This window comes from Squalius cephalus (assembly GCF_949319135.1).
Source record: "Squalius cephalus genome assembly, chromosome: 6".
In the NCBI taxonomy this organism is placed as follows: Eukaryota; Metazoa; Chordata; class Actinopteri; order Cypriniformes; family Leuciscidae; genus Squalius; species Squalius cephalus.
This window is the reverse complement of record NC_137127.1, coordinates 6,138,534-6,210,622: the sequence shown is the minus strand read 5'-3', so window position 1 is coordinate 6,210,622 and position 72,089 is coordinate 6,138,534. Positions and strand designations below refer to the sequence as shown.

Sequence of the window (72,089 nt, the reverse complement as noted above, 5' to 3'; positions counted from 1 at the left end):
GAAAACACACATACATCTCCTTCCATTAATAATAATGGCTAGTGCAGTGGATGGGATATACATAAACCTACCATCGTCCGTTGCCATGGTTTTTGGAATGATTTTACTTATCATGAGAGGAAAAAACTAAGTTTTAGTCGCATAACATCGGTTAATGGAAACCAGGAAACGCCGTCATTTCACAATAGTTTTTTGTCGACATTTAGAAAAAAGTTTTGCGCAAATCTGTAATGAAAACGCCAACGCTATCTCACGACCAGTTTGTACGAATTCGTACGGGTGATAAAAAAGTGGCTAATTCGTACAAATTCGTACGACCTCACTCGTACGAATTTGTACGTTTTGTCTAAACCCACGTGATGGGTAGGTTTAGGGGCGGGGTCAGGGGTAGGTCATTCGTATGAATTCATACGAATTGGGCAATTCGTAAAATATGTATGATTTAGCAAAAATCGTACGAATTCGTACGAGTGAGGTCGTATGAATTCGTATGAATTAGCCACCTCGTAGAATTCATACGAATTGCCGTGAGATCAGGCTGGAAACGCGCCTACTGAAAGTCTTTGGGATGTGCTGGAGGAGACTTTACAGAGTGCTGGACTCTTGCATTGTCAATACAAGATCTTGAGCAAAACTGATGCACCTTTTGATGGAAATAGCCTACAAATGCTGTTCTTTTGAACATTTATCGAAGAATATCTTGAACATTTATCAAAGAATCTTGAAAAAAAAAAAGGTTATGGAAGCCATTAAGCAGCACAACTGTGGAATATAATAAGAAATGTTTCTTGAGCATCAAATCATCATATTAGAATGATTTTTGAAGGATCCTGTGACTGAAGACTGGAGTAATGATGCTGAATTTTATACTGTATTTTCTCTATTGTTGAATGGTAAGAAAGAAAGGCAGCTCGCAAGCACAGGAATGAAATGACCCATGCACCTACTCATTTCAAAAGTCAATATATCTGTTGTCTTGCAGAATTATTTGTTCGGCTCCAAATTATTGATCGTTGTCTTTGCAATTTACCGTAAGCCTGAGTCGTCTCTGTAGATAAGCAGGAGTCTAGAGAGCTGAAATGTCTGTCTCTGTCTCTCACTAACACACTCACACACACAGGAGCTGCCATAATGAATCATATTACAGAAATTTCGCAATTTAATTTTGGCTCGGTGCATGACAAATGTTGTTTGGGCATTCCCCTTAGAGGCTGTTATTATTATAATGACTCGTATTAGTTTCAGCCTGAAACCCTTCAGGGCTTGAGCTGAAACACAGTCCAACAATACTGGAGCGGCGTCTGAACAGGAAAGAAGAAACATGTCCAAGTGTTCGCTGTTTCCAAAAAAACCAACATGTGTTTATGTACTTTTATGGATCGTTTTTATGTCACCATTGTCTTAGCTGATGTTAACTGCTGTTGTCTTGTGTTTTCCAGGTTGCTTATTTCCACATCCACATGGCTGTTCCCAAAGCTTCCCATTACACGGCAGTACAGTGTTAAAAAAAAAAAAAATTCGAAGTTGTAAATAAAACAAATATTATTGAGTATGTTTTACAAGAAAATACTTTTTCAGTCTTTCTACTTAAAAATTTCATGTTTAATTAAATCTTCGCAATTACCTGTGACATTTACTAGCAATGAACTAGTGAAACTAGTTTAGAAGTAAATCCTACACCAATCTTTTTTTTTTAGTGGATGTGTTGTCGAACACCATGAAATCAAAATTGACAATCCTTATTTTCTTTATTGAATATTGCATTATTTATTATAAATGATTTGTCCGTGCACATCTTTTTTTTTTCCAATTCACGTGTCCTTGTAATCTTCGATCACAATCACTTCCCCTTCCACGTCTCTTCTCTGATGATGCGTTTACTGGCGCAAGGGCGGGGCAACCTGTCAATCACGCGAGATCCACCAATAGAAAACCACAACCATCTAATCAATTCCCCACGCACAAAATCAAGTCCCACCCTACATTTGTTCTTGTTCGAGAAGCCGTTTCACTCACATATGTCACAATAGACAAAAAAATACTATCGCAACTTCCATTTCATGATGACTTTGATGTCAAAACCATGAGCATTAATACAGTTTGCTCTCTTTGCTCTCTCTGTTACAGTATACAGCTTTTACTAGTAGATGTTGGAACATGACTGCATTGAATTTGCTCCCATTGAACCACAAAAGCATCAATGAGGTCAAGCACCAATGTTGACTTTCCAACTCTCAGTCCCGAAGATTGGGGACTGGGTTCACATTAGACCCAAGCTGGCATCCTGTAAGCACTTAAGTAAGCCTCATTTACTGAAAATGTTTGTCTAATGAGATTGCATGGCCTGATTGATTTTATTTAAGGGTGTATCTGAAACAGGCAAACCCATCCATTAAAACGGGGTGTCCACATATATTTTGGCCATATGGCAGCATGTATTTTCTTTATGCTTGATTGACTGAAAGCACAGCGGGGTAGTGCATAGATGAGCTCAGGAGTGTAGAGTTGTAATGAACAGTGAGACAGCGCTCCTCCACTGACACTGACAGCTGTATCCAGCTGTGCACACCTCTACCAGATGTAGCCGTCGGCCATGTTGTTGCTAAGGAAATGCTAGTATCTAAGCATTAAATAGCAAGGTAACATCCTCAGAATATTTTGCTCCATTAATTAGTTGTGAGTAAAGACATAATCAGATATTCTCCTTATGCATTTACATTAAAAATGATTCGATTGAGCAGTCTTCTCTATGGAGCTGTATTAGGATGTAAAGGTGCATCTGCTTTTTAAAAATCTTCAGCTTTGATTAAAATAAATTATGAAAATGTATAGAAATATATCACCTAACTAGTAATACAATAAATAAATAGAAATTCTGTAATGATTAAATAATATAATACATTACTAAAATTAATTGATAATAAATAAATTAATAAATTAAAAATATTTGATCACCCTCGGATCATATATTACATATATTGCTTATACACTATGGGTCAAAAGACACTTTTTAACCCTCTGGTGCTGTTTTTTTTTTTTTTTTTTTTAGCATTTTTTACTTCATCAGAATAGTATGAAACTTGGTAAAGGCTTTGGCACTTACTGTATGGACAAAAATAAATAAAAATCATGGTCGAGGTCATACAAAAATGACAGAATTGGAAATGAATGGGAGTCGAATTTCATGCATTGGTAACTGCACCCAAATGAAATCTTACTGAAAGCTAATTTTTGGAGATATTGTTAAGAGAACTTGTTAAGAGTAAAACATGTTTTGGAAAATATATATTTCATGTTAAAATTGAAAATGGTATTTTTGGATTTTTCATAACAATAAAAATGTAAAATTTTGAAAACATTTTTGAAAAAAAACTTTTTTTCAAGTTCACTTTTAAAAAAACCCGTTTTTCAAAAATCTGCCAAATCTGCCAAGTTGATCTTTAAAAAGAGACCAACCTTAAGTCTGTGGTCCAAAGCATTCAGACCGTTTCAGATGGACAGTCCTTTTTCAGGTCCATGCTCAAAAAGTGGATAAATGGATTATTACTGCATAAATATAATTTAATACCATAAATCCCCTAAAAATACAAAATATTAAATACAAAATATTAGCGAACTAAAACATAGTATTATTTAATTGAAAAAAAAAAATCTGTCATTTTTGACCGACACACGAGCGGCACCGGCCGGTTAAAATGTTTTTGAAAAAAGTCTCTTGTGCTCACCAATGCTGCATTTATTTGATCAGAAATATAGCAAAAAGAGTAATATTATGAAACGATTACAATTTTCTATTTTACTTTATTTTAATGTAATTTATTCCTGTGATGCAAAGCTGAATTTTCAGCATCATTACTCCAGTCTTCAGTGTCACATGATCCTTCAGAAATCATTCTAATATGATGATTTGATGCTCAATTAGTATTGGTTCACAGTTATTAGTAATGGTGCTTATTATTATCAAGGTGGAAAACAGTTTTTGACGCTTAATATATTTGTGATAACCGTGATGCAGGTTTTTTCGGGATTCTTTGATGAATAGCAGTTTCAAAAGAACAGGATTTATTTGTAACATTATAAATGTCCTCTGTTTCTTTCTATTGCTGAATAAAAGTATACTATATATTTTTTTATCTTATCCAAACATTTGAATTGTGTTGGTTCAGTTTCTACAAAAATGTATTCAACATTGATAATAATAATAAATGTTTCTTGAGCACCAAATCAGCATGTTACAATGATTTCTGACAAAACATTTATGTGTATAAAGTGTAAAGTCTTCTGAAACTACACTCTGCGTGAACAGACACACAAGACAAGACATTCTCAAAAATTCGACATTCCAGATTAGAAAAATACAGAAAATAACTGGTCCTTTTTGGTCTCGCCTAACACTAAATGCAAACTGCAGGGTGTAAATCACAGTTAAAGTGGACGAATTGCTCATATTCTCATTACATCTGGCAACATTGAGCAGTAAACCACACATAAAAGTCTGGAAAGTTCATTTAATTGAACTTGAAATCTATGACGAATGGATTTAAAATAGAAATGCAATGCAAGCATATCGTCAAAGCAAGCAAAATGAATTTGCTCTGACAGAAATAATTGATAGTTGCCTTGCAGTGAATCAGAAGACTTGCCCTTAAGAAGGGGACGAGCCATGCTATTCGTGCCCTACTTTCCTCCTATCACCATCCAGGCAGCTCTTGTGAACTGAACGCTGGAGGTATATAGAGCCTTTCTGGCACGCTTGGCCTGTCACAGAGGGTGAAGCACAATGCAGACAATGCTGAAAAGGGAGGGGTGCTAACATTGTTAAATGAGATGCTTTTCTTATTCAGTTCCCCTTCACACTGTCCCTCACTCTCCCATCATGTCTCTGGAACTGTCATCATTGTCTTAATGATGTGCATGTCTATCACTTGTCAATCTGAAAGTGTCTTTGTCAGCACAGTGTGACAGTTCGGTTGGTGAGCTGAAGGCAAGTGCTGGAAGTGCTGAGATGAGCTATATCTGCTCACAGAGTCTTGCTGTTGCACAAATTGTTATAGTGGAGGTTTAATTTTTTATTTTATTTTTCAAACGAAAAGTGACAGCTTTGAATCATGCTATGCAAGAGAGACTTTTCTTGTCGTCTACACAGCTAATGTTTCTTAAAAATAATGATATTTCCATAATGTCAGCATGTTTTTTTGTCCATACAGTAGTTATTTTGGACCCCATTGACTTTCCTTATACAGACAACAACACTTGTAGTGTTTCGATTTTGAGTTGTCCGAAATAGTGGTCACCCTATGATGTTTTTAGATTTTTAGATTTATGATTTATAGACTTTTGATTTAGAAAATGCCTGCAAAGTGTTGACACTCTGATGCGTTGTGAAATTTGCATACATTTTATGTTTGCGGGTCAATTTGATGCATTTATCCAAAGAGATTACATTACATTGAAAGCATACATTTTAATCAGTTCATTCATGTTCACTTGTTTTTTTGTTTTACCAGATTTTTGTTGTTGTTGGTTTGTTTGTTTTCATGGTGGGAATTGGTAGCCTGACTACGTCAGACTTCATACTTCCGCTCAATTTCATTTCGCTTCTGTACCAAGCGGGAAGGAAGTCGACCGGAAGTTGAAGCCGGCCGCGTGCCACCATCTTGTAGCAGAACTTCACCTGCAGTTAGCATTCCATTGACTCCCATTCATTTTGGCGTCACTTTGACAGCGAATAACTTTACATCTGAGGCGTTTAAAGACTCCATTTGTCCATTATTTATTTCTAAAGAAACACGACAATGTATAAAAGGCTCCATTACCTTGTATCTTACGTTATGGCCCCGTAGAAGCAGTTTTTGTAAAAGTAGGCTAACGATTGCGTCATAACCACGCGACTCTCTGTCGCACAGTAGAGAGATTACCGTATGGACAGGAGGAGAAGCTCGCGGGCAATCGGGGAGACGAGGAGGCAAAATTACAAAATAATTAATCAGAATACTTAGCAAAAGTTTCTCCTGCTCCAAGCTCATGGACAGCTCCTACTCACGATCTCCGTCTCTGCAAGTTTCGGAAGGGAATGATTCAGATTTCTCATGCCACAGCCACTAGAAGACAGACGGGTTGCTCACGTCACAGCTACGTCGTCAAGCTCAGTTTGAGTCTGCGCGTCAGGAATGGAAGTCCTAAAAAATCGCTAAAAATGGGCTTCACTTGTCTCAATTGAGTTCCAATGAGATGGCTCTGTCCACTTCTTATACTGTCTATGTTCTGTACTCAGTCTGAGATAGCGACCGTTTTCCCCGTTTTCCTCCGGCCTGAAAACAGCCGGCCAATCAATGAACAGAGGGTGGGCTGATAGCCGTGACATAGACGCTGATTGTACCGTGGATGCGTAGATTTACTTCACATAATCTGCAAAAGTCGTTCACAGCCATGTTCACTCCGATATTTCGCTCGATGGTTTTGTTTTCGCATCATACGTGTTTACAGTGGAAGTTAGATGCGGCTGAGCATGTGCATAACACACGCCATAACCAAACGTTATGTGATTGGCTTACGGGTAACCAATGATTTTAAACTTCAGACAAGGGCCCCCACCCCCCCGCGAGAAAGAAAACGCTTTTCAATTATGCCATGCCAGACTCTGTCTACGAAGCAAAGCGAAGTAGCAGAGTTTGGTATTACCAGAGCCCGTCTACGGAGAGCCTTGGCACTTCCTATTAGCCCCATTGTATCGATCTTGGTTGCAGTTCCATTAGAATTCCACTGGAGGTGATCGCGGGCGAGTGCAGACTGAATGGGAGTCTATGGGGCTAGACGGCTAAATTTGACTCTTTCACCTGATTGCCGTTGAGAAATCTCAGATTTTATTGTAGGTTTTGCAAGTTCAACATGGGTTATAGGTCGAAAGTTGAATGAACGAGTACTTATGTCCTTTCGATTTCTTACAGGTTGAGTTGTTGTTGCCCATAACACGCTAGCATTCTGCTAATGAACGCTGATTGGTCAGTGAAGGACTGATTACGACCAGAGATACCGCTTGATACCGCTTCGGAGGCATCGTGGCATCCGAAGCGGGACCAGAAACAAACAAAACACGTGTGTTTACCTGTGTCAGCTGTGTTGTCGATGCCTCGAGAGAAAAGAAAGTGCAGAGCGCGAAAGCACCAAAGTGACTGAAGGATTGCCGTAAAGCAGTATCTCTGGTCGTACGATGTGTATGACGTCATTGACACTTTAAAAGACTTTTTAAAGCAAATAAGTGACTCTAAAAAATCTAACACCCAGCAATGTGTAATTTCTTTGCATCTGCTTTCGAATACAACATTCAAATTACTAGACAAACAATTACATCCTGAGAAAAGTGGATTACGTGTTACTGCAGCCAGTCCAGAAACCGGAAGTAACCAGAGAGTGCCAATTCTCTTCCTATTAGACATTCTCTGGTATTACCAGGCTAGGGAATTGGTGGACTGTATTTAATCCAATTAGGGTTAGTTTGAAATCCCTCACAATCATAATCAGATTTTTAACCAAATACATGGTTTAAAATAATCTTCCCTTGCGTTCCACAGACGAAAGGAAGTCATAAAAGAAAAGATGACAGAATTTTCACTTTAAAAACCATAATTGATCACTCTTCTTCCCCTATTTACCACAAAAAGATCATATCAGATGCAATTCAATACTTATCTCTTTACTCTTCCCAACTCTTAGAAGATGCTGTAATGAAAATATGTTCATCATGGTACAAGCTGTTAGCAGGCAGTATTTGTCATAAGTTCCAGTATGCTGAAGTCTTGTCCAGTGGGTATTCTGCTCTCTATTCCCTATGGGACTCTCAGATCCCAGTGCAGTCAATTATGATATGTCCGCAGGCTCCGGTCTGCATCCAACTGATATGCAGCCTGGCTCATTCAATCCCACTTTGTCTCAAACTGCCATTACTCACCCAAACTGTGGGCTGGTAGACAGTGAGAACAGATCAAATTAATAGCATGAGACATGTTAGAAGCTTTATTGTCAAATCAATCTATGCTAATAAGCTGATGAATCACAGCTTAAAAATGGAGGATGAAGCAACTTCAGGGTAAAGTTAGTCTAGGAGGTGTAGGTGGTGTTCCTCCTACGTACACTACAGAGATTTGTTTCTATTATTATATGTTCCACAGAAGAAAGAAATCAGTCATATATGTTTTGAGGTTGAGTAAATGATGAATTTTCATATTTGGGTGGACATCCCTTGTAGATAATATGGCTGGTTATAATTTTTCCCATCTCACTGCACTTAAAGTTGGTGTTTTTTCTTATCCTAGACCAGAAGTGTTCTTTTCTAAGCAGCAATGTTTTATACAACTATACCCACATCATGTCTGTGACCAAATAATAGGCTATAGTAAATAGAAGTACTCCAACCATAACCCAAATTTTTATTAACAATACCAAAAATATGATTCTTTCCAAAAACTCATTTCCCATGTTGTTCTGAACACGGTTGCTTAGAAACAGGTAAACATAAGTACTCATCTCCAAAAGAAGAGTAGTTATTTGTAGTGCTCTTCAGCAATCATCAACAGTGTGCACATCCATCTCAATCAGATGGGCAAAGCTAGCTCTCCTAAACAAAACAGGATACAGATTTGAGAGCAGTGGTTATGCACAATTAGGTTGTCTCATAATAATTATCTTTCAAGTATTAGCTAATAAGAAAGTCTGAATATAATGTAGCCTGGTATACAATACATAGATGATGTCTACCTGATTCTTGTATATTTGTAAATTGATACGATTTTATCATTCTTTGGACACCATAACATGGCTATGCAACACTTTAAAAAGCTATTCTGTAATAAGCTGTTTTACAGTTTGCAACCCATTTGATCTTTCAAAATTTCTAAGTGAAACACATGCAATTATAGAATAAATGTAGAGTTGTGAAAAATGTATCAGTGATAAACAGCAATATTTAAATATGTTTACACTCTTAAAACAAAAGGTTACTGGCATCAGTGGTTCCATGAAGAAACTTTAACATTCATTGAACCTTTCCATTGCTTTATAGTGGAAAGGGGTTCTTTAGATTATTCAAATTTTACACTAAGAAAAAAAAATGGTTCTTTTAAAAGACCCATTCAGGAATAAAAATTCTTAAAGTCAACTGCAACCTTGCAACATTCTTCCTTTTTCAAAGTGGGAATGCATGGAACTTGCTTGCTCTTCCGTCCTTTCAGAGGAAGAGAGAGTTTTGACATTTTGATTAAAGAACAAATTTATTTCATTTAGAATAACATAACCGAATAGCTCACAATAAGTCAAATAGCATGCATTAAGAAAATAAAAAGGTCAATTTTATTTTTTAAGTTGACTCTGCATACAAATGTTCTGTCTTTCATTGGTGGAAACACACTTTGGTACTGTGTAAAAGAAAAATCTCTTTTTGTATTATACATCAGTTTCTAGGCAGTTTGGGACAACAAAGCACGATGTATGGTGCTTGTCCTTGTACAGAGCCTGATGGCCCCTGACAGAATGAGGCTGTCTTGAGTGAGTAGAGTATGGAGCATGGAGTATGGAGCATGGAGTATGGAGCATGGAGTATGGAGCATGGAGTATGGAGCATGGAGTATGGAGCATGGAGTATGGAGCATGGAGTATGGAGTATGGATTATGGAGTATGAAGAATGCAGTATGGAGTATGGAGTATGGAGTATGGAGCATGGAGCATGGAGTATGGAGTATGGAGTATGGAGTATGGATTATGGATTATGGAGTATGGAGTATGGATTATGGAGTATGGATTATGGAGTATGCAGTATGGCGTATGCAGTATGGGGTATGGATTATGCAGTATGGGGTATGCAGCATGGGGTATGGATTATGGATTATGGAGTATGGAGTATGGAGTATGCAGTATGGAGTATGGAGTATGCAGTATGGAGTATGCAGCATGGGGTATGGATTATGGAGTATGCAGTATGGAGTATGCAGTATGGAGTATGCAGCATGGGGTATGGAGTATGGATTATGGAGTATGGGGTATGGATTATGGAGTATGCAGTATGGGGTGGGCTATAGGGAGGGAGTCTAGTTTCCTGTCAGTTTCTACATGTCGTGACCATGTTGAACATTGTTTTCTGCAATAGCGTGCAATTTTATGGGGTGGTGACAGATGGGATCTTTTAGCTGTGAATAATAATTTAGCATATAAACAGCAATAAACTGAGTACAAAAAAGGCTTCTGCTCTCAATTTGTTCAATTTTACTTTCTTTCTTCTATGGAAAACAAAGGGAGAAACGTTCAGAGCTTTCAAACACTTCAAATGATCAAGACCATGATTGTGAATGAATCATTCAGACTAGTTTGTGAACTGGATCAATTGATTCACTGAAAAGAACTAACTCAAAGATTCAATTCATTCTTCTCTCATGAACTCTCAAGTACGTTCCGAGAGCTGCTGCAAATATCAAGATTTCCAACAAATAATGATTGTTTCTTTTGTCTCACAGTCACTATCATATGGCTCCAGAAGACTTATGGACCACTTGTTTAAGGTTTGTTTTGGAGCTTGAGAGCCCCAATCCTTATTCACTTTCTGAAACGAGTTACCTGGATATTCAAAAATGCACAAATAAAGTCATTCAGGTTTGGAACCACATGAAGATTCTGTCATAATTTACTCATCTTCATTTTCAGGGATGGCTGTGTGGTGGAATGTCTCATGTCTTTTCTTAAGAAAGCACAGACGTCTGAAGTACCCTTTACTGTCCACCCCCACCAGCCATAGACCTCCTACCTACTTGAGCAGTTCAAATCACCAGAGAGCTGACATTTCAATTACATGCAGACGACACATGCACACACACACACACACACACACACACACACACACACACACACACACACACACACACACACACACACACACACACACATGCTCAGAGATGTCTCAGAGATGGACTGTCACATGTCACAGGACCAATATAGTTCAATAACACAGACTTTAAGAGGCACCATCCCTTTGAAGAAACTGTGAGTGTGTACCATGCACCTTACACACTATTCCAGTAATTGACAGATTACTCATATTTCCCAAACCAGTTTTTTTTCCAAGTCAATTTCTTAAAAATAAAACGTCAAAATGGGGGTTTCCGCAGCAATGCCATAGAAAACCCATTTTGGGTTCGCCAAAGAACATTCACTAAAGAGTTCTTAAAAAATAATTCTTAAAAAGTCGCATGAATGGAATTTTATCACATCTATTTTTGTGATAGGTCTAATTGTGAAAAATTCCTCCATCCAACAGTTATTTTTTTCCTCTTAATGTAAATTTAATCAAAATTGAATCACTGGATCGTCCAGCGAAAAATATCTGCAGTGCTTCAGTTTCATCGTGACTTTGAAAAGTGAATTCACATGTTAATAATCTAAAGAACTTTTTTTTTTCAATATAAAGAACCTTTTGTGCAATGGAAACCTTTATTTTTAAGTACACATTCCTAAAAGTTGCATCTACAAAAAAAGCACTGAACATTTTCACCATTATTGGCCCGGGAGAGAAAAAATCCAGGTAAATGCTGACCTTTTGACCCAAGAGTGGGGCATGTTATATATATATATATATATATATATATATATATATATATATATATATATATATCGCCTTCCATTGTGGCATGTGCACTTTAGAGGGGGTTCTGTTATGACAGAAGTTGTGGTCTAGATGTGAATTGCGGTTGGATATCATGTATGCCACAGGGAATGTCAGTGTCACGACCTTTGAGGGCATGTAGACAAAGGGATCGTGATACTTTTCTTATCTGACTCGCCATCTGTGGTGGTGTTGAGGGGGGCCAGGGAAGTGAAAACAATTTGACCATTAAATCTCCGCCCACGAGTAGAAAGAGCAAAGCGCTAAATTGGTGTTCTGGGAGGAGTTAGAGAGAATCCTTGAATGTAACAACGCAATATATCATTTCTAATAGCATATCCATTGATTAACAGCAGCAGAACGCTAATAGAGTGAAGTAAGTAAACTGGGCGTTGAAGTTGTAGCAGAGAGAGAGTGTCCCTCCCTCCAGGCTGAACTGTATACAGGCTCCGGCGCGCGAGAGGGACGCGAGATTAGGGCAGCAGCAGTTTGGGGGTCTCTGGAATTTATTAGCTGACGCTTGAAGCTCGTTGTTTTTTTCCTGGATTCGGAGCAGATCTACAGGTCCACCAGTTTTTCAGTCGGCATTCATTCACGCAGACTTACAACCATCATATTTGACACCGTTTCATCTCTGGAGAGCTCAGGACAGCGAAGAAGGACGCGTGTTGTTCCGGATTTTGAGGTGAGATTCTCGGTAAACTGAACTCCGCTGGTGTTTACATGAATGCAAACTTATAATGGCTGGTCACTGAGATACGAAGCTCTCTTTAGAGATTCATTCAATTCAAATCTACTAGAAAACATTCATGTTTCATTCTGTGCCATATATGGTTATCTCTTAAGCAGGGCAGAAAAACAATGTGTTTTGATTTGACAGTTAGATGCGAGGGTTCACTCTTTGTGCGCGGTGTAAATTTTAATTTTAGTGTAGCCTAACTACTGTTTTGAGACGCTTGAAGGCAGAAAACACTCAGAATTTAAAAAGAAAATACTAGTTTATGTATTCTACATAGCGCTTCTCTTACCCACAAACAAATAGTTTACTCGCTCGTATTTCACCGATGACGGCGCGTGTCACTATCCGGCGGTTTCTATTAAATCTAATCAGTTGAGTAAAGCTCGGGGAAAGTCTGGGTGGGATGAGGAGGGAAGAGGAGACATCAGGCTGGCGGTTTTCCCACGGGGTGTGACAGCAGGCAGTGTGTGTTGTCCAGGAGGTCCCGTCATAACTGTAGTGTAGTGTATCCCCCAGATGGAGGTCAGCAGTCCTGCCGACGGGCATGAGTTCAGTGCCAGTCTAAATCAATCAAACCGAGAATCTTATCGTATCTCATGTCTTTAGTTTGTGAGAGAGATAACATGTTCATGTCTTCAGTTTGTGAATTATTCTATCTATCTATCTATCTATCTATCTATCTATCTATCTATCTATCTATCTATCTATGTCTCTCTGTCAAATCAGTTCAGCAGTTCAGATATAATAATTTAAAGGGTTAGTTCACCCAAAAATGTGCTAGGTGTATTTCTTCTTTCAGCCAAACACAATCTGAGTTATATTCAAAAATATCCTGGCTCTTCCAAGCTTTATAATGGGAGTGAATGGTACCATAGATTTTTGAAGCCCAAAACTGAACTGCCCCTTTAACATTCCTTTTAACAAAACTCCCCATGCTTTGAAACAATGCTTGTGTTAGACATGAATTATGGGGAGTTTCCTTTAAACTAAAAGATGTATGAGTGTTATCTTTGGCCATTTTCCAGAAGTAAAAAAAAAAAAAACATTGCCGGGTTAGGTTAATGTACAATAGCTGAATTATTTTAATCGTGAAATGCACTTTAACCACCAATGTTCATGTTTGCTGTACCTTCAGAAGATTGATTTTTTTTTCAGTCCACATGCTCTTAAAAAAAAAAAAAAAAAAGACAGGACTTCACAGCCTGTCAAACTACATCAAATATGGTGATATGCCATGCAATCAAATCTCATCTAATCACGAGTCATTGAGAAGAACTTGAAAACCTTTTGAATACATTCTTGTTGAAACAGAAATTCATGATCTCTTTGAGGTAGAAGATATTCTTTCAAACAAAGTCCTGCCTTATATTCTCAAGTGGCTATTGAAAGATTTGCAAGTACACAGGCCTTAAATCTTACATTCCAACTGTCTAACTTCATGTGCACTGTAACTTTATATCCATTAGAGGGTTTCTGCGAATTTGTCCACCTATTTCTGAACCCTATTTTTGTAGACTGACATAAATGTTTGCTGCACTTGTTCCTCAAAGCAGACTGAGACCAGTTTTCAATTAGTCAAGCACTTGTGCATGAAGATATTGGCTCTGAGGGATCCATTAATGCCGGCCTTAGTTGTGGCTTGTAGTTTAGCTAAATGCTGATGTCAGAACTCAGACTTCACTCACACACACACACAACTCAACACACGCTCAGAGGTAAGACTAGAGCCTTAACCTTTACATTCCTCTGAGCCATTGCGAGGCATTTTAGAAAAATCCTTTAAAATGTGGACATTAGAGGCCTAGAAATGATAGATTGACAGATTAACGTGACACCTAATTTTCCCACTATTTACATACTCTTTTTTACATATTCATGGTATATTTATAAAGAAATTAATCACAATTATTATTTTTTGGATTGTGTTTGGTAATTAATTATCCAATGAAAATGCATTTTACAGACATGAAAATGAACCTTATTTATTGATTATTTGAATGTGTATCAAACTAACCTACACTGAAAAAATCTGGTGTAGTATTTACTTTGAAAACCATTTTCACTCAGAAATTGCTTGTACATTTCACAAACAATTACATATAGTAATGGCAAGTTGCACATTGAATTAAATGTGAAATTTTGAAGTAGAAAGACTGAAAAAGTATTTTCTTGTAAAACATACTCCCATAATAAAAAAAAATGGTGTAGTGAATGAACTAAAGTGGTTGACTGATGCAGATATGGAAGAGGGAGACTGTTTTGTTCTGCTTGAGCAGACACAGAATCGTTCAGTCACTAAACCATTAAGCTACTGGAAATGAATATTTGGTTCTTCGTGGTGGGAAGTCCCGGTTGAGAGCAAGAGGCTCGTCTCCAGGCTGTTATATTAATATCAGTTGACATGGCGGCAAATGAACTGGTCGTCAGGGCTGGTTTGATCTCAACCGCAGTTGCTAGATCTCTAATCGGTGCAGGTGATTCATTCCACCCTGAGCTCTTCTCCAGCCTCCAGTGAAATGCCCTTATTGACAGCAGAGCTAAGGCCTTGGGAAAAAAGGAGGTCAAGTCATCACTTTCTTCCGAGTTTCAGGCATCAGAGCTACACAAGCTGGCAGTTTGTAGTCTGCAGAGGATCTAGAATGAGATAGAGTATCTATTGCCTTGAAAAGAAAATTGCTTTTCCCCACCATTTGCTGGAGGACTCTCATCTAATGCGTGTGACATGGGGCGATTCACCCAGTAATGGGTTTTGGGGCCTTGTTGCCTCTGAGACATATGAAATTTGCAAAGGAGCCATGTAGATTAATTACCATGAAGAATATGTGTTCTTTGCTCATAGATACTTCAAAAAATGAGAAGCTTGTCAAGTATGACCTGCAGAACTTTGAACAAGAACAATTATGAATGCATAGATCTTTTCCTTATGATTTTGTCCTGTAGACGGCTTTGAGAAACTTTAAAGGATGCAGCTGAGGGCTCCAAAGTTCATTCAAGACAGGGATGTCCAGTGACCCTGGTGAATAACAGGACCTCTTTATCAGGAGGAAACAGACTGCTTGTTTGTGCTTGGCATAAGGAGAACTAATTCTTATCTATTATTCAGGAAATTTCCTTCAATATTGGTGTGTCAGGGATATAATGAGGTGAAAGTATGCATATTACAAGCTGGGTCCTACAGATAGCTGAGGGTCTCACAGTCATTATTTAAGCTTTATCCACAATAAAATGCAGATTTTAGATGTATAATGATGAAATTGATTTCTCCACACTCCACTTCTTGAAATGTAGGATGTATATAGAAGGAGCCCATGTTGCTGGTGTCTATTTAAAATGTTTAATTTTAGTTACAGATATAAAAAGGTACAATGATTAAGCAGAAAAATTAATAATAGGAATAAGAAAGTTTGGAATCGAAACCTCCTTAATATAGTCTGTATAATGTAGTGAAAGCATAGATGTTAGTAGTGGGCTTAATTTTTGGTTCGAGTATTTGAGAGGATATTTTTAAGCCCATTGCCAGAAACCCACTGTAAAAAAAACATGGTGACAACGTATTGGACATTATGGGATGTCTTTTTTGTGCCTTGGTCTATATATTGAACAGGCAATATTTACTGCGCTGCTGGATAGATTACTTGCAAATTGTAGTCAGTTACTGATTCCAAATTACATGACAAAAATTGTAGTTAGTAATGTAATCCATTGTATATTTAAGGTAATGTAATCTGACTTCCTTTTGATTACATTTAGAATCATGACAACTTATAAAATAACTACAAAAGCACTGTACTGTATTGTTCTGTTCAATATAAAACAGATTTTTACTATAAATGTTATGGTAGTTCATACTTGCAAAACCATTTTTTACTGTACAGTAAAATTACATGAATGGTTCTGTTACATGTAATACTATTTTTCACTCTATAAGGTAAGGAAATGTACAATGAACTGATTACCAGTTTTTACTGTGGCATTAAAAAAATTTCATTAAAATGATGAACATTTTTACTGTGGTAATGACACTGCATTTTGCTGATAATTAAGGTTTTGGTTCAATTTCTCAAAACCACGGCCTGTCTATAATAGCGGCACACACAGTTACCCTTGTGTATCCTGAAATATTGAGGAAAAGGGCTCTGTTGATTCGAGTTGCTCTTTTTATGGCATTTTTGTGGCTTAAACTTTCTCTCTGTATAGGCTCACATTGTCTGTGTAGCAAAGGCCTGATTTCCCTTTGACACAGTTAAACTCCTCACTACTCCTGACTCAGGCATATTTGGTGTGCTTCTGATCTCACTCTTTTTTCTCTCTCTCTCTCTCTCTCTCTCATTCCAGTAGAAGTTTATTCCCCAGATTTTTTCCCTATACTCCCCACCTCTGTTTTCCCCGTCCTCTGGGTTTTTGGTTTTGGTAACAGTTCTGCGGTCGCTCCTGTGTATTCAAGTGCACGTAGCAAACTCAGAAGCCATTACTCTACAGACAGACATTCCTTGGTGGAAAGCGCTTGGTAGGTTTTAGTTTTTCAGAGGTGTTTAGATGTTCACTACAGTTTTGTGCTCTTTTGAAATGATCAAGAAACACGTTGTTTTGTCTTTGAAGACCACCCACACATACAAGGACATTAGCATGCGTTCACACAAACACACACTCACATCAGAGTGGAATGAGCACAGCTGGATCAAGTCCATTAGCTCAGTGTGTTTAAGGTCTTTGCTCTCTGTTACAATTTTAATTCAGGATCTTGAATTCTGGACATTGTACGAATGACCTGTAATTTATATACCTAAAGCTGAAAGAAGCTTACAGGTACAATGTTTCCATAAAGTGTGGCGAAATTTGGAGATGATGATTTAATAGAAGTTTTCTGCGCTAAAATCACACAAAAAAGTTATTTCCCCTCAATATGCTGAGATATGCTATCCTTTCAATACAAACATGATGATGAGCGCTACAGTATGAACCATTTAGACATAAATGGGTTATATACTGTTTTCCCCTAGATTTTATCACCATTATGCACTTTTATGCATTATGCATTAGTGCATCATAATATTATGCCTCTGCATAACCAAAATGTTTCTGCATTAGAATTTATTCATGCTTGTAATCATGTTTTCCTGTAATTTCACAAAACATTAGGTTGATGCAAAAAACAGCTAACAATACAAGCCTAATAGAAAAAGGTTCAACAGACTGCTGAGCGCATTTTATATACATGTACACATCACCAATCAAATGTCTGGACACTCAAACTCATTCTTTCTTCCGTTTCGTTTCGTTTATTTATTTATATAGCATATTTAAAAAGAGCTGCGGTTGGATGAGGTCCGGTTCCGCTAAAATGAACTACTCCATGTGCACTCCACTCACTGACTTCACTCCTATTGGTTGTCGCTCCTCATTTGCATAAAGTTAAATCACGTCTCTGGACACGCCCACATCCTGTCGCCAACGATCACTGTCGCTCCTGTCACCGGAAATCGGCAGCTGAAAATGTGTCCAAACTTATGACTAGTAGAGTGTAAAAATACATTCCTGTGAACTAGACAGAGAACCACAATGCTTTCAATTAAACTGACAAATCCACAATTGAATTGAGAAAAACATTTGTATGTCAGTGTTCATGTCAGTTATCAAATACATGCCCGATCGTAAAGAACATTTCCCCAGTCTCCTCATAATGTATTTGACAACTTCCTCCTACAAGTCTGCCACATCAGATGCCACTTTAGGCCTGGTGTTTAACAGCAGATTAAGTTGACATGTTCTGTACTTTTACCGGTACTTTTTCTCATGATTTTTTTATGAGCTGCTATAAATTTTTCAGACAGGCTTCTTTACTCATTTGTGGCTTTCAACAGATTTGGTGGGTCACTAACGTTGAAGTCATCTTGTGGCTTTTAGGGGCGTGTTGTGAAGCCCCAGGCGTCATCCTGCAAGACAGCAGTGGTCAGTCAGCTTCAGTTCAATGCAGGACCATGAAGAAGACTGTCCTCTTTAATCATGAGATAACGTGATCACAGGATTGTCACATTGTGTGGTCAATAAGAGGAAACTGCACGTTTCTACATTCAAGCTGCTGAGGAAATATTTAGGGCAATGATATCATTCCCCACTGATTAGGCTGGAGAATGGATGAAATAGACCATGAAGTCTAATCTCTTCCTTTCCTAATCTCTGCTCGTATTTGAAAACTGCCGGAGGAAAAGACTGAGCACTCTTCAAAGGTAGTAAATGCTTTGTGTGAGCATCATTTGCATGTTACTGATTATTTTAACATAAATTGAATGTGCCAGCTTGCGTTTTTGAGGATGGAGAGAACAGGATCGTTCGAGACTGAGGGTTACAAGGTGCTTATTTTGAATTGGTGCTGAATTTTGGGCTATGATTGGCAACTTAAATCCTCATGCAGGTCAAAGACAGGGAGCTTCAGGAAATAATAAACCTGGGCTTGTGTCCCAATAATTAGTCACATGTTCTTCTGCCAGCGAGTGGCCACATTGCACTGACTTAATTACAACCACCTGCTTGAGACGGACTGAAAACATCAGACCCTGCAGTTGAGGCAAGTCTCCAGCTGTTTGCGCTTTCGTGATAATCTTTTGATTGGCAAGTTGTGATGTTTTTCTTGGGTCCTGCGAGACCATGGCATCTGAGATGGTGTAAATCAACTGAAAAAGGATAGTTTAGTGCTGTGCGTCTATAGACTTGCCAGCCAACATCTCTTTGAGTCGAATATGAGATGTGCCCTCAGAAATACAGGCCTCAGATAAGCTCCAATAAAATAGAACAATAGAAATGGAACTCAGTGGCTTCATTGTTTGTCTAACCTTTGGATAAATGAAGAGGAAATAAACAGAGTTGTAATTAATATTTGGGAAAGTGACCGATTTCTGTTTGCTAAATGGTTGATTTCTTTGTGGAAAAAGGCATCCATCATTAGTCTTGAAGAATTGTCTGCTTGTTAAGCTGTGAAAACTTTTCTTTATTTAACTGAAAAAAAGATTTCATTTGAATATTGTCTTTCTTTTTCAATGCATGTCAAGACATGATGGGCCTAAACCTAGAATATGGTTTCGGGCCTTTCGTCCCATCCAGCTGTCCCCTACAACATTTTTATCCTCGTATTTTCTTTCTTTCTTTATACAGTGTTTTCTTCCATATTAGTACCTATCCTTGAAACACATTCATCAAAATTGTATTTTAATAATTTTAGTTTATTTATTTATTTAATAAACATTCTAATACTGAGCAGGACATGCATAAAACCGTTCACTCATATCTCATTATTCACTCATATCTTTGTCACACCACACTGATCAAAGCTCAATTTTATAGTTTGAAGTTGATGGAATGATAAAGACCCCTTTCAGTTCTGTTCCATAAGCTGTTAACTATTGTGCCCGAATGATTTACCTGGCCTTTGAAGATTGAACACACTCAGTGTCTTTTAAAATACCTTATGAAATGTGATTTGCAGCATTTAAAAGTGCAATGAAAATCCTGTCATCTTGCCTGCTCAACCTCATTGTGAAGAATATCCAGTAACACTTTCTTTTAATAATCCTGCTTCTGCTAACTATAAGTAACTTAGCAATTACATGTCAACTAACTCTCATTAGAGTATTATTAGTCTGTCTGCGTAATATCTGCTAACACTTCGTTTTAAAGCTCCCAACAGACATTCTACTTCTATAAATAACTTTGCAACTGATTCTACTAACCCGTACCCTATTATAATACTCTAATGAGAGTTAGTTGACATGTAGTTTCAAAGTTACTTATAGTTAGTAGAATGTCTAAAATGGACCATCAAAATAAAGTGTAACCGAATATCCTGCTACAGGCCATATTTGGGAGCTTGGACAGTGGGCAAGTTTTCCAGTGAATTCTGACTAACGTTGGTTCTGGAGTATTTTGAATATACTGTATAGCATGAGTTGTATGGACTAGGTTTATGATACATTTATGGTCCCTATTAATTTTCCTTAAATGCCATTGTCTTTTTTTCACATTCCAAAGCTTAAAAAAAAACATGTAGATGAGTAAATGATGACAGATTTTAAAATTTTAGGGTAACTATACCTTTTGAAATTTTTTATATTTGAGCATTAATCATAGTTTTTATACAACTATGCAAATTTGGAGAGTAGGAAACAAGAAAGATTTGTTCCTTTCTTTTTCCCACCATGCAGATCATTGAGCTCAATGAGAAGCGTCAGTCAGCAGAATGCAGTCCAAAAAGATATTTGGACTGAGTCAAAATGAGTCAGATAATCTGTGTGGCCCTATTTATGCTTTTGGAGGGCAGAAACTGAATTTCAAGAATTGGCTAGAAGCTTTCAGAGGCAATTGAAGACATATGGAACAAGCATCAGCCTACAAGATCAGTTGTAAACAGCATTTTCCTAATGAACAACTGCAGCAGCGTAACACCCAGAATTACACTACAGTAGAAAACCAGCTTTAAAGAAAATCCATGTGATCCTTTGCATATTAAATGCAGACAAAAATAATGAATTGACTATGCAATATGTCCTGTTGGTTTCAAGGTACAACTCTGGAATCCTGTTTCAACTCTTTTGACCTGTTTCATCTAGTATATAAAGTTTGATTAATTAATTTGATACCCATCCAAACACAGAAACTGATATTTTGGAATTACGGATGCCATTTCCTTAAAAGCAAAGATGTGTGTTGTGATACAGTACGTGTGAGTCTTGAGATGTGTTCTCTTAACTTTCTCAGCACGTTCATTTGTTGTCCCGCTGCTGATCCATCATCTCTTGTGGTGGAAACCAATTGACTTGTGTTCCTATTGAGACCTCTTATTGGATGCCCTCCAAATGATCTCATGTTCCATAGTTTCTCTGGCTCTTCCTTATGTGCCATAAATCATTGTGATGTAATCTTTCTCACTGCCATTCCCACAGCTGGTGAGCTGAAGTGCTTTTTCTCCGAGAGTGTGTTGCGTAGTGACCAGTTAACCTCGGGTTTTACATCCCAGAGCAGAAATGACTGCGTTGACCTCTCATGTTCCTCAGATGTGCACACACTGTCTTTATTTCTGAAATGTCCCTTTATTCCGCTTGGGGTCTTTAAAGTTATGGACTGCTTTTGCAGTGTTTATCCAGGCGAATAAGACTGAACACATTTTGAGAATTTATGTCTGGTATTTGCATTTGGGCCTGAAGATTCCATCTGATTTTCTGAGAGTATTTGTGTATGTGTTGAGTGTGATCCCTCCTGACGTCTCTGCGCTTGTGCTCCCATGGCCAGGGGGGAGGAATGTTTCTAAAAGCACTGAGAGATTTTTTTTACGAGACCTTACTGTGGAAAAATGTCTGGTCGTTTTGCCACCTACTCCTCCCGGATAGCCTCCTCCTGAGATCCTGTAAAAAGCAGGATATCTGTACCCTGGGATGTCATGTTCTTTGAATCCTGAGGGTAATGGGATTTTGGGAACTTGCAAAGCAGAAACATTTTATGAACATATTATAGGAAAAATACAAGTTTTATTGATGTTTAAAGAGCCCCAGTGAATCCCATTTAGCCCTTAGTTCATCATCTCGTATCAAAGGCTTTGCTTTGAACGGCAAAGTATGTCATTTTCTGTGAAATTAGAGAAGTTAAATAGGTGGAATTAATGTCTTGAATTTTGAAACACCAGATTTATTATAAAGATAGAAAAGCTACGTTTTTTTCAGCTTTTGGATGCAGCCTATAGCTTTAGAAAACCACACAGAGGTGTAGGGGTTAAATAAAATGTGCCTGTTTACGAGGAGGTCCCGCTGTTGAGCTTCTGCCTGATGAGGCAAATGATCCTGTTCTAAGGGTTGATGTGCTTATATCCCAGCACGGCTTCTGCTCTCTTTGCTCCTCCGGTCGTGCCCGTGAAATCGGCGCAGTGCAGCATTACCATTCAAGCCTCCAGCTGTGTCAAATCTCAGTCTAGATCAATTATAACATCCAGCTTCTCTTCCAAATCTCTGTCTGACAGATTCTGCGGTTTTATTTGCATGTATCAAAATCTCATATTCATACACGTGAAATCCACTGATTAGGTGTCTTGAGAGGAGGATGTGGGCGGAGAGGGGATTGCGGTCTGGTGTTTTTGTCTTTTTTGGTGTATGTTGAGGTGAAAAAATTGATACTGTACATATAAATACTCTACTATTCAAACTTTTCAGGTCTGTAAGATTTTTTTTAAAGATAAAGTACTTAGATGTAAGTCTTTTACATTGTTACGAAATAAATGCTCTTCTTTATTCATCAAAGAATCCTTAAAAAATGGTCATGGTTTCTTCAAAAATATTAAGCAGCACAACTGTTTTCAACATTGATAATAATAAGAAATGTTTCTTGAGCACAAAACAAGCATATTAGAATGATTTCTGAAGGATTGTGTGATACGTTTCAAATAATGTAATTGTTTCTAACCATTGTTGTAAGATAAAGACACACCAAGTAACACTATATGTACTTCAAATGGGAGCCACCTTATAAGTTGCTGTGTTAAATGTTTAACCATGTTTAATGTGATCTTTTGCAAATCTCAACATGAATGTCCATTTTTCATTCTGTAGATTAGACTGTTTGATGCCTAAATTCACTTGTAGCTATTAAATTGATTGATTGAACTAAAACGAGTCCATTTTAAGTCAATTTACAAAGGGAACCGTCAACCCATGATTTAAGTTGGTATCTTGTTGCCCCTTTTCGGTCATATCCCACTCTCATTCTGTTGTCGTGAACTGCCCGGCTGTTTTCCCATGGTGAATGGGATTACACTGACAGCAGAGAATGTTTGGTGTTGACACAGCATGCAGCTTGGATAGTCCTCCAAATCCCCCGCTGTTCCTGAGACCAAACAGCAAAATCTGCTCATTTTTCAGACCAATTGCTCTGGGAATATGAACTGGCTAGAGGAAAGTCCTGTATTTGTGTAAGGAACTAATAGTTTTTCCTCTGGTTTTAATTAAGAAAGACTCAGGGAACCAAGTGCTTCCTGTCCAACAGATTGTGCTTTGAATTTTTACGACAGGTTTTTTCAGCACAACAAAATAAACAATGTACACCCTGTAAGGATAAAACAAGAGAAGAGTTAACACTGGACTACATCTTCTCAACAAAGTCACCTAATGCTGCTTTTGACTATTAACAACATGTATTATTTTCATTTATAATGAAAGAAGGTGGAATAAAGGGACAGTATATGCAACATCCCCAATAATGTTTGGCACATCTTTAAACAAAGACCTGAAATCGACAACAGATGTATGCACATACTTAAGAAGCTTGTCCGATGCAGAGCTGAATAAATGTGGCGGACCGTGATTAAAATATTGGTTGCTTAAGAACAGGCAGCAGTTCAGGATTAAATGAATAGATTAATTATATCGCTAACCAAAGGTGTTCAATATGAGGCAGGAGCTTATTTGATGATAAAAGGTCATAGGTAATCAATAAGTAATTGATATTGGATTGTTTCTTGGTTGTCCTGTGTTGTTGATGACTAGTCTCGCATAATCAGGGTTTTCATTGGCCAAGGACCGACCAAGAGGCCGTCTGACCGACGTAAAGCAATCAATCATGTTTAAGGGGTGTGAAAATGTAGGCTAATATCGATGTCCCTACAGTAACAGACCGGTGAACAATTCGTTCAAGAATGTCATGCATGTTTACTGCAACAACTGTGAACTTCACATAAACTCACCGTAAAAAATAGGGGTGTAATAAAATATAAATACAGGTGAATATCGCGATATGTTTGGCGATACTGTATCGATTCTCAAAAAACTATATCAATATTTATTTGTTTGCATCCAAGATTTGTTCAGTGGTTTCGTGTTTTGATTTAAACCCTATTTTGATAATGTTTATCCAGAATTCCAACTATGATATTCGTTTTATTACAATTGATGCAGGAAATTGGTAGGGGTGTGAATCATCACTGGTCTCACGATTCGATTCGATATCACAATGCGTTGCATCCTCACTTTTCAATATTACTGCACATGCCTACATTTTTGTCAACGAATACAAGCAGTCAGATATATGAACTCCCTTTTTGGTAGCACACTTCCTGAATGTACTGTTGCAAACATCAAATACAATTTAAGTCTGAACACAGAAGACGACAGTACCATTTAGAACAAACACTAGTAAAAGCGCATGAAACTGTCAAGTGTACTTAAGTTACAATAACGCTCACACACACACACACTCGCACTTGACTCGCACGCACACACACTCGCATGCACACGCATGCAGCCTCGCGCACACACATACTCTCATGCACACGCTTGTACGCACACACACACTCACACGCGCATGCACACACTCAAGCTAAAATGCTGCAAATTTTTAAATAGTGGGTGCGTTTTTTTATTACTCGCTTTTGTGTTTCGCCTCCCTCCACCATTTTACACTTGGTGAAGTGCGTATGTGACGAATGACGCCAGAGAAACGTCAGTAGGCAATAATGCAGAATCGTCCACGTCCGCATTGCGATGCATCGATGCAACAATTAATTTCAGCACCCCTAGAAAGGGGTAGTACAGCTCAATTTGTAACAGTGCAGTTTCTTTATGGTTATTTTACACTGATTCAAGATCAAATTGACTTAAATGAAAAAAATGTCATCAATCATTAACTCTTTATTGACATGATCAGATCATTTATCCTGTCTGAATGTTGTTTGCATAACCCTTTCTGAGTGAAAACAGAGGTTCACGGACCTCTTAGCTTGCATGTTAACAACCTTTCTTATGCCTAATTGGAGAACCCGACTCCCCCACACCTTTAAGCCCTTTTGGCCCGTTCCTACAGGTCTCCCCCCTTTTAGTCGTTGGCTTCAAAGGCTTGTTTTGATGCCCTGAACCTCGTCTCTCCCCAGAGACTTAGGTCTGCTTGGCCTTGGGGCCTGGAAAGGGCGAGAGAAGTTTTAATGAAAGACAAGAACAGACTGCGTAGAGAAAACACTAAGAAAGTGTGTACAGAGCTGGTCATTATCACAGCACTGAGTGTTGTGCCAGGAGTTGTACCATATGACTCTCTCGACATTTTGACAGCTTCCCTTTTCTCAAGGGATCGCGATTGCCCCTGTCAGACACCTGTCGCCAGGTCAGCGGACACCTGGATGAGGGAAATACTGCAACGTCTCAATCAAATGCATTGATCAGTTGTCTGAAGCAAAGAAGTGGGTTAAATCTGTTTTGAGTTGATACCTGATTGGTTTTTATCTGTATAATTCAGAGTATTTGGGGTTTGATTAAGTATTGAAACATTATATCTGCGGTGTGTCATTGTTTTTAAAGTAAATCTCTCAATGTTACTGGAGCTAAACCTAAAAAGACCCCACTAACCTTAGTCTCAGCCTCAGGCATTGCAAAAAATCAGGAATCGCATATGTATTTGTTAAACTATGTTTTTTTAACCTTTCGGCTTTCTATAGTCCAATACGCACTTTACACTCAACAGTTTGTCATTGACTCCCCAAGTATTTTTAAGTTTGGTTATATGTGCAATGAGTGCTTCTGAGAAACATTAGTCAAGTTTATGGCAAATGTATGACACTGTAACATTTAGATGGAGAGAAACTGACCACAAAGTCAACAAACAGGTTTAATTTCTGTTTCAGATTTAGGATAAGAAAGTTTGGGATCAGATTATTGTTATTTTTTTAATAAACTAATACTTTTATTCAGCAAGGATGCATTAAATTAATCAAAATTAACGGTAAAGACATTTATATGTTCATGTTTTCCAACAACAACAAAAAATTAAGCAGCACAACTGTTTTCAACATTGATAATAATAAGAAATGTTTCTTGAGCAGCAAATCAGCATATTAGAATGATTTCTGAAGGATCATGTGACACTTTTCATGCTGAAAATTCATTGAATATAATTACAGTTCAAACTGAATGTAATAGCCAATTAATAGACCAATAATAACAGACATAAAAACTCAGTGTTTTTAAATAATGGTTTTGTTTTGATGAGCTGCTGGACACATCTCTATTAGAGGAATAACTTGAGAAAAAGCGGCATATGCCTCCAATGACTGGACAGTTGATGAGCCTGGACATCACATCCTTCCAGAGGGATGGATGTCCTGTAGGATGTGTCACTCATCGTGTATGGGAATAATGTAGCATGATCATAAACTGAGAGGAGAAGAGGTAGGGAGTGTATAATGACAAATAACAAGCATATCCTTTATTGCTCATCCCTCTATGATCTTCTATTAGCGTTGAACTTTACGTCATCCTGCATTGTTCAAATGTTCTTCAGACTGAAAAGGGACCTTTAGCTTGGATGTAGATAAGCATAATGCAGATGCCCTTTGAGATCTATTGTTTAAACCCCTTGTTAATTCTAGATGGAGGAAACAATGTTTGCAAGTGTAGAGAACACAATCAAAGAGCCAACAGTCCCCTCAAACTGTAAGGTCAGAAGAAACAAATCAATTTACCAGGCAATGACCAATCAATGTATTCTGTGGTCGATATTAAATGCCATTAAATGCCACTGATTTTGGGAGTAAAAGAGGTTTGTGTAAAGGAAGCCTCTAGAGTAGATGCATTGTTTTTAATTTTATTTTTTCCATGGATTAAAAACAAGATATCTAGACCAAGGCAACCAGCTTTTAGATTACTTCTCAGACTGTTTAAAAAAAAAAAAAAAGACAAAGGTGCAAGATATTTTAAAGAGGAAACACCAACTACTCGTCTCATGAAGCATTGAGAATGACGTAATCGAAGAAGCAACAACAAGAGAATATAGAAATATTAAGTATAATTCATTGTATAGAAGTATTAAAGATGATATATTAGAAGTTTATTGCAGAATATTCAAATGTATACCAATATAAAAGTTGATTGAGAGTGATGAGATACTGATTCATTCAAAAGAGTGGGGTCGGTAAGATTTTTTTATGTATTTAAAAGTCTCTTATGCTCACAGGGGCTACATTTATTTGGTATAGTAAAACAGTAATATTGTGAAATATTGTTTCAATTTAAATTTCAAAACTTTTCAACTTTTATTTTTAATTCACCCTAACTAATTGAGAGTTCAAAATGAAGAGCTCCACCCTATGTTTAGTGTGCAAATTGATCAAAGAAAAAAGTTGGTGAATTGATTTGGACTTGAACTTTGAAAAAGGGTAAACCTCTTTTTAGTTGTTATATATAGTCTCGGTCTACATTACATTTACACTGGTGTTTTAAAAAGCCAAACAAATAGTATATAATAATAATAATAATAATAATAATACATTTTTATATTATTATTATTCATATGACAGTAACTACCGTTTCTCTGAAAACAGGTTTACAAACGTCTCATGAAATGCTCTCACAAAAATGTTGGTAAATTATGCAAATAAAAAATAATGTGTAACTGGTGCCCACTACGTTTTCCAAATGCACGCTAGTAATGGAGTTCACTGCATTCATTCACTGTAAACTGAGCCTTTCTGAGATGCAAACAGACTGAAAAGAAATCTTATGTCAAAGTGTTTTCTACCTTTCACCATGAGCTGTGGCCACAGTCCTGGTAATTAATGTGAAACACTGTGGCTGTTGCATTGTTTTACGGCTTTACTTTCTCCTTCTGTGTGTCTATAGAAACTGAACAGTAATGGATGTCCTTACCGCAACAATGTTTGTATGAACTAAAAAATTTTTTTGTTGAGGGAGGCTGTTAGTGGTGGTTGGAGAACAAGGGGATTCTGGTCTACCAGGTCATAGTGGAAACCACACAGAATTTGTCTACAAAACACTTGCCTTCTTAAAATCCGATAAAACATGAACATCCTGGATTTTTATTATGTCTCTTTTATGTCATCTTTCTCCCTACATTCATCTATCCCTATTTTGAGTTTTTGCAAAGCTTTCAGTGCTACTATGTATAATGCTTTTGTGGCTATGCCAGGAACATCACTATTTTAATTGGCCAGTAGCTTATTGCAAATGGGAGACACTTGTGTGCAAAACAAAATGAATAGCAGGAAGTTAAAGCATTTAGGCCTGTTAGCTGCACACGGTTGGTGATCGTCTCCAACAGTGAGAATCAGCTACAGGTAATTACCAAGGAATGCTGTTTCTAATAAATTATTCATAACCTCAGACACTAATCAAGATTAGTAGCACCGAGCATAACAGGCAAAATGCAATCAGTTTGGCGTCGAACAATAAAGAGCAATTAACCAAGCAACGGATCTGATAAGTTACAACAGCCATTAATATTTCACCTGCTTCAGTAGTGGGTTTAGTTTGATTAAAGCTAGTGTAATGCTCATTCTGTCCCAGTTCATTTCTTTAGTGAAGCTGCAAAGTGAAAAATTCACGCACATGCTGTTTCAGAGTAGTGCACCACAGGGAATGCCATCAATAATGAATCCTCAATCTCGTCGCACTCCAAGATTCGTACTTACAACTTGCCCTGTGCCAAGCTCTCCTCTGAGTCTTCAGTGTGGAGGAGTGCTGCTTTTTCTCTGTCTTGCATGTTTTATTGTGTTTTTGTGGATATGGATTCTCTTAGCTGTTTGTTTGGTGCCTTTAAATATGTGCCATGACCTCTGGTTGTGTTTCTTTTCAACAGTAACAGACGGAAAGAAGAGCATAGACGCATTATCGTTTGACCTGAATCCTGAACTACATCAAAGAACTCATGGTAGGTGCTTTTGCTTATTAACATAGAGCGTCTGTGTGTTCTTAAAGGGATAGTTCAACAAAATGAAAATCCTGTCATTATTTACTCACCCTCATTCAGTTCTAAACTCATAAACCATGTTTACGTCGTGATACCAATGCCATTATACACATTTGTGTCCTCATAAACCCTATGTACAAGCGCACACCCACACACACACACACACACACTCATAGTATATCACACAAAGTACCATAAATGCTGTCCATAGAACTTGTGAACTAAATGACACGTCTTCTGAAATCATTCCATATCTCTGTGTAAAGAAAAGACTGAAATTTATCGTATAATTCACTGAAAATATTTCCAGTTTTCTACAACGCTTAGATTTCACTCTCTATATTCAAACACAAAGGTATTTGGTGTCAAGGAAAAATTTTAAGTGAATAAGAACTTGTCCTTCACACACGTGACATACGACTAAAGACTCTTACGATCTATATTTATGGTTCTTTTATGTTTTTTTTTTCATTTTTTGAGTTTGACAGATATTCCAAATTGTATTGGAAAAATGCGAATAATGATTCTTGAGATTTTCTTGTTCCTTTTAACTATTCCTTTTAACCGTGCCTCCAAATGCAAATTTAGTTTGTGTATTCTGCATTATGTACATGCTCTCTTTGTGCTTAGGAATGTGTTTTCTCTTCACCACTATGATAATCATAATCGATACCTCTGGCATGTTACCAGTATAGATGAGATTTGGCCATACATATTAATTGCTTTGTAAATTCATCAGTCAATACAACATGAATCCAGTCCATGCACATGCAAGTCATTTTCCAGCCTTGTCCACACAGTACACTTTTCTCGCAGCATATCCAGCAGATGGCTTCATTAAAAAAGAAATGCTTCGCAAAAATGAAGTGAGTGGAAATGCAGTGAAATCATCTTGTTGACAGCGTTGTTTGGCTGGCGGAGGGCTGTTGGTGCACAAAGCCATTGTGACACTGTCAGCAGCAGGGAGGTGATTGTCTTATACTGAAGCAGAATCTATTATTTCTCTCTGTCATGGCTGGGAGCCGGTCTTTGTGGGGAACTGATTTGCATAAAAATTCAGTGCATTAAGATTCCACACACATACCAGCAACACACATACGCGGTGCTCAAAGTTAAAGGTCCCGCTGACAGAGATGCATCAACCACTCCGTTCACCCCACGAAAGCCCACCCTCAAATGCCAAATAAGCAAAATGTTGATGAAGATTTGTGGTTTGACTTTTATTTATGCCCTTTGTGCCGTTTAAGTTGCTTTGGTAAAGAAAGCATCTCAAAGATGGAAATGAATATCGGCGATCTTGTGCTTACTGCAATTTGTAGATGCGACAAACACAGTTTTTCAAGTTAAACTGATGGTGCTTTATTACAGATGGTTTTTATAACTCTCCATAATAATCATCTGCACACCATCCATCTATAACAATGCTTTCTGGAGATTGGAGCTCTCAAGTGGCCACTTATTGCGCCTGTAATTTCTGAATTTGCGCATCAATGTTTTCACTTTAATCATGTGTTCACTGAAGGAGCTCAAACTACATTTAATTCTGTTCATTTATGATTCTCTGAGATACTTGGCAGGGGAAAAGCAAGGGGAAGTTATGTTGTATATTATAGGCACTTTTCCACTGCGTGGGATGACTCGGCTCGACTCGACTCGCTTTACTTTGGCTCGGTTTGCTTTTCCACTGCAGTTTAGTACAGCTTCTTAGTACAGCTTATAGACTGATCATTACAGCTGCACCTCGTCCACTGACCACAATACAGCCATTTCTTTTTTCAAGTTGTGCGAACAAATGATGATACTGCGGTGGCTGTTGCTGACTATCTAAATCTAGCGGGTTTGGTGTCTCGTGTCGCAAATCCAATGGCGCTGGTTGTGACGATTCTCTCTGACCAATCAGTGATCTGCAGTGTTTAAACGTCACATTTTAGTTTCGGTACAGCTCGCTGGAACCTCAACTGAGGTGGTACTAAAAAAAAGTAGCAGGTACTAGGTACTGTACACAGTGAACCCCCCCCCCCCAAAGTGAGCCGCACTGAGCCGTACCATGCAGTGGAAAAGTGGCATATGTGCATATATATGTTCAAGAGGAAAAATTGCTTTAATGATGTCAGTGGATTAAAAAACGAATAAGACATTTTTATCCTTTTTATTGTGTACACTGGAGATTCTGGGAGCTTTTTCCTATTTAGAACATCTTTCATCATACAGTAAGTCTGTATAATGAAAAGTCTTTCTGTGAGCTCTTTGTCTCTTGAGAAGCACATGATTTGAGTTAATGTGTTTATTGTGGCACAAATGCTTCAAAAATGTAATGTTTCTTAAAGGAATGCTTCCTCCTAATAGAGTAATTGTACATTACCATACCATAATGCATACCAAGACTAAATTCCCCTGTATTTTCTAATAACTATATCACTGTCATCTTCTGTCTGCAATTATGTTTATGGCTGTCATCACCAAACATATGCACTAAGGGACTGATTCAACACGGAGCGTCAACAAACTCCATATTTCACGGCAGACCAGAGGTCCTCCTCCAGATGGCATGTTTGACAGGCCTGTGAGTGATCACTCATTAGACAAACGCTAGTCCAAGCTGTGCTCCATCTGCAGAAGGCTGCTGCTTTCCGTGTTTGCTCTGACAGGAACTGGTGTTAAGTGGGAACGCCAGACACCCGTCTAGAAACAAAGAGCTGTCCACCTATCCCAACCCCCACCATTTCAACTTAGATTGGGGAATCTATCATAAAAATATGCTGAAATCCCTCCATGTTTGAAGTCATATTTATTCATAATTATGTCCCAGCTAACAGGGAACGTTCTCAGGACTTTGGCTAACATTCTGGCAAGGTTCTTTCAAAGTTATGAACAAACATTCTTCCAGTAACATTAAATCGAATGTTCATTCAAATATATCTGGTCTTTAATGTTCTCAAAACATTAGCACAAAAACATTATTCATCTTTCAGGGAACATTTTTTTTTCTAAAAGGTTTTAGTTGGATGTTCATCTAACATTTTTAAATGTTACTACTTGTTTTAGAATGTTTAGAAAATATTAAAAAGTAACATTCCCGGAATGTTTGTAAAATGATCAAATGGAATATTCCATTAACATTGGAAAAACATATATATATATATATGGATAAACTGGATGTTTTGACCATTCAGGGAATATTCACAAATAACGTTTTCATAACTTAACGGGAATGTTAACGAAATGTTCTTAAAACATAATTTTTTGTTAGTTGTGGTATTTCTCTCTCTTTAGCTTTTTTCCTGCTTCCAAAATCAGCCAAGACATGAACTTCAGAGCTTAAGTGTGGGGGAGTGTACTGTTTGAACTGTACGTTCTTGAGTTTGTGAGACGTTTGAGAATAGGTGAGAAGGAGGGGAGAAGATATTTGCCCTGTAGGAGATCTTGTGGACTTTTGATTATTTTGTGTTGACATGCCGAACACAGTGTTTGTGGTCAAACTGTCCATATGTGTTTCTCCCTTCACATAACAATTCAGCACTAATGCCAACCTTACTCTATAGGTCAGGTCAGCTTGACCGTCAATGTTTATAGGAAACAAACTGACCTACACTAAATCAGGGTTAACTGTTCTCACTGACAGCGATTAAATAGCTGGAAGTCGCCATGTCTGTACTGTTGGTTTCTGGAAGCCATTTATAATTGGTTGTGGTATAATGTGGCGAATCACTGTCTGCATTCCCACACGTTGTTACTCATTTGCATACCGTTAAAAACTTTTTTTGCATCACCAACAATTGCTTTTGTGTCACCAAAGTTGTCAGTCGCAAACAGTCAGTGAAATGCTCTCTATTCCTGTGCTAGTAAACATGCTGTATCTTTAGCCAGTTGATGAAGACAGAGGTCCATTGTAATGGGATTTTAGTTGTGTAAAATGTTTTCTTCCATTTTATTTGAGGTTTTGAGGTTCAAAGTTCCTGGGAACATTCCCTAAATGGAAATTCATTCACTTTTTGACATTTATTGCTCGGCTTATATCAGATTCTTATGCACTGTGGGATGTTTTTGATTTACCAAGGAAATGATTGTGCAACTTCTCTTTCAAGACCAGAAATATGACGTTCTACTTAAAGGGTAAGAACACAAAATAAACGTTTTAAAAGCACGCAACTTGGCAGATTTATTAATAATAATAATAAATGGTAAGAAAGAATAAGAGTGTTAGCTAAATAACCACTTACTCTGTACTAGTGATTTAAGATTTAATTTAATAAAAAGGGAAAGTCCAGTGCCATGGGAAATCCCTAACTAGTGTTGATATGATCACACTCACCGTGTGATGAGGAATCCACACTGTTGAAAGACAGAAAGAGGCTCTGAAGACAAAGACGGAGGACTTCAACCGATCAATGTCTTATCGATCTTGCTGAGATAATGATCTTCTCCATCTGGGATTGATAACTTCACCAGAGAAGCAGATACACGTATATGGATTGCTGAAGCATTTAAACAGTGTTATTTTATTTAACAACAAAGATTTTTTTCTCGCTTAGTATGTATGTGAAATTAAGTTTTTTATCGACCTCATTCTGCATTTGAGTAGTAAATTCATTATATTGAATTGCTTGGCATTCATAACTCATAGAAGTTGCTGGTTGGCAATTTTCTATAGTTTTCCTCGTTAATTTTCTTTACTTGGCCGGCACTGACCATTTCCCAATTCCACTGGGTTTCTCTCCTCAGTGAATGCAGCATTCACTGACCTACTGACAAAGATGAAGTGGCTTTATTCATCTGAAACCTGCACCTGCATCTTAACAATGATCTCTGTAATGAACTCCATTCCTCACTGCAGAACATTTCAGAAAGCTTATTACACACAATCTCATATGAGATGCTCAGTAACCAGTATCATTGTAAATGTAGTTCACTTGAATAATAATTATTGTTATTCAACAGTCTGTAGGTGACAACTGACTGTCTTTTGAGTGAGTCAGTGAGTTAATCATTCAACCAGTTTGTTCAAAAATGCTGATTAATTTAGGAATGAAATAAGTCTTATTTTCTTTCTTTTCTTTTCTTTTTTCTGAAGAATCACACCGTTTCATACAAAAGGAACAATTACTTAATGGCAACCTTTTTGAAATAACTTCCTTCTGCGAACTGATTTGGCTTATCACAGAATGTGGCAAAAATTATATTATTTTATAGTATTCTATACTGTGATAAAAGCTATGTTGATTGCCATTGCATTATTAATACATTACCCTTACGAAAATACCTGAGATGGCTTGAAGAACACAGTTAAACCATATACTGTCGCAATGGTGTAATTACCTTCATGTTTAACTTGTCAAAATATCTGTATCTGCATGTGATATTATCATATGTGAACTATTCATTTTAAATATTAGTTTACGCCAATACCGGTATATCGCAGCACCCCAATTCATTCTTTCAACAATTAGGCCTAGTTAAAAAAAAGCAGAGTAGTTCAGGAACTAAACAGGTGACAGGTTGCATTCAAAATTCGCATACTATACAATATGTGACAAGAGTATTCATTGTATTCATAAAACAGTAGGTATGCGGATGACCCACTACTTCTGGCGAGATTCTGAAGTGTGCATCGAATGGACAGTTCACTATCCCATGAGGCCATGGGAGCGAAGTTGTGAATGGCAGTGAAGCAACGCAAACGACGTTGATAGGTCACATGACAAGGACGAGATATACTTATTCAAAAAAGTACCTACTCAGAGAGTATGTGATTTTTAGATGCAGATATGCTCTTTATGAGTGAGTCATTGAATCATTCATTCAGCCAATTTGTTCATAAATGACAATTCATTCAGGAACTGTGTGTTGCTTGGTGGTGCTTTGTTTTTGCTCAGCCAACGCAAATCCAAACAAAGTAACTGGCGACATTGTGCTCAAAGTGTAAGTTACAAAATATGAACTGCTTCTTGCTTATTGAATTTTTGTATAAAAGTAACATTACACTGGCGATTGTGCTGTTTTCTGAATCTCATCAAGAAGTAATTTGTCTGTTTCACTGGAGGCTTTCTCTATATCTAAATCAGGTCATTGTTTATGAGTCAGCTGGTCTGGTGAATGAGCTTTGGCACTGCAGGCCTTTTGTGCCCAATTCAACATTTAAATTCTCCTTCAAAGGACAAGAAATCCATTGGTTCTTATCACTTGTCCTATCCAAATGATCACTGATGAACCACTAAAAGCTTTAGGCTCATTATAGACTACAGTTTTCATTAATTATACAGCCAAATATGGCAATTAGTCATTACTATGTTCCCTTATATATGTGGGGTAACTGTCTTCATGAACATATTGTAGCTACATTAGCTTTTGCAGACTCTAAAGCTGAGAAGCATGTGACTTATTCTGCCCAAATTGGAGGTTCATTAAGGTACTTTATATGCCTGCTGGTTTGACCATGCTGTCATGCCCCTTCCCCGGCACTGTATTCAGTCTCAGCTAGCATGTTATCCATTTCCACATGCATTATAAAAATGCTTACATGGACAATTAGATTAGCTAAATTCCCTTAAATGGTGCACTATTGATGTACGCACACTCACATAGACATAGTGTAGTTGTGACTGGCTATTCAAGCTGTGCATTGAATAGAACAATTAGGAGTTATCTTATTCATTGAGGGTGAAGAAGTTCAGTGTTCTTGTGAATCCTGTGTTTCATGCTTTATTGCTCTTTATGTATGCAAGCTCATGGCTGATGGGGGAAGGCTGACCAGCACACAGTGTCCTTGTCCTTGAGCTAATGATCTTGTCCCAGTTAGCAGGGTAAGAACGACTAAAGCGGACAGTGGATTAATCAAGTTAAAAGTGTCAGCCCCAAGGAGAGTCTCTTCACCCTGTTTGTTAAAGTATGGTTTTCAAAAAGAAACCTCAGAGAGAATAAGTGACATAATTTTTTGTTTTAATTTTCTGATAGATATGAGAGTGGTAATTTCCTTTGAACTCTCAGCAATGATACAAGGATGTTGTGGGTGTTGCTGTGCAGTTGCTAAGGTGTTCTCGGTGCTCTCTAGTTTCTAGACCATTGCTAGGATGTTTTTATTTGTGTGTGGGTGAGTGGCTTTATATGAACGTATCTTTGAAAACAAATAACTGTATCCATGGCATTTTCTTTTCACCCTACCTCTGTATAATGCATAATAATGTGGTGTTAATAAGCCAGTGATGCTTTGGGTAACCACAGTAACTGCTGTATTTCGGCTCTTCTGTAAGCGCCACCTACTGTCAGAGAGTGAATTTGCATTTTCAATCAGCTTGTCTGGCATTTTTGTTGAGACCTATTATAGGGCCAGTTCACACTGCACCAACGGACGGTGACAGACACTTTGTCAGGTTTTATCAGATCAGTGTGTGTCCCCCCCCCCCCCCCCCCCCCCCATCATTGAACATGATGAATCTTCGTTTGTTGGTCTTGGAAGTTGGAAGTGCTTGTTCTGGTCTTTGCTGTTCTGGTGACTTTCGCTGTTGGTTTCAGTGTGAATTGGTCTTTATATGAAAAAAATAATTATTTATAATTTTAACTTTTCCGTTTTCTTTAAAACTGTTTTAAAGGCTGAAACCTAAGGTTTACATTTACATTTTTGTCAAAAAGGAATTATTTTAACTAAAGTTGTTAAAATCAGTCCACCAAAAATAACTGTACTTGATTACGTAAGTAATAGCACACCACTTCCGACTCAATACTAGAAAAGCATGTATATTAAATATATATTTAAATACGAAACCTTCAAAGTATTGTAATGTACCATTGTCTTATTTTAGAAAATATTCTTAGCAGAAATAGAACTGGTTTGCATAAGTATTCTCTGTATATCTCTGAATTGCAGAAATGCAAAGTTTGCAGAATAAAAACAAAAATGTTATTAATGCAACAAAAAGAAAAACTGATTTGCATAAGCATTCAATCTCTGCACTGCAGAAATGAAAAGTTTACACGGATGAAAAACAATAGCACTAATGAGCGCCTTACAATTGACCTCTACTTGTGAATCGTTATAGTAACTACCAACATTTCCTGGATAGAAACCCTACAGTGAAGGGATCATTATTGAGGTTGTGAATCTAAAACACGTTTCCCTTCCAAATGTAAGCTTCTTATCTACATTTTTGCTGTTAATTTGAGATGGTATGTGTGCGGTTTTTCCCAGTCTGAAAAAGTCAAACAGGAAATATTAGCAACTGGAATTATTTTCGCTCTAGATTGTAGGTCAGTAAAGCAAAAATAGAAGATTTTTTGATGTTAGCTATGAGTGTATCACGTGAAAAGAGTTGTATGGGTTTAGCCTCATGCGATAGTGGGGGTAGGGAATGTTTGTTTCTTTCTGTGGATGCTGACTGTGTACGTGTCAACTAATGTATGAGAGCAACAAGCAACTGTCTCTTTTCATATCCACACATGCTATTGATCTGCCCTCATGCACTTTTGCTTTGCTTTAGATATTTGATGGATGTGTTTCTGTTTTCGTTGTGTGTGTGAGACTACAAAGACGAGTCTTGGAACCTAAACAACCAAACTGTGCTTTTGGTCTCATTATCAGAGACCCCATGCTTTGGAATAATGAGCTGAACTCAAATCAGTCTTCATCATGTTGTTGGCTTTGTGTGTATCACCACTGAAGCTCTTTGGACTGCGTAAATGTGCCGCAACGAGCATGTACTGTAGTTTCACTGCAGACCTTTCTGTTATATGTAGCTATGTATGTTTGATTGATGATGACTGCAGTGCTGTGGGAGTCTTGGGAAAATTCCCTGTTTATTCTGCACTTTCTCCACAGCCAGCCCCAATCCGCAGGCAGTTTGATTTATACTGGCATCCAAGATGCTTTACACCAGTGCGCTCCAACTGGGAGTGTGTTGGTCTCTCGCACTCAGCAAGCAAGTTTTTACACATAACCAGAGAAACGGCTTCTCAGATGTGGATCCAAATTTTGCAGGCCCACATTTTTAAAGCTTTTACGCAGTTCTCTGCCCGCGCTCCCACGTCCAGCTGCTAATGGTTGTGCCGACCTGCAAAGAACAATCGAATTACGCAATAGGGGTCATCAGATGCTACTAATGAAAGCTTTAATCTATGCAAACCCTAATTAAAACCCCGTGGTTTGGCCTTTATTAAGAATGAGGGTAATTAAAACACTAATTGCCCTCAGGGTGCTATAAGCACTTTTCTGACACGTTTGAAACTAGGGCCCTCAGTTTAATTGAAAGGATTTATTAAACACTTTCTATATTTCTTTGGGAAGTGAAGGATTATTACTATTAAGTGTCATATTACAAAGACATTATTTATTTCCTTTATAAACTTTACTAAATACCTTTTATATAAATATTTATTTGTATAAGTGTGTTGTCAGGTAGTGTCCAACATGCACAAATTAAAAATACTTTCTAAATAGTCTTTAATAAACAAACTAACATATCCTGGTCTCATAGCAGGGGAGATACAGAAACACATAGTCACAATAAGCGAAAAAACAACTAAAAAACACAGGGCTATATAGAAAAACACAAGCAATTAAACAAGACACAGGTGTAAATCATAGGTAACCATAGTAACAAACAAGGATCTCATAAGTAACAAAGGAAACAGAACTAAACTGCAATGAAGCACAAAAAACAGAAACATAGAAATGGAAAGACAACTAAACCAAACGTAACCCTGACAAGTATAGTGTATGTATATACTGTACATTTGTATAAATGTATCTATATATTCCTCAATTTTTCCCCTTCTAGTCATTAATTTGAAACCTGCTCTATATTACCTTTTTCTGTGGTTGCCAGACACAGAACTAACTCCTCAATAAAGATCTATAGAGCTCTAGGAAACCACATTGGGTGAGACCAGGTGAGCCAAAAAACAACACAGGGTGAGCCAAAAAAAAGTCTTTTGAGAAAGTTCCGCCAGAGCATAATAGGATTGCTTCTGACAAGATAGGAAAATACAAAGAAAACAAGATGGAAGTGGGGAAAACAAAAAGAAAGGTCATGGTTAGTGTACTTGTCATCAAGCCACATTCTATTTCTGGCTCCAAGTCAACACAAGTGATTTTTCCCAGCCTTTCTCCTCCACAGATTTCTCACTGCTATGATTACTATATCTGGTAATAACACTTGTGATCCATCATGTATTGTTGGTTGCAACAAGACTTGTGGTATTAGCACTGCACAGCAAGATACGGTTGCACTCAAACATATATTTAAGGATGACACCCTGATGTAATACACCCTCTTCGTGTTGTCTGAGTAATGGTAGGGTATTTCTGCTAGTGCTGGCTGTTAGCACTCTCTGAGAACTAATGAAAAAGGCCCCATTTCATTTAAGGAAAGTGGCACCGTAATAGGCCTTCATCCTAGAGAGTGCTTTTTCAGGTAAAGGGATGGTCGGCTGAAACACAAGAGCCTCTCATCATTAATTACACTAAAAGGGAGGCTGTGCCTTTAAAAAAGAAAAGTATGGCCATTTTAGTATGCACACGGGAACCCTGAATTTATTTAGTTTGAATGCACTTAAAATACAGGTTTTTGCTGAAAGGCTCTTTTTGATGCTTTATTCAGAGCTGTAACAACTGTGTGAACCTTTTAAGTTTGAAGAGAGCGCTTTAGTGTGCAGAGTGTCAATATGTGTAGATGAAAGGCTGGATTGTGAATGTTTCAGATTAAGTTCAGAGATGACGCTATGTTTGTTTCTCTTCCAAGGGGCTCGGGGAGGCTTCAGCGAGGGGGACGAGCATGGAAGGAGACTGCCTCAGCTGCATCAAGTACCTCATGTTCGTCTTCAACTTCCTTATCTTTGTGAGTATTTATCTGTATGGCTTTGATATACACTTTTCATTTGATCTTCCAGAGAAGTATAAAGGGAACGAGACAGACTACTCTTAGAAAAATGAATGTGAGAAATTGCAGTGGAATGGAAGTTTTGCCTTTCAGTTAAACAGCCCATCACCTTTTTGATAGTGTTTGTTGTCTCTTGAATGCACATTAGCATAGCTGGACCGGTAACTACTTGTGTTGTGAGTGTTACCAAGATGGCCGCCAAATTAATTCAGTTAGTTTAAGCTTGAAAAGTTTGACAGAATTTCGTTTTTTATGTTTGAGCTCTTATATACTGTACATACAGGACCATTCAAAAGTTTAAGGTCAATTTGATTTTTAAAGACATACTTTAATTCAGCAAGGATGCATTAAATTGATTTTGACGTCACAAAATATGTTTATTTCAAATAAATGCTATTCTTTTGAACATTCTATCAGATTCCTGAAAACATTTATCACATTTTCCACACAAAAAATCATAAGAATGATTTCTGAAGGATCATGTGACACTGAAGACTAGAGTTATGATACTGAAAATTCAGCTTGTGTCTTGATATTTTAAAGTTTATTATTCATAATTAGCACTCCTTTTAAAGTCTGTAATTTGAATTTTATATTCACACAGTATATTTCTCCCAACATTCATCCTGTAGACTGTTATGATTCACAGATTTATAGCAGAACAACTACTTGTTTAAGCATGTTAAAGCAACATAGGGGAAGAGACGGAGCGAGAGAAAGGGGAAGAGACAGAAAGTGCCTCTTTGATCATCTATCTAGGTTGACGACGTAAATGCCCACTGTGGGATTGGCATAGACAGAGGAAGATTTGGACTCATTTCGTTTTCGACTGAATTCATTATTTCCCCAACAGCGAGAATGATGTGATGTACACAGTGCAACGCTAACAATAAAATATCTTGTTTTAGTTCAAATAAATGCTAATATAATTCTCTGAAATCCATTTAATATGCTAAAAATAGCTGCTCGTATTTATTCAACCCTAAAAACTATTACAAAAGCAATTTAGTGATGCTGTCAAGCTGTTTATTGGATCTGTTTATGACAAAAATAGCTGCTGTGACAGGACTCCGCTTGACAGACACATTGCTAATGCCATCCATGAAAAGAATTCCAGGTTTGACTCACAGGAGAGAGAGAGAGAGACTGAGGAACATGGTTTTGTGTGAGGCTCTTATCTCAAAACCCACCGTACACACACACACACACACACCTTGAGATGCTTAATCACCAGTCTGGTGTCTGCTCAAACCTTCATCTGTGTGTGTTTGTGACTGACGGGATGGTGGAAGGGTATCACTTTGACAGGTAGAGGATTGTGGGAAGCTGCAAAAGAAACAGCCGTGTTTCCCAGCCCCCACTCGGCTGTCTTTGAGTCGCCTGTTAAAACTCCGTATGCTCCTCTATCCATTCACCTTCCCCCTCCTCCCGGGAAGCGTTCACTTTCAGTAGCCGTTTACTCAAAAATGATTTATTTTCAGCAGTAGAGCCCATTAGTTCTCTATCTGCTCGCTGGCACGTTAACCTTTGTGTTCACTTTACCAAGTAATCTGCGAACATCTCAGCAATTTGCGGTGCACAATAATTTTTCATATTTATCACGATCATTAATCCTGCACTGCAAAAGAATCCGTTTTTCAGGGGTTTTTTTATTAGAGGATATTAAGTGGATATTATTGGACATTGGTTTCAGAGAATGTGTCTTGAATGTAAGAGTGTATTTTGTTTTGTGCCCTTGGTAGAATTCTTTTGCTGTTTTTAAGCATTTCCTAAGAAACAAAATGCCAAAGACATGTTTTTCTGGATCCATACCATTGTAATACCATGCTTTTTGGGTATTTATGGTGAAAATACCATGGTATTCATTGTGTATCAAAGTATCATGTAAATACTATGGGACATGAATATGATTATAACAAAACATTAAAAGGAATTTTTATGAAACATTAAAGACATCTTGAACCAGAAGTTGCAGCCGACTTTACTTCAGTATAGGGATGTATTTTCCAAGTGAAACAGAATATTGAATGAGAAAAATAGAGGCCATGGTGGATTGTTTTTCCCTGTTGGGAATTGATTGGATATAGAAAAGTTGATTCAGACTGACAGTTGGTCTATCCAAGCAGTCGAACTGATGTCATCTGAGAAGGAAGCCCATTCTTGAGGGGAAGTACATTTTCAGATTGTGATCAAATGTTACAAAGACCAAAAAAAATTAAATAATTTGTGAATCAACTTGCACGGATAAATTGCTCACCACATCACATAAATAAGTAAATAGGGTCCATTTTGATTTTGTGACGACTTTAAGGCCAGTTACATTATTTTGTACAGTCTTGCTTAAGATTTTTAGTTTTTTTAAAAGGTTTTTCATTTACTGCCGATTAAGTAAAAAGATATTTGAAATCATACTATTTTGAAAAAAGGCTTAACCCCCATTAAAGGAGAACTCCGGTCAATTTTAACATTGAGCTCATTTTTTTGTAAATTTTTTGGAGTGCTGTCAGTACAGAGAACAATGACAAAAATCGGTGTTGCCTACACCGTGTTATCCTCTTTTTAAAATTTGCACCCTGTTGACTTCAATGGGGCAAGTTTTAAACCTGCTTTTAGCCTCTTAACATCCTTGATGTGTCATTACAAGTGCACAGGTCATGTGAGTGATTCCTTCAGAGTGAACACGGGTGAATCTGACTGCAGTAGATGTTAAAGATATGAATAAAAATGATGTTAATTCAGCCAGCGCACATACCTGTATTTATTTCCTGTTTTCGGTCGAAGTCCATAGTAGTCGATTGTCGAGTTCACGCGCGTGATCATAGGTAACTAAGCAACAGTGGAGAACTCGACAATCGACTACTATGGACTTCGACCGAAAACAGGAAATGCAGTCAGATTCACCCGTGTTCACTCTGAAGGAATCACTCACATGGCTGGGCACTTGTAATGACACATCAAGGATGTTAAGAGGCTAAAAGCAGGTTTAAAACTTGCCCCATTTAAATCAACAGGGTGCAAATTTTAAAAAGAGGATAACACGGTGTAGGCAGCACCGATTTTTGTCGTTGTTCTCTGTACTGACAGCACTCCAAATTTACAAAAAATGAGCTCAATGTTAAAATTGACGGAGTTCTCCTTTAAAAGAGCTACTGTGGCCAAAAACAGCTGGCTGTCAAGTGGGGAAGATGCAGAATGTCTGAACTGTAATAAATAGTTTTCTGTAATTGGTCAGGAGTTGATTGCAGTGTGTGAAGGGTGTGTGAAGGGTGTGTGAAGTGGCCCCATGTTAACTGCCCCAATCACAATGCAGATTCATTTGAGATTCATATGCCTGGGCCAACGATAGTTATTGAACTAGTGTGTATCTATAGGTAAATGGATACTTCACCCAAAACTTACAATTCTGTCAATATTTACTCATTCCAAACCTGTATGACTTTCTTTCTTCCGTGGAACACAAAAGAAGGTACTTTGGAAGAATGATGGTAACCAAAAAGTTTTGGTTTCCATTGACTTCCATTTCCATGGAATATTTTTCAAAATATCTTTTAATGTTCCACAGAACAAAAAGTCATACAGGTTTAGAACTACATGAGGGTGAGTAAATTATGACAGAATTTAGAACTTTAAAATGTACTCCCAAAATGTTTTGATGGGTCAATCTATTTGCATATGGTGCAAATGTTGCCGTATTACTGTTGCCCTTTTATCTATCCTAGGTAAATCTCACTTATTTTACTGTATAAGTTTATTCAAAATGGAATATTGCTTTTGCAAATGAGAAGTTTGTGTGTATGTGTGCATTGTATTGTATGTACAGGAATTAAAATAGCCCCACATCATCACATAGCCTTCACCATACCTAGAGATTGGCATGGAGTACTTTCCATAAGATCATCTCTCAATGCAAATCAAACCAGCTATTAGGCTAACTGAAATAAAACCATGCCAATCTCTAGGTATGGTGAAGGCTATGTGATGATGTGGGGCTATTTTAATTCCAAAGGCCAAGGGAACTTTATCAGGATGCATAGTATCCTGGATCCATGAAGTAACTGGCCTTTAAAAATAAAAATCTGCCTGCCTCTATGGGAATTTAACATAGGGGTGTCCAAACTTATGCACCCTGTATTTTAAGGAAGAACATTTATTTATTTACGATACATTATTCATTCACAAAGAAAATTGGTGTCCTTAAAGGTTGGATTTTTCCTCATTTTTTAAATTAAGGCATTAAGTTCAGTTTCCAAAAGATGATTTTTTATTCCTCTTTTTAGTCAACTTTAGTATGGGTGTCTAAACTTATGCATAGCACTGTATGTATGTATGTGTGTGTGAGTGGCAAAGTGAAAAATGGCACAAACTTGGCTGTCGTAATCTTAAGTGTCTTCTGTCTGTCTCCATCTCCTCAGCTGGGCGGCTCCTTCCTCCTTGGTGTCGGGGTGTGGGTGGTGGTGGACCCCACAGGTTTTCGGGAGATAGTGGCAGCCAACCCCCTTCTCTTCACAGGCGTCTACATCATCCTGGCCATGGGGGGCATGCTCTTCCTGCTGGGGTTCCTGGGCTGCTGCGGAGCCATACGAGAAAACAAGTGTCTGCTGCTTTTTGTAAGTCACAGTATATTTGAGAGGACAGTATATTTCAATAACACAAGCTGGTGCCACTTACTGCAGGTTGAAATACAGTAACAGAATCTGGTTGCCAGTCCTGTTTTAAAGTGCTAAACACAGTTATCTTCGGTTTGGCTACCTTCACACTGTCAGTTTTTGGGATTGACAACCACGTGCTTAGTTTCGAAATGTCCCATTCAAACTGCAACTCGAATACTGTGTGTATGAACGTGCAACGGGAGTCAAGCCCGTATTCTCTTACCAGCAAAGATGGCGACGTCCATAAAACTGAAAAGTCATCACTTTTTATACGACAAGAGTCCAATCGAGCAGCGTATTCATCTGTCAAATGTTCATTAACCGACAGCTGCGTTTATAACTGGGTGAAGACCCAAACACTGACTGTGTGACACAATCTTCCTCTCTCTGCAGTTCTTCATGCTGATCCTCATTATATTCCTGGCAGAGCTGGCGGCAGCCATTCTCGCCTTCGTCTTCCGGGAACATGTGAGTGACCATGTCATGTTGAGACAGATTTTTGTTTTCAGTGTTGGTTTGCTGCTAATATCTCTGATATTAATTGTGCATGTTTACAGCTGACCAGAGAATACTTTACTAAGGAACTGAAGAGGCACTACCAAGGCTACAACAACACTGATGTCTTCACATCAACATGGAACGCCATTATGAACACAGTATGTCTTGTTTGTTCCTTAAACATCCACTGCTGTAGATCATCATTTGCCAAACGTATTAATAATATTCAGGAGCCCCTTCATTGACACCATGAGCATGTTCTAACTGGAATTTGCCCATCTGTGCTTCCCTCTAGTTTGACTGCTGTGGAGTGAACAGTCCAGAAGACTTCGAGGAGAGCATCTTTAGGTATATAAACCCCGGTGAAGTGGTGCCCGAGTCTTGCTGCCGTAGGAATAGTCATCTTGGAGAAGTAGGCTTCAGTAACCGAGAGGAATGCCTGTCAGGCAGCATGCTGTACCGGAACAACAAGGTGAGCTCTCACACCACTGTATACGTCACATCCCTTCTCTCATAGCTCAGGTTTAACTAGAGCAGAAAAACAGGAAGAGGGGGAATAGTGTTACCTCTCTCACTGCTGACTAGTGCTTTTCCATGTTCTCAGTGTCTGGGGAATGTGAGCGCGTGCGAGGGTTTCTGTGAAAGCGAGCAGGGACAGGAAAACTTAAGTAATAGTCATTTAGATCAGTATTAAAAAGTGGACTTTCAGCTGAAGGTTATTTTTTTAAGTTCTGATTCTTGTGTTGTGGACTCAAAAATGTATTTACTCACCTAGTTCCAAACCCACATGAGCAGTATGTATGAAATATATAATTCGATATTTTGAAGACTCTGCAGACAGTTCATAGTGACCACAACTATTTAGCTTAAAAATCACTCTATAAAAACGGTCCATTTGACTTGTGTGCTATATTCCTCGAGTCATTATTGTGTGAAGAACAGGCTCAAATTTGAATCAATGTTCACTGATAATCTTCTCCTTCAGTGAGCTGTTAATTCCAGAAAATCACAGCTGACCTGCCGCCAGTTGCAGAAACAGCCACACTAGAGAGTAGATAATGGCATAATTTGACAAAATTGTATAAAACCATGATGTTTTTCTTACGTGTGTGTGTTTGGATCGGCAGGGCTGCTATTCAGCGGTTGTAGACTACTTTGAGATGTACATCTATGTTGCTGGTGCCCTGGCTATTGTTGTACTCACAATTGAGGTACAGTATTACATTATGTCCGTTTCATTGACATTATCTCAGAGAATTAGTGTAAAACTGTTGCAGATGGGACAGATCTTGAAGGAATGGCCACAATTACATGAGTTTGAGATTGAATGGCTGCTGCCCTCATGTGGTAATGTGCCGGAGGTAGACATCTTGAAATCATCATTCTGTGTACAATACAAATTTAAAGGAACCATATTAATTTAGCAGAAAAGCCAGATGTTTTTTAACGTGAGGAGCCCGTAGTAATTTTGCATGCTTTGTATCAAGCTGTCCCTTAAGATTGAATCTGTCAAGCAAAACTGTTTAAATGATTCATAATTGTTTGTTTACTTTCCTATGAATGTTCATAAGAGGTTTGTGTTTCTTTTCTCAACAGCTTTTTGCCATGGTGTTTGCCATGTGTCTGTTCAGGGGAATCCAATAGATCAAGTTCACCGAAAGACTTTTTCAAAAAGGAAAACACCTCAAAAGAAAACTGAACCACTTTTCAAAGAATGTTTTACTCCATTTTATGTCTCTAAAATTAAGGAACAAAAAAAAAAAAAAAAAATACAAACAAAAAAATGATTCATTGACCTGTACTTCACAGCTGGACCTTTGAGGTACAAGGTAACAAAAATAAAACATTGACAAAAAAAAAGAACATTCTTTGAATACTGAGAAGATTTAATGGGCTTTTTGTCAGAAAGCCCATGCGTAATTTTGACCAGGTGTTAAATAGACCAGATAAAGCCTGAGAAACAGATGAAGAAGGTGCTGCACTGATTTTGGATGAAGAATATTTATACTGAGTAATGCTGGCTTGTTTGTATAGGCATTTGTGCTTTTAGTAAAAAACAAAATAAAATAAAAAACACTTTCCTGTCACCAACACATTACCACAGTCATTGAATGCAAGCTTTCACAAGCACATTATATTAGTGTTATATAGTTATGTGAATTTCCATTTTTATCTATTCCTGTTTGAGTGCTGGAGATCTCTCTCTTTCTGTGTGTGTGTGTGTGTGTGTGTGTGTGCGTGTGTGCGTGTGTGTACCTCTTCCCTGCTTGAAGACCAGCATTTTTTTTTTTTTTTCGTATTGTGATGTTTATTGCAATAGTAATTTTATGTGATTTTAGCTGAAATTGATGTGTATGCATTTGTATTGATGACTAACATTAAAGGAATCTCTGATGAACCTTCTGTTCAGATTCTTTTCTTAACTAAAACTAAAACTTGGACTCCCAAAGGTCCAATTTATTTAATGGTTTCCATAACCAAAAAAATTTTCTCTGAAGAAATTTTAAAAGAAATTTCTCTCTGTACTTCATTTTTTGGGTATGTATTTGTTTTAAGCTTAATTGCAGTCTAACAAGGAATGCGGTAACATGGCACGTAATGCAGTGGCTGAGGGTGAGACCAACAAAAAATCTCAAAAGCCATAAAAAATAGCACACAGCAATGGATATAAGTCACTTAAAATGTATGAATGTCATTACATTATATACAAAATATCAAACCAAGTAGCATTTGAAAACTGTGTTGGACTATACTTGTCTTAGCCAAGTTCTACAACTTTTGTGTCTACATTATGAACATGTTTAACGTTTGACAATCAGAATATGTCCAAATAAATTGTCTTCATATGGAACAGTAGGTTATCATTTGAAACATAAAAAAGTGTTTGTTGTTAAATGTTTTGCTTGACAAGTGTGTTTGTGGTATATTCTTTTTATGCCATTGGTGTTTATTACGTAAAGACATTCATAAACTTTTAAGTGTGGCTTAAGTATGCTATTTGGTTTACTGTAATAATGACAAGCATAAGAAGGCTAACCATTTGTCATCTCAGATCATATGGCATACATTTAATTCAGTTTAACAATACTTTATTTCCATTATTGTACGGTCAATACATCTCGACGGATGTGTCGAAGTGCTGGTTGGCAGTGAACCAGTAACAGTCATTCAAAACAACTAGAACAGTATGAACTGTTATAAATGGACATACATTTCTGTAGTGAGTATGCTGTGATTTTCCCCTCCCGGCCTCATACTCACCCGTCCCTAATGCATACAGTATGCATCTACATGTACAGTATTTGAGAGCATTCTGAAAGACTGTAATGTGTCATCAACCTGTCAATTTATTACAAGCAACACAAGCCTTTAACAGCCAATGACTTCTACAGCTGGGGATTTTCTACTGTATAGTGCTAATCACCATCTAACTCAGCCAGAGCTAGGCCTACATTTAGTCTTAGATGTTATATGAATGAATATGGTCCCTGGAGCACAGGTTTTATCAGCTAGCAAGTTGCAACTATTATTAAGAGTAGAGTTAACCCATACCTGTTTCAATGAAGCGAACAGGCCACATTAAGACAAATGTCTGTGTTGGAGTGATTGACAGTGTTTAGCCTAGAGAGCGGGAGGGAGTGTTTTCAGCCATTTTGATATTTATTCAAAAACGACTACATGTGAGGAATAAGTTAAAGTTTTTTTTAATTGCTTACTATTTTAACAGGAAAGTGGTATATTTTAAAACTCTTAGTACAAAACTGATAGCACTTGTTGCAGAAAATCAGTCACTCAAAACATGCCATTGTAGGCTACTTGCGTCAGGGTTGTGCTGTGCATGTTTGAAATCTGACTGATTTTTCTGAGAACAATTATAATATCTTCTGTGCTAGGTTGTGGCAAACGGGTTAAAAGCGCGTGATTAACACTTCTATAGAATTGTAATAAAATTCTGTGTAGATACAGCACAGGTTTGCTCGTTTAGTAAACTTTGTTTTTAATATTACATTTGCTGAGTAGATGTCTGCTGCCCTCGTGTGGCTGTGAGATGAAACAATTATTTCACACCACCATTAAACAGGATCAGGTCAATTAAATTGACGGTCAGCAAAGTCTTTAAAATAAAATAAAATAAATGATAAAGGATATAGAACCTGTAATATGATCATACTTGTTACAAATGGAATATAGATCTTTTTTTGGATTTCTATTGAGAGATCATGAAGAAAATTTGGCATCATTTTCCTTGAAAGCAAAGGTTTCTAGTAGCCTGGGGATTCTTACAGCATGCTTTAAAATATACATACATACATACATACATACAAAAAAGCTTCATATATTTATAATCATCATCTCATAAACATCAGATGCTTCTGGTGGGCGTATCATGGTGAGATATCTTCAGCAGTCATCTAAACAAAGAGAAACTTAAAGGGATAGTTCACCCCAAAGTGAAAATATATCTCATTGCACCCTGAAGTCACCAAGTCGTGATCATTAACACTGACCACTGGAAATCATACAGGTTTGCAATGATGTGAGGGTATGACCTATCCATCACAGAAAACTTTCTGCATAAATTCTACATTAAAAAAAAAAAAAAAAAACATCTCTTAGTGTGATTTATAAGCTGTTTTCCTCATGGGGACCAAAAAATGTCCCGACAAAGATGGTAATTTAAGATGGACATTTTGTCCCTATAATGTAGGGTTTACCAGGACCACACACACACACACAAACAAACAATGAAGGCAGATCATAGAAATGTTAATATTTCTTAAAAAAGAGACAAGATTTGTTACACCATCTTGAAAAGTTTTTGAAAGTAAGAACTTGGCAGCTTTTCACGGCCTAATAGACTGTTTCTTTGACCATGAAGCATAATGAACAGAGTGTGTATGTGCAAGGAAGATTTAAATGTGATCTGGTGGATTAAACAGCCAAGAAAGTGTGTTTTCCAGGTATAGAACCTGCCTGACATATTTCACAGAGTTTTTTAATGCAGTGCTTTTCTCCTATTTTCTCCATTCTATCACCTCCACTTTTTCTAAGTCGTAAACTGCTTTATCTTTGTCTGCGTTTGGTTTTGTGTTTGTGCGTGTGAGATGGAGAGAGTTTAGCAAAGCCCAAGGGACTGAAATCCTGCCAGAAATGTAAGAAGAGCGAAGGGATCGGACCGTTCAGCGAGTGAGAAAGTAAAATGGGTTGTGCGAGTGCCAGACATCTTCCCTGATGGATTTATTTGGGAGAGATCCAGGCTCATCTGGAAGGCTGTCAGGTCCCAGTGGAGGTTTTATTGGGTGACAAGCTTTGTGTTGGCTGTCTCCTTACAGCTCTGGATGCAGACCAAAACCGTTGCTCAACGCAGAAGAAGACAAAGTTTGCTCCTTATTCCTGTGAAATATGCTGAACTCTGGCTCTCAGCCTGTGAAATGCTCATTTTATGTAGTGCATCCATTTTATCCAACAACTTTTAAGAATGGAATGAGGGACCACTGCCCTTTTCATGCTTTAATCACGACAAATAAACAAAATGATTACAATCTATCACATTTCTGGCTGTCTATTCAATTTCAATAGGCATCCTTGCCAATAGATGACCTACTTGACATGCAGGCACACACTTGAATTCCTCTATACGGCTATAAATATAATGGATTAAAATAGGACTGGAACTGAAACGTTTATTGAAATCCATGCATTCCAATGATTAACTAGACTGCATTTTTAGGTTTTAGCCTATATTATACAGAAACAATTTGTCATAAGCTCACACTGCTCGAAAAGGGATGATTTGAAATGACAATACACTTTTTGAGTTTAAAATGCAAACTATCTTCTCAAAGAAGAATAAAATAAAGTAGGCGTGTTTGTAACAGCTTTAAATGTGTTTAGTTGCAAGTGATCCCATAATCATTTTAATTCAGATATAGACACTATTATACAGAATGCTTTGTATTTTACAACAGCTTGTTATTGCCTGAATTTCATGAGACACATACAGTATAAACTTGTGCAGTATTCTCAGCATAGAATTTTTACAAAAGAAAATTAGTTATGTTATCAAGAATAACAATCAAACCAGCAAAATCACTCATTAAATCCAAACACACATAGTAAGCAAATCACCATATTATTAAAAGTGCATGCTGTACAAACGCAAAGAACTGATGATAATATATTTTAACTGCACGTCTCAGTAGTATTTAAACTGAGGAAGTAAGAGGAGCAAGAAAAAAACACTTCTGCCCTCTCTGAATATACAACACACACACTGACCTCCCTCCGTTACATTCTGTCTCCAGCATTCAGAAGTGGAAAGACCCATTGAGTTTTGAACGACGCTCTGGCTAATCTCAATCAGGAAGTCTGTAAAGTGCCTTTTTACAGAATGAGATTTCTTCATAATCGATTTAACATACTCTGCTATCTTATGTCAACTGACGGTTTTCATTTAGATGTTTAAACATGGTCTCATAAAATGGGACTAAAGGCCCTATAACTATACGATATCTGCTAATTCTAAGCGTGCTGCAGTTTTGTCGTCTGCCACTTTAAATGCTCGAGCTCTTTCAATGATTGGCTGTCAATGTTTTTATCGTTCATCAGCTGGGGGGAAAATTGTTCTGAAAGTGATTCTAACGTTATCGGGTCTCTGTGTAGTTGTGGTCGTTATAGTTGGGGTCTAAACTCTGCAATGTTTAGTTTCAGAACAATATATTTTGTTGTTGTTAAAGTTATCATCCTTTAAAGGGATAGTTCACCCCAAAAAAATGAGAATTCTGTCATTAATTACTCACCCTCATGTCGCTCCAGACCTATAAGACTTTCATTCATCTTCAGAACACAAATAATGATCTTTTGAGAGTTTTCTGTCCCTCCATTGACAGCGACGCAACTACCACTTTGACTCATCAAAAAGTTCATAAAGAGATCATAAAACTAATCCATATGAACTGAGCTGTTTAGTCCACATTTTTTGAAGGGACACAATCGCTTTATAAGATGAACAGAATAATTTTAGGATTTTATTCACATTAGTTTTACGATCAACATGAGGGTGAGCAATTAATGAAGGAATTTTAATTTTTGGGTGACCTATCCCTTTAAGAGATCAATAAAAACAACAAAAAATAATTGAGTTTGCAGCACATTATTGGCGAAGAACCCTAACGGCACCAAACCTAGAGTCTCTTCTTCATATTTCACGATAACCAGAGTTTCCGTGTTGAAAAGAAGCAGAGGTTTTGGGCGATGACCCTCCCTGCAGCGGGAGAAACTAGATCTTTTGCTGGTGCAAAGGAACTGACGGAGCCAGGAAATTAATGAAGTTAGGCTTATGTTCCAACCGATAGAGCGGCGTCCCGTTAACCCAAAACAAACACAACATTCCACCATTTATCTGGAAACAATGTCCTATTACCTCTGGTTTAGAGAATGTGGCTGTGATAAAAAGGGAGTATTTGTGGAGCTTGAGCTGGACAGAATCGTCCTGTTTGGCATAGCAAAGCCGAAGAGGACCAAATCTGGTACTTCATTGGCTATATTGGCTTCATTGGATGGGAAGCACTTGTTCTGTATTCTGCTCAATCCTGACTGAATGGTTTAAGCCTAGTGCATAAGAACTGATGCTTTCTTCTCTCATTTAAATTTAATTTAATTTTGTTTTTAAAATAGTGCATACTGATTTTTTTCAATGGTGATACATGGGGAGTCAGTTTTATTTTGTATATACTTATATATTTTTCAGTATATGCAGTCTCTATTTTGAAACTGGCCCATCGGTTTCCACACAACTCCCACTGCACATCCACTTCCTCCAAAAATTCAAAATGAAATCTCCAAGTGTTTTAAAGCTTCGAGCCTCCATTTCTCATGTTCATATTGGCTCCAGATGGCATTACTTTCACCTCATTAGTGCTGACAGCTTAGGGCTGAGGTTGTCTGGTCTTCTGTGTCCCAGATGAAGGCATCATGTGGCCCATGTGATCGCGGCACTGTGCTCTTTCGCCTTCATGCGCAAGCTGGCGATGCTGGAGGATTTGCGATCTGGTTCGACGCTGAGATCAAACCCATTCATGGTTCCGCCCATTCCAGAGTTGCCAAAAAGACTGCCCATGTGTGTCTGTCCCATGTTCCCACCAGGGCTTGGCATCCCGAGGAAATCGGTCACGCCACTAGCGGAGTGAGGGTGAGGGCTCATGCAGGAAGATACCGAATCACAAGGAACCACACAGCCAGGCACTGGGGAGGCTGCACTGCTGCCACTCAGCCAAGATGGGTTCTGAATCTAAAGAAAAATACACAAGAAAAACACATGTAATCCCGGTCCTACATTACATTAAAGGGGTCATCGGGTGCAAAATTCACTTTTATATGGTGTTTGCACATGAATTTGTCTTTGCAGTGTGTGGACACAATCACCATACAATGAAAAAAATCCATTCACTCCTTTTTTTTTAATTCTTAAAAAGTCTAAACACTCTCAATATAATCAAGTCGTTTGGATTTTCTGAGCACTACGATGTCATAATGCTCATGCTCCACCCACGACCACTGACGGACCGTCTCATATTAGCATATTTCTGCCCTCAGCCATTCGACACGCCCCATGGAAGAGAGGGGTGGGGTGAGCAGTTGCTCATTATCATTTAAAGAGACATGCACTGAAACAGATCACTGTGAACAAAGCTGTTTTTGAGAAGGTGAAAAGGGTGTTTTACACAAACATTGAGGAATTTTAACCAAAGTATGTTACAAACTTTACATGAACACCCAAAAGAGTCATACTAACTTGTTGAAAATGGGCATTCCGATGACCTCTTTAAGTGTCTACTATGTACTAACAATTAAATACATCATTTGATACAATGCACTTATTGTGTAGGCTACATCTTTTACACTGTACTAATATAAAAAAAAAAAACAGGTCACAAAGTAATTCCTCAATAGAAGAACCTCCTCAAAGAGAATGCATTTTCAGAATCAGCCAGTCACTGAATTGTTCACTCAACCATTTATTTCTAAAACGCTTATCATTCACGAATGAAACAACTGTCTTTATGAGTGACTCACTGAATCATTCACTCCACCGATATTTTAAAAACATTGATTCATTGTGTTGGATAATGCTTTCCTTTGTTTGGATTTTCTTTGGTGCGAAAACAAAGTAACTGTAAATATACTGTGTCTATAATGTAAGAAGCAAATATAAAATTCTTTTTCATTAAACTGCAATTTCAATCATGTTGTTGGTGTAAGATCAGCACAGCTGTGTTTTGCTTAAATACCATCTTAGTATATGAATAAAAATCTACTGTATGATTGGTAGTACAGATTTTCCTTTTACCTGTGCGTAATTTTCTGGTCGTGTAAGAAGAGGAAGCTCATAGGCCGTTGAGAAGTGCGTCCGAACCTGCTGCATCTGACCAAAGCGTTCTCTCTTTCTCCATTTGGCCCGGCGATTCTGAAACCACACCTGTAGGAAATGAACCAAATATCTGATTATTTGAGATATCTATCTGCAAAATCCCAAGATTTGGAGTGAATACGTACAGATTTAATTCTGTAAAATGTTCATGCTATTTCTGAATTGGTACTATAAATACAAATTCTCAATGCCCTTTATACACGGACCATTAATGCTGAGAGCTGTATTTCTCTCTGTAGTGACTGAACTGAGCCCAAGCCAAAGCATAAATCGTGAGGCACATGAAAGCACTGCACGGTTCCTCGGTCTTTAATGTGCAGTCCTCACTGTATGGATTTGAACTCTCGCCTGCCAGCACAGGTTGGAGATCTGCACTTCTCAGTCTGTCTCCTCTCAGCCTCGCTCATGTCTGGAGCAGGTCCACCTCATCAATCACAGTGAGGCCTGCAGTTCTGATCTTCTGGTAGTGCACCACCACGCAAACCAACAACCCCAAACCACAGCTGCGTGCTGGCAGACCTCAACATGTGCTTTGATATTTTATGATTTGTAAATAAATGTAATTGGTTTAGAATGCAGTTTGTCGCTTGATTATTTTTTCAAATTGTATTCTGTTGTTGCATTTACCTCATCTCATGCATTACTGACTTGTAATCTGTAAAGTCTGCAACAGACATGCACACATTCAAATGAGACATTCCTAGTATTTACATTATAGATGTATGGTTTTCAATATGATCCTGTCAAGTTTCTCCCTCAGACATTCCCATCACTTCACAGTATATGACAAAGAATGTTTCTACACAAATGACAAAAAACACACATTTTTTAAATGTCTGGCTCTGATATGTTCAGATTTGTTGGACCAAATCACCACTGGACCAAACAAATAGGCTACTCATGGATTTGTCTCTGGTGTGTAATTTAGGAAGGAAGATGACTCCCATGTTTAAACAGTTTTTGACTATTTCAAAGGGCAGTGTCAATCTGTCCCTACCACTGAGATAAACTTGGATTGTGAGGTGTATCCCTGTCCAATCACATTACAGTTTCCATAAGCCCCAAGAGCCCCAGACATATTATGGAAGGGTAACAGAATATGGAGCACTGAGTTCACATGAATGGGGAACCTTAAAAAGGTACAAAAGATACAATGCATTTCAACTTATGTTACAAAATATATTGCTTGAATTAGCTTAAGTTGTCCTATAGAGGCCAATTGTATACAAAGTAATTTGATCGTTCAGGCCGATGTCATGGCCTGCTCCTGACCTCCAAGTGCCATTATGATCATGTCATCTGTTTTGAGAATCTTTGTAATTTAATCCCTGTCTCTTTGGACGTTTATATTGTTTTCCTTGGTCTACGAAATTAAGAGCAATCAGAGATAACGACCAATGATCAATGAGCCGAGTAGCATCTGTATTCTTATAGTTTATGTTGTTCCTCTATGTATGTTTTGAAGATAAATTGAAGGACAATGTACACGGTAAATGCTATATACAATAACTTTTTCACCGCCAGTGTTTTTCTTTTTTTTAAGTTGCCAGCCTTTTAAAAAAAATCATTTTCACAAAACTTTCATGGCTCCCAGAATGTTTTGTTGTATGAATATCTGAACATGCAATATATCAAAAGAAAGAACTGAGGCTCTTCTTAACAAAACAAAACGAAAATGTTTTATTCTAGCTTCATGCGGTCTTTTTTTGAAAAACACTTGAAGTTTGAAAATCATTTTTTTCCCGCCAAAGACTACCATGTGCGAAAGCAAAGCTTTGGTTCTGCTTTTTTTGCATGCATTTTGATCAGGAGATTCTGAACTCTTTCATAATAACTCTTTGCATAATATCGCCCCCTACCGTATAACAGTGAAAACACTGAAAGCCGGAACATATTGTCAATGGCAGGGAAAGGGTTAAACATTTAGGGCACGTTTACACAACAACAATATACTAAAAAAGGAGAAAAAAAAATCTGAATTTTACGCATACAGACAACAACATTGTCAAAGCAATCTCAAAAAAGAGTAAAAACACTGCATCGTTCATGCCAGGCCAGTAGTTGGCGATGTCACTTAGTAAACTAGACCCCAACAGACTGAACATGTACGCATGTGCATGACGTCACAGTTTTCACAAATCCACGTTTTTGTGGTTTACACAGAGATGATAACCATATTGTTTTCAAAAACGTGCAGTTTGAAACCCATTTTCAAAAGTTAGCTTTTCAGCCCCCCAAAACGCTCTTGTCCTGTAAAATTAATGACCATTTTTTTCCGTTTTTAGTTGAAGACCCCTAAGTTTAATAACTAATCTAAACCAGCTGAGCAGACTGCAAGGCATTAAATTATAGACAAAAATAAGTATTCGTAACAATTTTACATTTTGGCGAATTAGTGGCTAATTCATATAAATTTAACGATCTTATTCATACGTTTTCGTACGTAATTGCGACATTTTATCTCACAATTCAGACTTTATTTTTCACAATTCCGAGTTTATATCTCAAAATTTTTACTTTTTTTCAGAATTGCCCATTTATTTCCCGCAAAAGTGAGTTTATATTTAGCACTTTTGATTTAACATCTCACAATTCTGACTTTTTTCTCCGAATTCTGAGTTTACGCCTTCTGCATCTTTCTGTTGCTGACTGATGCAAACTTTCTCATTTGCTCTTTCTTTTCTTCAAATTCAAATTCTGAAGGGAGGATGTTAGAAAGTGAAAGAGGAGAATGTTCAGGCTGGAGTTTGTTTACATTTCATGTTTAATTTCCTGACGCCTAAGCCCCCGGCTCTCCAGAGCTGCCCTCTCCGACCTCTCAGAGACCCACAGACGAGAGCAGGGGACCTTTGTGCAGATCCACAGACACACACACACTCTAAGGACACTCATAGTGCAGAAGTGCGTCACTACACATGCGCTCACATAAGGTTTTGAGCATGAAAACATACCAAAATGTATGTTGCAAGTATGTCCCGATATGATGTCATCCAAAACATCCTCTGTTACAGTGTGTTGAGGGAAAAAGTCCTGTTTGATAGAGAGAGCAGAGCAACAGCGCTGGGGAGGAAAGCGATCATCACAATTGCGTATGTCTGTAGGTATGTTTTTGAAAAACGGGTCGAACCCTGTAGTCGCTCAACAGAGTCTGCACTGTGTTGTCAGCCTAGGGGTAATTAGACTCATGTGTGTGTGACTCAGAACGAATGCAGTTACTCCACTGTACCTTCAAAACATGGCCAGGTTCCTGACGACGCCTCATTCTCTGCGTGGAAATTGATTATGGCATCTCAAACTGTGTTTTCTTCAACTGCCAGAGAACGTGTGTGCTTTTTCTCCCTAACTCTTCTTAACATCTTTAAACACTGTGGTGTAGAGAGGTACATTAAACATGACTAGAAGTTTCGAACAGAATGTGTGGGTCCGACTTCTCTGTCATGATGTGAGAATTGAGGTCTGTGTTATGCACAGCAGAGACTATTGTTCTTTTTAGCAGAGCAGAATCTACTGACTTGGGCGGGAAACCTGTGGAATTCTGAGGAATACATTTAAAAATGGGCAAATTTATTAAAGGGATAGTTCACCCAAAAATGAAAATTCTGTCATTAATTGCTCACCCTCATGTCAAACACATAAGACTTTCGTTCATTTTCGGAACACAAATGAACACTGTAAAAAATTTCTAACCCTCCCAAATCAAAAATTTCAAGTGACCGATAACATCTAAATTTTTCAATTGGCCCAAGTGAAATTCTGTAAATTATAAAATTTAATTTACAGATTTTCACTTGGGCCAATTGAAATTTACAGAATTTCAGAGTTATCGGTCACTTGAAATTTTTGATTTGGGAGGGTTAGAAATTTTTTACAGTGAAGATCTTTTTAATGAAATCTGAGAATTTTCTGTCACTCCATTGACAGCAACACAACTACCACTTTGACGCTTCAAAAAGTTCATAAAGAGATCGTAAAAATAATCCATATGTCTAGTTCAAATTATCATATATACAGTGCAATGCATAAGTTAATACACCCATGCTAAAGTTGACTAAAAAGAGGAATAAAAAATCATATTTTGGAAATTGAACTTAATGCCTTAATTTAAAAAATTAGGAAAAATCCAACCTTTTAGGACACCAATTTTCTTTGTGAATGAATAATGTATCGTAAATAAATAAATGTTCTTCCTTAAAATACATGGTGCATAAGTGTGTACACCCCTATGTTAAATTCCCATAGAGGCAGGCAGATTTTTATTTTTAAGTATTTTTTTTTAATTAATTTTTAGGATACTATGCATCCTGATAAAGTTCCCTTGGCCTTTGGAATTAAAATAGCCCCACATCATCACATAGCCTTCACCATACCTAGAGATTGGCATGGTTTTATTTCAGTTAGCCTAATAGCTGGTTTGATTTGCATTGAGAGATGATCTTATGGAAAGTACCCCATGCCAATCTCTAGGTATGGTGAATGCTATGTGATGATGTGGGGCTATTTTAATTCCAAAGGCCAAGGGAACTTTATCAGGATGCATAGTATCCTAAAAATTAATAAAAAAAAAATACTTAAAAATAAAAATCTGCCTGCCTCTATGGGAATTTAACATAAGGGTGTACACACTTATGCACTATGTATTTTAAGGAAGAACATTTATTTATTTACGATACATTATTCATTCACAAAGAAAATTGGTGTCCTAAAAGGTTGGATTTTTCCTAATTTTTTAAATTAAGGCATTAAGTTCAATTTCCAAAATATGATTTTTTATTCCTCTTTTTAGTCAACTTTAGCATGGGTGTATTAACTTATGCATTGCACTGTATGTGTGAATAAAAGCCTAAATTCAATCTGATCGTGTCTCTTCAGAAAATTTGGAAAAAATGAACAAAGATGATCTTCATCTGTGTTTCATGTGTGTTTGGAACGACCTGAGGGTGAGTAATTAATAACAGAATTTTTTATTTTTGGGTGAACTAACTCTTTAAATGGAGCTACTAGTAAATACACATATTAATATAAAGAGAATATTACCAAACTATTATTAATAATAATAATTATCATTTTACTACTACCACCAATACTACAACTACTAATAAAAAATATAAAACTATAAAGTATTATCCATCCAACCATTCTCCAAACCGTTTGTCCTCTGTAGGGTCATAGGGAGCCTATAAAATATTAATAAAAGTGTAAAATATAATTTCAATATATCATTGCATGATTTTATATAATGTCATAGGCTATATTAATCATTGTGGTAATATTTTAAAATAATAATAACAACAACAATTCAAATATTATATTATTAAAGATATGAACTAATTTTGAATATAATATTGTATAACTTTATGTAATATATTAATAAATATTTTAATCATATATAAATTAAAGTGATCATGTTTTATTATTCATAGTAGTAGTTTTACAAACTGAAGAATGGGGTGCGTTTGCACAACAACGATGTTTTAAAAACGGAAAAGTTTTATCTTTGCGTTTTTCACGATCCCCGTTCACATGGATCCGCAAAAATTACTTAACGCTGTATTCTGCTGTCAGACCAGTAGTTGGCGATGTCACTTTGTACAGAAACATAATCCACGTAATACACACGCACATGACACATTTTCACGGTTTTGTAGTTTACAATGAGACAATATCAGTATCTTTTTTTGAAACCAGTGTCATGTAAACGGCTCCTGAATCATTATTTTTGTAGTAACTCACAACCAGCTGCAAATGTTGTATATTGAAAATGAACATTCTAGGTTATTTAATTTCTAGCTCTTCTGAAGCGTGTATGAATCTCAAATATATTCTAATGTAATTCACAAAGCAAAGACGGAGGCGAGCAGGCTTACCTGCACCCGTGCCTCTGTGAGATCCGTCCTGAGGGCCAGCTGTTCGCGGGCGTACACATCTGGGTAGTGTGTCTTCTGGAAAACCTTCTCCAGCTCCTCCAGCTGATAGCTCGTGAAGGTGGTGCGGTTCCGTCTCTTCTTTCCTTTATTGCTCTCGGCCTCACACTTGTCTAGAGGACTGCCGAGCTCAGGGCGTTCTGCTTGACCTTTGACCCCGGTGTCTTTCAGATTGATGTAACTACCATCCATACCTGTAGGATCGGCAGATTGAGGCATCTCTGTGTCTGTCAGTCCAGTGCCATCTTTACCTGGAAACAGACATTTTTCAATGGATTAACTGTGGCTTTAGTGTTTGCGTAAAATATTGAGGAGAAAGAGGGTTTACGTTAACATGTTTCTCAACCCATTACAGACAAGGAACGTATCTGAAGTGAACATGAGAACACAACATAATAATCCTGTTAAAAAACGGTAAACTACTGGCAGCTGTGGTTGCCAGCATCATGCCGTAAAAATACGGTATGTTACTGTTTTTGAAATTAACAGCTAAATACCGTTTTGTCAGCTGCAGTATAAAACTGTAATTTAACAGCATATAGATGTTTAAACATTAACAGTAACACGCCGTATTTTTATGGTATGATGCTGGCAACCACAGCTGCCAGTAGTTTACCGTTTTTTTACAGAATTATTTTAGCAAGGATATTGTCTTTATTTTACTAAACATAACAACAACACACTGGAAATCTACAGTAGAACCGCTAATCAAACCAACTTTCACACAGACAAGGACTGATAAAACTGAACTGAAAAAAACACAGGCTTAAATAGACAGGTGAAATGAGATAATTAACAGGACACAGGTGAATAACTAACAAAAAAAAAAAACATGGCAACAAACGAAGAGCGGGAAAATAGGGAACAAATGAAACACAACATATGAGTCCCAAAGAGAACATCACCGTTACACTCATCTACTCCTATACGAATATTCTTTATTTCATTATAAAGAGGGTTCTGTTGTCACTTTACATTTCAAAGTCCTCTAATGTGCAACAAGCCTTTCTTTATCTCAGATGAAAATATGTTTTCTGGTTGGATGCCTGAATCAGTATCTTCTCTTGGTGAAAGTACAAACATGCCCAGATTGTAAGTAAATAATCAAATCATGGCTGTTCAATGCACACTGCACTGAGGTTCTCAGTTCACCATCTTTCCAGCTGTTATACTGGTTATACTGGTGATATAGTCTCGTTTTAGAAACTTTTTTCTGCTTATGTTTGAGCCAATCAACCACACAAGCAGTGTGTTGTCCGTTCATTTTATCTCTTGATGTATGTCAAATGTTTAATAGTATTAGGCCTACAGTATGTATTAATGATCTTGCATGTAATTCTATTTTTTTATATAAAATGGCAGACTCCTATTGCTCCAATTTCATAGATAGCATTTTATGTATTCCAAATTAGCCCAATTAGTTAGTTTTCACACTTTTTGCAGAATTTGATCAAATTACAGCTTGATTGGAAATGATGCACAATAAAACTATTAAAATTAAATTAAGTGTCTTTAACTACTGCACTCAAAAAAGGCCTACATTTAAATTATACGTATTTGAATTGCATATAAAATTTCCATTTATTTGGATTACTGTCTTAAAATAATAACAAAAAAAAAACTTAAACTTAATGTGATGCATATTTGTCAGTCATACAAAAAAATTAAACAGGTAAGATTTCTGCTCTCAAAAAATGGCAGAGTTTATAATTAAATGCATTTTATTTTATTTAAATAATCATATTTTCAAAATGCATTTTTTATTGCTTAGAATCAGCATAAATCTGCTCCCTGTGAAAATGATTAAAATTGATTCAGTTAAAAAGTACAAAGATTGTTAAGATATAGTTGTAAGACAAGCAATGTTCAGTTAGTTCAAATGTATGAGATAAAAAACATTTATGGATTTACTATAAATGTATAAACCTGGTTATTGTGCATTTAAAACACATTAGTTTATTAGTACAGAAATCTATCTATTTCATTTATGTACGACTGACAAATTTGCATCACATTTAAGTTTAAGTTAAAACTGTATAATCCAAATGGATGGAAATCTTATATTTTATACTCAAATACATAAATCTTAAATTTAGGCCTATTTTTTTCTATGTAGTATAACTTAAATTAACAGTTTGATACAATGCACTTATTTTGTCCATACATATTTTAAAATTGGACATGTATAATGTATTAATTTATGAAATTAATTTTCTATTCTTTATCCTCCTTTAAACCCTTACCAATATCCCATCTCAAACATCTTTTACAATACATCATGAACAAAATAAGTAAACATTTTTTTAAATAAGTGCATAAAGACACTGAGATCCAGTATTCTGTTCATAAGGGATATTAACCTTGAATTTTCTTTGTTTCATCTCATGCTCCTCACAGTCTAACTCTAAACTAAAACTTAGACAACACAACTAAGGGCTAGTCATCATTTGTATAAATACATAAATATAAACTACATATATAAATAATTTTCACTCTGAAACTTTTCAAATGGTTTGTTTATTCCATGCTGTATTACATTAGAGTATTAAAATGTAATAATATTTTGCGATAACTGTTGCTCAGTCTCTGTGTTTGGCAGAGAAGTAATCATAATTGCTGTGGTGAGCACTTTGAGTCCCACCCTGCTGTCTTTCCTTGGCTTTGAACCCTATGTTATGCTGAATCTGCGTACCACCACATTTTTTAAACAGTGCCATTGCATGTTTAGCATTTTAAAGCCAAAGCTCCTTGGTTTTGGCTGCAATTTTCGCATTGACAGCAATAGTCTGGGTTGATCACTGTCCAAATGTTTGGGGATTTAAGCAATGCTCTGTGTTGTTTCTGCTTGCCATATAGAACGCAGAATCTAACCAATGGCATGGAGATATACATTTGATCAGATACAGTTCCTAAAAAGAAAGCGCTGTTCATTTTTTTAAAAACTTGATATATAACAGCACTTTTTGATGCAATATTCCCCACCTCTTGACTTGGCTTCATTGCACATTACTCATTGTCATTTACCAGATGCCTTTCGCCACAGTCACATACAGCACACAAGTCAGAGACTTTATATTTTGCTCAAGGGCTCACTAAAGCTCCTGATCACCTCCTGCAGATCTAACCGGGAAGGGCATCACGCCCAGATCCTCTTAACATTACATTACATTTATGCATTTAGCAGATGCTTTATCCAAAGCAACTTATATTGCCTTTAAAGTATAACGTCGCCGATTTTCAACCCGCTTTGTATTGTGTTACAATGTCAGTGGTATATGTAAAGATACAAAGTTTACTTGTTTTCCCACTCAATTTGGCCTAAAACACAGCTCGTGGTCATCTAGTTTAAAATGTTAACTAACACAAAGGTTTTTCAGATTTATTTACTCCATGTTTATGATTCTGTGCAGCACTGCCTACAAAACGCTGGATCCTTCACTGGAAACTGAACTCCCGCTAAACTTTTACTCTTTGAATTCTTGCACCCGGGAACAATACAAGTCAACAGCATTATGACTAAAAGTTTCCTAAGAAGTATTTCCTACTAAAGCAAGGTGGTATTTCACTCTGGTAAGCGTATCCATAGAAGACTGGTGGGAGTGGCCTTGGACAGCAACATGCCCAATGCATTATGGGTGTTGAAGTTTTCCTCTCTGGGAAAAGGAAAGAAGCAGCCTTTTTTCATGTTTTCTCTAGTCAGCTAGCCTTTCTACTGTACAGGCAGACAAGTTTTATTGAAAGCCCATATTTTTTTCACATTTGTCACGTTAGTTACATTAGGCTACAGACGTTCCGCATTCTGAGCGCGCAGCCTCTGCATGGGTTGTACCATGTGAGGGAGTTCTCCCCTCCCCTCCTATAGAGTTGGTTGGGTCCATAGCCCATCTTTTCCAAAACGTTTTCTCAGGTAGGCTACCGCGGCACCGCCGGCGCCTACCGATAGCTGGGCCGGCCCTACCGTAACGGTACGCGTCAGGGAGGATGGATGGGAGGAAGAGGCCAGGAGGTATGGAAGCTTGTTTCTGCCACAGAATAAAACATTTTAAAAGATAATTGCGACTTTTTATCTCACAATTGCGAGTTTACATCTCGCTATATAAAGTCAGAATTGTGTGAAATAATGTCGCAATTGCGTGTTATAAAGTGTTATAAAGATGTAAACTCGCAATTGTGAGATAAAAAGTCGCAATTATCTTTTAAAATGTTTTATTCTGTGGCGGAAACAAGCTTCCATACCTCCTAGCCTCTTCCTCCCATCCATTATTTCACACAATTCTGACTTTATATCCCACAATTCTGACTTTATTTCTCAGAATTGCGAGATATAAAGTCAGAATTGTGTGAAATAATGTCGCAATTGTGTGTTATAAAGTCAGAATTGCGGGATATAAAGTCAGAATTGTGTGAAATAATGTCGCAATTGCGTGTTATAAAGTCAGAATTGCGAGATATAAAGTCAGAATTGCGTGAAATAAAGTTGCAATTGCTTCTTATAAAGTCTAAGTGAATTATTATTTAACCTTTACATTATTTGTTGAACCATGGTATTAATACAAACTACACAATAAAAAGAGCTGAACTGTTGCTTCATTTATCCAATTTGGAAAAAGTGCTAATTTGGAATTCCACCATGGAAAAAGTGGGCCGGTCTTGGGCCTGAAACTCCCGGGCTGAAAAGTGTCCCCACTCCGGCCCTGATCCAAACTACACATTCAAAATCAAGGTTCCAAATGGGGTTTTCATAACAATGCAATATAAGAGCTTTCTAACAGTTTGTGTCCCTCAAAGAACTTTTCTTTCAACATGCAGTTCCTTAAAATAACCATTTTTTTTCTTAGTGTAAAGAATTTCCATCAAGAACGTTGATGGTTAACAAAAAATGGTTATTCTTGAAGAGCTTTTCGTGCAATGGAAAGGTTCCATGGTTGTAAAAGGTTCTTCACGGAACCATCAATGCTAGTAAGAATCTTAATTATTAAAAAATTATTAAAACATTTTTGTTTCACCCAAAAAACTTTCAGCGAAAAGCTTTTAAAATAACCTTTTTTTCTTTTCTTAGAGTGACATTTTAAAAATCTAAAGAACCCTTTTCCACTATAAAATGGGATGGAGGTTCCATGAATGTTAAAAGTTCCCCATGCAACCAAATATGCTAATAAAGACCATTTAATTTTTAAAGGACCTTATTTTGCTGAGGACATAGCAAATTGCCTCTCTGAAAACAAATCTAATAATGTACAACTCACATCTTTTACACTTCAGTACTGACATTGGCATTGCAAAAGCTCTCCAGCCTAGAAATATATACCAGAATTCTCCTTTCTGTAAACCGGTGTTTATAGTAATACCTCTTTTGAAACTCGAAACACTCCCCTGAGAACACTGACTCCATCCTGAAGGACTTGAATTAGCAGAGGTCAGATTCTTACTAGGAACGGCAATTTAATCACAGCAAGAAACAAGGAGAAAAACATCAAGGTGTAACTGAACTAGCTGTAAAGCAGCAGGGCACCCATTGCTTTTACAGAATCTGATGGTTTGGGTCAGCTCCATAAATCACACTGTAAATCAACAAGTGTCATCCAGTGACATTCACGTCATTTAATAATGAATAATGCCATTCAATTCATGAGAAAATGAGCAGAAGAGCAAAGTGGGGTGTTATACTCTGATGCAAAACCAACAAGTTACACTTAAAAGTAAAGGTCCCAAAAGAGGGGTTTGCAGCGATGCCATAGAAGAACCATTCTGGATCCCCCAATGAACCTTTCAGTGAACAATGCTTAAAATAATCTCTTTATACTTAATGTGAAGAACATGTTAAGAATCTAAAGAACCTTTCTCCACAATAAAAAGTGGAGTAAGTTTTGTGCAGTGGAAATGTCCCACGGATATTAAAGGTTCTTCATGGAACCATATAGATGCCAATAATGAACCTTTATTTTTAATAATGAAATATTCTAATCTAGCATAGTTCTAGCATTTGGGCTCCAATTGTAAAATGTTAGCATTTAAACTTTTAATTCTGAGGAAAATGTACTCTATAATGTGCGTTGAAGATACAGGTATCTGTGCAGAAGCAAAACTTTCAAGATGTTCCTGTGAGAAGATCAATGCCTGAAAGCCGCACAGGAATGTGGATTCTGTGGGAAACCAGGACAGTGTTTCCGTTCAATCTGAGCTCCTGAAAAATGACCTCACACATGACTTCCATACTGAAGAACTGAGCCAGTTTTCTGTCTCCAGGATTTCACTCCCATACGCTCACTATAATTTAAAATAGCTCATGGCGAGCCGAGGATGCAAACATTCTCTTCATGGCATGCATTGAAGAGTAGGTTTTACACGTGGATGAATTTTTACATCAACCTGTACAGTCTAGGCCATGGTATTAAAAAAAGCTATATATATATATGGTTTTAATAGGTTTTTGTACATGTTGATATGTTCAGTATTGATTCAGTTCCATTCAATAACTGTGTAAAGTTCATGAATTATGAGTTCAATTCATCTAAGAAAAAAGTGGCCATCATCCAGATCAGTTCAGTTCTCATCCAATGTCAGTGCAGTCATATCAATAATATTGCTAATTATTAAGTGTCCCCAACTATAAGCAAGCCAAAAGGCGACAGTGGTAAGGTGATAGAAATGGATAAAAAGAGAAACCAGGCTCAGTCAGAGGAGCAGTTTTCCTTTGGCCAAAAGAACCTAATTCCAGACTGCATCACAAGTCAGATTGTTGATTGATATTTCATCCAGTTCTGCTTGAATATCGAGTATTATGGCAGCATTTGGTGGCAAGGACGAGCAGCGCACACTTTATTCTCTCACATTAAATATTTTGTCCGTGATGCAACACCTCTGAAATCTGTTATCCACACAATTAACTATCAAACCATGTGTAATCATATGTGTAAAACCTTCAAGTCTAGATACTTAATAACCGACTTAATATCCCATCAATTGTTGAATGCTGGTTTATTTGCACAAGTCATTTTGTAAGGAAAGGTTATGTAAACCAGTCAGGGCTTGTCATTTTCGGCCTCCCAGTGGCACTGATGGTGCTGAGCATAAACGCATGAATGATATCTCTGGGACTCCATATACCACACATCTGCCTCTGAATGACTGCTGCATGCAGGTCAGGAATTACTCAGGTTTGTTGATTTCATGCTTTGCTGTGGTATATTTCCAATAATGTATCCAAATTAAAACTGATTTTAAATGCACTGTGAGATTACAGCATTTGTTAAGGATTAACCCTAAGTTGTATCAATGCAATTAGACTGGTGAGTTTATACTCAAGTCATGTGCAAGGTTTAATTAGAAATGTTGTGCTCTTAACAGTTCACACCCCTGACAAATCCACTTTGTTACTGACTCTGATTTTCCTGGTTTCTGATTGGCTGGAAAGAGCAAACCACCCTCTTATATTTTGGATCTAATCGCATAACAAGTTAAAAACCCACACTTGAAAAAGTGTTAACTTGAGTCAGAGCACATTCTCTCTGTGTTGAATAGTGGATGAAAAGCGGTTTTCGGCTTGTTCTCCGACTGGTCAGTCAGGCTCGATCTTACCCTTGACCATGGTGTGGGAACCAGTGTTCATTCTCCTCAAACCACAGAAACGCTCTATAAGTAGCACTGTCTGTGTCTGTGCATCATAATATGCCCATGAAAGGAATTATTGGTGATTATTTCATCCTGTGTCTTCTGCTGACTATTTGACAACCTATTTTTTTGTTGTTGAAAGTATTAAAGTATTATGTCCAGTTGGACTGCAATGATCATTTATAGCCGTAATTATCACCTGATTTAGAGCATTAATTAAAAACAAATGATTTTTTTTCATACAAAAATCTTTATTTTTATTTTTAATGAATCTATTTATTAAAACACCCAGTAGCAATGCTTGCAAAATACAGTGAACTGTATGCTTAAGAAAGATCTGATTATTGTTTTAGCCTGTCCTATGTATATTATTGTTTTTTCAAATCTGATTATTATTACAGAAGACAATAAACATTTGATATATGCAAAAAGAGCTCTTGAATAATAATAAGAGTGAAAGCTTGGCTGTATAATATAGCCTTTTTTGTATTATTTATTTATTTATAAGGGGATTCCGAATAATAATCTGGGTGCATGCTAATTTCCCAATGACTTTCAATATAATTAATCACAGTGTAATTCTTTTTAAAGCATTTGTAAATTGTAATTAAATATAAGCTATGTTTTAAAGGTCCTGATAGACAACGGGTAATCATTTTATTAGGCTAATTCTGTATTTATGTATTTATTAAAACACGTTAAAACAGCCCATTCATTTTTTGAAATCTTTTTTTTTTTTTGTGACACAACTTGGTTTTTGGTTGTCGTCATAAACAGACAGTTCATAAATTGTAATATTTATATATATATAGCCTGAAGATACAGTCGGGGTCTATTTTCACTGGCCTGCGATCAGGCATCGTAAATAGCCCTTGCCTGATTTACAACCACAAAGATGGATTTTCATGCCACTGTTTGAAAGTCAGAAGACGATGATTATATTTTTATTCGTTTTGTGCATATGGCAACATCTGCAAGTCTGTTCATGACTTCTGCTTTGATTGTTTATGAGTAAGAACATTTTAATTTTCGGCAGCGTCCGTCTGGTCAACGTAAAAGTATTAGATGTGACAAATAACAGGCGAGAATGAATGTGGATTTAAATAGGCTTCAGAAAGTGCCTGAACAACCAGCCGATAAATCACACTGATGATAGGCTAAAGCAAAGTCTATTGGTAATATACACGAATGAGTAAATGAACCAGGCCTAATTATCTTTAACATTTATTAAGTGAATTTACGCTTCCTCGTTTGCAGTTCGTTGCATTACGCAGAAAAGTCATAAAACACACAAAAATGCAAATTTAATACAGAGTTTAATACAAATCTTTTATTTCGATTTAATAAATGCAAACAACGTAATGTTGACTATTATTTATAATTATTTATTATTATTATTTACAAAAATCTTTTTGGGCTAAACACATTTTTTACGATTAAATTAGACGAATGCGAAATAGTATTTTTTGCGGATAGCCTACTTTTAGTTCTGGCTATGATATTTGTTTGTTTGACAGTCATTCTGCTAATTAGCTAACGTAATTATAATTGTTCAAAGTTTCAACTTTCTTTATCAATAATTTAAAAAGTGGTCGAAAAGTGCAAAAAGAACTTGTGACTTGGATTTTAGGCTCCTTAAAAATGTAAAGCATGTAAAACGTAATTTTGGTTACACATTATTTTAAGGTGACGTATTTAGGCTACATTACTAAAATAAGTAGGCTATGAGTAATATTAATTAACTACATGTACGCTACTTATAGAGTTGCAGTTAGGGTTAGGGTTTAGTTTAGGGTTAGTAACCTGTAATTATGCATTATTTAGGCTTCTGTAACTAGGCTAAGTAAAACGTGTAACTACGTCACCTTAAAATAAAGTGTTAGCCTACCGTAATTGTTATCGAGGTGAGAAGTGCATATGAACTAGAACAAATTGAAGCTTATAAAGCTTAGCCTACTCATTAAAGGCCTCCTTTTACTCTCAACCTGGAGATGCTCTGATACAATGATCAAAATACACTGCCATCCTAAACATAAGGTGAAAATTGACTCATGTTAATTGTATGTCACCTCTGGAGATGTGATAAACAAAATCTACATGATGCCACTCACCATAGCAAGAGATGAGCGCGCCGTCCTGTAGTTTGCTGTCTTCAGTGGGACTTTTGCATGTGGGTCTCTGCATGAACAGATACTTGCTGTACGGGCTCTCGGCTGAGCTTTCCTCCAGTGAAGGACACTCCTGCTGGAAGGGACTCCTCGGCTTGTCCCCGTAAGCTTGACCTTTGGCGGGCAGAAAAGTGGGACTGTATTTGGAGTCGCTCGGCTGGAACGTCCTGTAAGGATTGGCCTGCTGGACTCTCCCTTGCCCTGACGATGGGGGATAATATGAATCCATGGAGTTCATATCGCAGTATGAGACGCACGCATCTGCGTTCATACCGACAAAAAACAGACGCAAAATATCCTAACTTTTTTTTTTTCTTTCTCGGGTAAATCTAAACGTCACCCTCGCTCGAGTCTCCTCTCATTCACATACGGCCATGCACTTTCTCTCACACACACACACACACACACACACACCAGGGCGACAGCTGGAGTTGGTTAAAATGATTCAGATGTTTTCCAGAGACTAGGCAAAAGCAAATGCTAAAGCGTCTTTAAGGTTAAGAGGAGAGAGAGAGAGAAATGCATGAACGGAGGATGATGTCCTGGTGTCCACTGGTCCCATCATGATAAGAGGTCAGATCGTGGGGCACAGGAGCTTTTCCCTCGAACTAACACGTGAGAAACACAACGCATGACATTAATGTAGCCTAATTTAAGACGCAACTGACAGAATAGCGCGAAAATAGAGCTAGCAAACATAATAGACCTTCATAATACACAAACGCATCATTTTAAACGAAAATATTTCATTATTCAGTCAAATGGTTACATTTTCTGTTAAAGGTTAGTGTAAATTAGTGTTTAGTTAATAATAACCATTGAAAAACATTGATTATTGTGCCTAAAAATAAATAAAAGTAAAAAGTGTGATTTGTACATGTTTTGTAATTGTGCAAGTTTACTGTTTATTAGTTTCATTATGCATTTTCCAACATGGACTTTGTCATTGAACTGACTCAAGCTAAATAATGACTGCTTGTAGCTAAATTGAACTCATTTCATAATTGATGAACGTTATTGAACTGAACTGAACCAACATGAACTGACCTCAGATGAATAATAACACTATTGTCTTCTGCTGCTTTACAGCCGAATTAAAATTTATCTCTCATATTTGATGGTTTATTGGATTACTGCTTTGTGCTTTGTTTTGTATAAAGCTCTATATAAATAAAGGTGACTTGACTATTTCAATGAATTGCTGTTCACTGGGCTAGTTGTTATTCAGTTAGGGAACATTTGCATTCTGAGTTGTAACACCATCAGCTTAACCAATTACAAATGAGTTACAAGGGTGAAAACATTGTCATACATGACCACTAACCACCTGAGGTCACAGCTGTCTCAAGTCTTTTGTTTGCATGCTTTTATTAAAGTTTGTATATGTATTAATCAAATGTGCAAATTTTAATCAATATGTTTTAATCATATATCACAAGTCATCCAAATATCTAACACAATAGTGAATGCATGCAGCTCTGACAGATACAGCTAAATAATGGCATCCATCTCACCAAAACTGCAGCAGCGAACAGTTTAATGATACAGAGCTGTGCTATTTCTGCAAAACAATCCAACAATTTCACATTTTCTCACACGAATAATACAATTTCCACTGGCGTATGTATGCTGTAGCCTTCGGGTTCTTGGCTGAGCTTTCGTGCAGTGACGGACACTACTGGAATGGACTCCGCGTCCATTTTGTCACACAAAATTTTTAAAGCTACACTGTGTGGGATTTTCTCCCCTATAGCGGTGAAATTGTTTATGACTACCAACTGAATATTACTTTCTAGCCCCTCCCATTCCGAGGGCGTTTTAACTCCTACGGTGGCCGT

General features: G+C 37.3%; 2 protein-coding genes across 2 annotated transcripts; one reads left to right on the top strand and one right to left on the bottom strand.

Annotated features, from left to right (window-relative positions):
- The first annotated feature begins 11,877 nt into the window (after positions 1-11,877).
- On the top strand, positions 11,878-47,519 carry tspan18b (tetraspanin 18b). Its single transcript, XM_079875126.1, has 9 exons — positions 11,878-12,330; positions 28,996-29,067; positions 39,837-39,932; positions 44,387-44,581; positions 45,017-45,091; positions 45,181-45,279; positions 45,417-45,593; positions 46,249-46,332; positions 46,718-47,519. Exons 2-9 carry the CDS (start codon positions 29,065-29,067, stop codon positions 46,763-46,765), a joined length of 777 nt encoding a protein of 258 aa, XP_079731252.1. The 5' UTR covers positions 11,878-12,330; positions 28,996-29,064; the 3' UTR covers positions 46,766-47,519.
- Positions 47,520-50,230: 2,711 nt separating this feature from the next.
- alx4b (ALX homeobox 4b) lies at positions 50,231-70,864 on the bottom strand. The gene is made up of 4 exons (XM_079874646.1): positions 70,195-70,864; positions 60,416-60,723; positions 54,471-54,599; positions 50,231-53,411 (listed from the first exon to the last, which is right to left on the bottom strand). The coding sequence occupies exons 1-4, from the start codon at positions 70,520-70,522 to the stop codon at positions 53,094-53,096; spliced, it is 1,083 nt and encodes a 360-aa protein (XP_079730772.1). The 5' UTR covers positions 70,523-70,864; the 3' UTR covers positions 50,231-53,093.
- Between the last annotated feature and the right edge of the window lie 1,225 nt (positions 70,865-72,089).

Coding starts and splice junctions, on each gene's coding strand:
- tspan18b (XM_079875126.1), top strand. Junction 45,280..45,416: donor GGAACGCCATTATGAACACA/GTATGTCTTGTT, acceptor GCTTCCCTCTAG/TTTGACTGCTGTGGAGTGAA. Junction 46,333..46,717: donor TTGTTGTACTCACAATTGAG/GTACAGTATTAC, acceptor TTTTCTCAACAG/CTTTTTGCCATGGTGTTTGC.
- alx4b (XM_079874646.1), bottom strand. CDS start 70,522: ATGAACGCAGATGCGTGCGTCTCATACTGCGATATGAACTCCATGGAT. Junction 60,724..70,194: donor CGCGCTCATCTCTTGCTATG/GTGAGTGGCATC, acceptor GTCTGTTTCCAG/GTAAAGATGGCACTGGACTG. Junction 53,412..54,470: donor GACCAGAAAATTACGCACAG/GTAAAAGGAAAA, acceptor ATTTTTCTTTAG/ATTCAGAACCCATCTTGGCT.